Raw genomic sequence first — 72,089 nt, forward strand, 5'->3', positions numbered from 1 at the left:
TCCGAATTCAAAATATTAGACCTCTCACCTAAAATAGGAAGACCTAAAATATACAAAAATATTGATTTGCCTCCATTGTACACAACTATTAGACCAATAACAAAGGAAAAACATAAAGATATGATGGATTTACTACCCTATATCCCACCAATTTTTCACAAACACGTTACTTCCCTAAATATGTATTAACAAATAATTTACTTTGTTACAATGAAATGAGTTTGAATAAAATGTTAATTACTAATAAAAATGTTTCCTTGAAATAAGTCATTTATAAAGTCATTCTGTTAATTTTGAAAGTCGACTAAGTCATTTGCAACCTTTCAAAAGCACATATCCAGTTAAAAATGGTTATACATTTCACAACCATAATAAATTCTTGTTTGTTGGCACTACTTTACTGTCGAAAAATCATTTTCCATAGTGCAAAAATATTTTTTAATCCTTTAAAACGCAAAACTCTAATTATCTCGAAACAAGGAAAATATGACTTAGTCGACTTTCAAAATCAAGGGCTCATATAAAACTTATCTACGCTCCCTATCACACCGCTGTCTGCCGTAGCATCAGAGCGTTTCCTAAATCTCCAACTAAATTTATACTTGCGGAAGCTGGCTTACCTACTATTGAGGAGAGAATTGAGCTAAACACCAAGAAGCTGATACCAAAGTTGTTCCTGTCTAATAATAGGACACTTCACGAAACGGTGATTGACACCATTAATCTAAAACGACCACTGCGACGAAAATCTGTAATCGCGTCTTGCATCGAATATGCTAAAGAACTAGGAATTAATGGCCCGTCACTCAGGCATAAGGATAATCACCCACCGTGGTTTTTACGACAGTCATCCTTTATTCTAGATCTCAGTAAATATCCGAAGGAAAACACCTGCCCTAGAATTTACCAACAACTATTCCGCGAATGCTTGGCACCTTTACCTCCAGAATGGAGCCTTATTTTCACTGACGGATCAAAATCAGAAGATTACATATCATTCGCGGTTGTAAAATCTAGTGGTGAAACCATGTCAACGGGACACTTACTGCCATTTTCGTCTGTCTATACAGCAGAAGCCGTCGCGATATTGAAAGCAATTGACTGTGCACTTAGCTCTTCATCAAAAACCATAATTTGCACTGACAGTATATCGACTATAGCATCCATTCTAAACATAAACAATAAAAACCACATCATATCGTGTATCCGTGACAAGTTAATTGCAACCCATAACAAAATTAAAATAATGTGGGTACCAGGGCATAAAGGTATCGCAGGAAATGAACTAGCAGATCTGCGTGCCAAGCTCGCCGGAAAAGAACCTTTAATCTCTTTTCAGTTCCTCGACAAGAGGGACTTGCATAATTTAATTTCTTCACAACAGCGTACAAAACAAATGATTGAATGGAAATCCATCCGACACCACTACACGCAAATTAATGGTGATAGAAATGCACCCAAGTACCCATCATCATGCCGATGCAACGATATCAAAGCTTTCGTTCGACTACGCTTAGGGCATACCATAGCCACACATTCGTATAGGCTATCTGGTATCAGCCCCCCATCATGTCAGTATTGTCCTGCGTCAACACTCTCCATCACACACCTGCTCAACGAATGTCCACAGTTCACGTCAATCAGAAGCAACATATTCAACTGCGACAACGCCATCGATCTCTTAAAAACCACTACACCCGAAAACATTGAGAAAATTGCCAAATATTTAACCCTAACGGATCTTCGTAAAGTAATTTAATTCCCTGTAGCTATAGCTCTAAGTAACGTATTGTTAGCAATTTAACTGCTATCTCAACTCAGTAATTTCCTATACTTTTTTATATAATATAATATAATGTTTCATATTCACACATACTTTTTTACATACCGGTGAGCCGAAGGCCCTGGCAGCCAGTGCTCCTTTTTTGCTGTGCAATAACAATTGTATTGTTGTTTCTCATTTTTATAAATAAATAAATAAAAAAAATATATATACATATATATATGTATATATATACATGTCGCAGAATAGGCTTATTTGCCCATTGTACCAATTCCAGCTAAATAAGAGCTAGGTATGACCATTGTACGTCTGTGTATATTTTTCGGTGGCGCCATATTTCTGCAAGTATAAATTTGTGCACGACGGCAGAGGGCTAATGAAGAATTTGTGAAAGCTTTGGCAAAAAAACCGGAAAACACAGCCTTTAAATACATGAAAACCAAGTTCCCAAGATTGTTAACAGAGAAAATCAAAGCAGGTATATTCGTCGGTCCACAGATAAAAAAAATTGTTTACGGACGCAGAATTTCAACAATGCCTTGAAAGTTCCGAAGCTAAAGCTTAGAAAGCTTTCCAAAAAGTTTGTCATGGATTCTTGGGAAACAACAGAAGCAACAACAGCCGTCAATTGATTCATACAATGATGAAATACTTTAAAACTATTGGTTAATATTGTAAAACGTACATACTCCAAAATGTATTTATCATACCTATATGTAAATTGATTGGAAAATTTACAATTAACTTTGTTTTTGTTAACAGGTGCTCGCATGTCGTTAAAAATGCACCTACTTTACAGTCATTTGGATTTTTTTCTCCGAATTTGAGGGCTGAAAGTAATGAACAAGGCGAGCGATTTCATCAAGATATTGCTACGATTGAAAAGCGTTATGAGGGCTTTTGAGATCAAGGAATGATGAGCGCCTTGCCTGTATGTCTGGGTGACTTCCCGTAGATTAGACTTTTTGGTCCCGCCCAGATAGGTGCTGCATACAGAATTATAGAGTCAGCAACCAATGACAGTAGCCGTCTGCGATTTCCCTGTGGCCCTCCTATATTAGGGAGAAGTCGCGTTAGGGCACCATTGATAAAAGCCGCCTTGGAACTTACATTTATTAAATGCTGCCTAAAACAAAGTCTTGTGTCGATCCAGACCCCAAGATATTTGATCGGCTTTTTCGAGACTATACGGTGTGTACCTATGTTCAGCTCAAAGGACTTTCGGCCTCCAGGACTTAGAACTGCCTCAGTTTTGTTACCGGCTAAATCTAACTTAGCCTCGTTAAGCCATCGTTGCACTCTCGCTGCAGCATCGTTGCACTTTTCCTTTAAGTGTTCAAGTTTCCTATCAACTACCAGCAGGGCAATATCATCGGCGTATCCCACAATTTCGGCGTTTGGCGGGAGCTTCACCTTCAGGACTGCATCGTACATGATGTTCTACAAAGCTGGTCCCAGCACTGAACCTTGTGGTACACCACCTGAGACCTTGTACGTTTTTTGTCCATTTTCAGTTTCATATCGCAGAATGCGGTGGCTTAGATAACTGCTGATAATGCGGACAAGGTAGGCTGGTACATTGAAACCTCTGAGGGCCGTGATGATTCTAGGCCAGTTTGCCGAGTTAAAAGCATTTCTAACATCTAGGTTGAGAACTTTCTTGCAGAACTTTCTTGCCGATCTTCCCGAACTTATAGCCTTAGTGCTATTTCCACCACCGTTCTTATTGCATCCACCGTAGATCTAGCTTTCCGGAAGCCGAATTGGTTGTCTATGAGACCTGTCGAGCCTTCCAGATGCTCCTGAAGTCGTTCGCAGATAATGCGTTCCAGTACCTTTCCCACTGTGTCCAGCAGACATAAGGGTCTGTATGACAGAGGTAGATCGGGTTGTTTACCCGGTTTATGCAGGAGAACCAGACCATCTCGCTGGGAACTTTCCTTCGGTAAGGCATGCCGTGTATAGGTCTGAAAAAATTTCCGGAGTTGACCGTATTGCTTTTTTTAACGCTATATTGGGAATCCCGTCAGGCCCGGGAGCTTTGCTATCCTTTACCCTCGCTAAGGTCCTAAGAACTTCTTCTTCCGTAACTTATGGAGCCATTGCAATTTCTGTTATTACGCTATTTTGTGAGCCCCTTGCTTCCTGTAGGGGAAAGAGTACTGAAACTATTTTTTCCATTAGTACCGGACATGTCGGCTGTGGCGCTCTTGGTCCTTTAATTTTGCTCATAACTGTCTTGTAAGCTAATCCGCAAGAATCGTTGTCGGCTTGCGCTCGCAGCTCTTTAAAGCAACGATTTTTGCTTTTTTGTATTGCGTTTTTAAGCCACAATTTTCGGAATTTATAATCACTCTGAAGTTCATCGTAGTTTGTACGACCTCGCGCTCTTTGAGCTTTTCTTCTAGCAGAGTTACTATCCTTACGTAGTTTAGCTATTTCATCTGTCCACCAACATGCTGGCTTTCGGTTTCCCCGGTATCTGGATCTTGGCATCGTTGCGTCGCAAGCTCTTTCTAATCGCACGGCTATTTCTTCTGTCATCTCCTCTGCTGGTTTGCTGAAGATGTATGTGTCTGCCCATACTTGTCCAAAAGTCACTGCGTTAAAATCTTTTTGTTTCCATCTTTTCTTGACTGTTTTAGATGCAGTTCTCGGCATTACAGTGCATACGTCCATTACAATGGCCAAGTGGTCGCTATGAGTATAAATTGACTCGTCCAATTTCCATTTTGTGCGATTCGCTGTGATACGATCAGCAAATGCTAGGTCAATTATAGAGCGCCCTCTAGTGCAATCAAAAATATATACCCCCGGAGTATTGAGCAATACAAGGTCCATTGCTGCAAACGTTTCTTCTACAATTTTCCCTCTTGCGTTTGTATACGTGCTGCCCCAACCTCTGGACCATGCGTTGAAGTCACCTGCAATTAGAATAGGCGACCCCTAAATTCTAGCTCTGGTGCCGCCATCATAGAAGTAAAGTTTTCAATTGGCCATCGTGGAGGTGCATAACAGCTCACAAAGAGAATGGCGTCCAACTTCATCCACGTGAACCCCTTACAAGGTGTGGACATCCTGCTCTGAGGAACTTTGTCGTTTACCGCCCACATTACTGCTTGTTCTTCGGTGTCTCCTATCCAGCTGTGAGAGTTCATCATTTGGAAGGGCTCCGTAAGCATTGCGATGTCTACTTTCTTTTCGACGACTGTTTGCCCAAGTAAGTCCTGCACAGCTCTGCAGCGGTGGGTGTTGAGTTGCAGGATTCTCATCGCTTGATTTTACGTACCGCTTCTTGGTAGCGCGGGCATTTTGTGCTGCCAGCCTTGAGTGCTTCATCGCATAGTGCGCATTTTTCTGCATTTCTACAGCTCGCTGTCATGTGGCCGTCCTCCCCACAACGATGACAGAGTTTCGTGCGATCAGCTGATTTATAAACGGTCGCTACATGATCGTATGACCAGCATCTATAACATCTCTTTGGAGATATGACCTCTGATAGCCGGTAGCGTACCCATCCCACCTTAAGGGAGCCGAGCGCCAGAACCTTTTTGGCTTCCACAGCGTGCAACGAAATGTAGGATGATTGGGTACCGCCGTACGTGGCATGCATACTTTTGATGGCGGATTTATCTGGCCTCTTTATCTGGGCTTGCTCTGCTATCGCGTCTAGCAACTCTTCCTCCGAATTCAGTTCTGTTATAAGGCCCTTGCATTGCAGTGTGATGCAATGGGTTTTTAGGTTGACTGTTGCAACACCATCCAGGGCTTTTTTGACAGCAGATTGACAACTAGATGATTCGCTGTCCTTGTTTCTTTTGAGCTCTATCAATAGCCCTCCTTTTTGCGTAGGTCTCATTGTCCTAACTTTATCACCGAATCCGCTTAGCATAGCGTTCTATTTGATAGCGCGAAACATGTCCGCGTATGTTGTACCTTCCTCCTTTCTTTCGATAATGATCACATTGGAACGCGGGCGAAGTGAGCCGCTGGTCTTCCTATTGTTTGCCGGCTTCTTTTTGCTTTGCACTTTCCGCCGTTTTTCTCTATGATCCTTGGGGGGTAAGTTCTGTGGAGATTTCGACCTTCTCCTCTTGGTGTCTGGCGATATTTCTGTTCCGTGGACTGCATTAGGACTAGTTTTAGTTCTATCTCTTTTGGCGGATAGAGTTGCAGTGTTTTCAGCCGCCGTTGTTTTCCTTGTATGCGCTGGTGCAGTCAAAGCGCCGGTGGTGCGTTCATCGATTTTCTGCTGTATTGCTACCTCTGTGTGTGCACGTTTTATAATGCTACACATTTTCCTGATGTCACCATGAACATTTCGATGGGATTCAACGTACTATAAAAGGCCGTCGATATTCTTTCCCATGCGCTCTATCAACTCCGCTCACACCCCTGTTTTGGGCGCAGGGTTACCAATTGTCAGAGTTCGCTGTCCATTGCTCACCTTTAGGGTGAACACTAGCTGCTGCTGGTGGCTTGTCGGAATACCTGCCGATCCACCGAGGGCAATTGTATGTGCAGCCATTTTGTTTGCCCGTCGTTGGCTGGCCGCCAAGTTTGCTGGACTACTTTCCGCTGTTACTGCCACCGGTGTATTACTGCTTTTTCTGGAGGTGTCCTGCTTATGAGAGAGCTCCTCCTGAAGGGCGGTGCAACTTCGACCTTGTCCTTGTAATTTATATTACTGCTGTTTTTTTTTCAATTAATGCTATAGGGCTCAAACCTACAGCCGCAATCGGCGCGCGTGTGTGTAGTACCCGTAAGTCCTATGATTATCTATGAAAACAGGGAGGCCATACTAGGGTTGACACAGGTCCTTATGGGTACCTGTGTTCAGAGTCAGACTTCGATCTGGGACTAATGGGGAGTTATCTCAACCCAACCTACATAGTCAATAAAGATTACGTGCCTTGAGCGCTCTGTAAGACCTGCCAGGTTTTAATAGGGCGGAGAAGTAGAGAACCCTTCTGTAAGTCGTTTCAGTAAGATTTCACTCCGCTTACTTGGATTACAGAGGTTCACTGCTCCAGCCCGTTTGCAATGTGCTTCCACTCCAATATGCCATAATCAGGATCTTACTGGAATCGGTCCTGATGGCCCTCAGGCCACGCCATTGTTTTGTAATCAGCCGCTCCTAACTTGGAGAATAGACGCCGACCAGGATAACCGCTCATTCTGAGTCCAACGCTCCTGGATTTTGTTTGTTTGTTTGTTTTTGCTTGTTTTGGTCCACGAGTGGTATTTTATTTCCCACTTACCCTGCATATCTGCCGAGCATTCCCCAATCCGCCACCTGGGGACGCACCCGATGGGAGACAAGCAACTCCGCACGGGCTTGTTTTGGTCCGCGAGTGGTATTTTATTTCCCACCTACCCTGCATATCTGCCGAGCATTCCCCGATCCGCCACCCGGGGACGCGTCCGATGGGAGACAAGCAGCTCCACACGGACTTCCATTGACATGAATTATATATTGCCATGTAGGTTATATGTGTGCCTTTCGAAATTTATGCACTTCAAAGAAATGGCGTGCACTGTTTTCGAGATTGCAGGCAATAACTGCACTATTGCCCAAAACACAGGTTTTTTGGGAATATCTCGGAAACCGTTCTTTGAAAAAAAAAATAAAATTCATTTTTAGTTTCAGCGACCTCAAATTAGTTTAAAAAACGCCTTTTGGTCGAGGACCATTTTTGGTGTAAGCTAGTATTATTTTCACTCCCTTTCCCAGAAGGAGTCGCAATACATAATCGTGGAGCACGTGAAAGCATTTTTAACGGTTAATGTGACGACCGCATGATATGAACTTGGATCATCTGCCGGTTTATTTGGTTTCTGGAGTAGGCCCAGTCGCTTTATCTTCCATGCCTTGGGAAAGTTGCCTTCATTAATAGGTACACTTCGTGTAGAGGTCAGTAAAAAGCTTCGCATTGTGATTGATAGCAAACTTTTGCGGTTTATTCGATATGTCGTCAAGTTCAGGAGTCTTGGTGTTGCCCAAGCACTCCGCTATCTTTATCACCTCTGCCCCTCCGATTGCTGCGCTACCGATTGCTGCAGGGAGCTGGACTGGATTTGACTGAATGTCATGCTTTGAACACGTATCCCTTTGCCTAGGAAGATCGGACAAGTTGGTATGTGTCCTTTTCCTCCTTTGAGAAAGGCGCCTCGCTCTATGACAATCGCTTCTTAGGGTGCTGATCTCTTCGTTCTACTAGTACATGGCGGAATGATGATGAAAGATGTACAGACGATAAGTATGTACCGTCTGCGATGTTATGCGCTGGAAGTGAAAGCGTACCGGTGACTTTATTCCCAGCAGGAAATTGAGCTGGTTTAATATTCTGTTTATATGCACTATATATAATATTTAGATGCGCTTTTGGGAACGAGGGGCTTTGTATATTAACAGATATAATATAAAGTTTAGTTTATTGAATGTTTGAGATTTTTGAGTACATGTGTGAGCAGTGAATTTATACCTCTATGTACCTACATATATTTTTGCAGTATATGAAAGATAGAGGTTTTGATATTCATTGGGGTTTGTCCAATTTGCCTTTCTAGGATTCTATAGTGAACCGAAAGGGAACAGTTCGGTGAAACATGCTGCAAATCCTTAATGAGCCTGCATTTGATACTTGGATTATATAATATCAATAACCTCTTACACATATTTAGATTAGTAGAAAGTAAGTATTCAAAAAGTACGGGTCTTCTTTTTCAAAGGGCAGGTATGATGATGTGAGGAAGACGTTAGGGTTTCCGCTTTTCTCACATTCTGCCGTCGTCAGATCTGCGTTGCAAAACTGAGTGAATAGAAAAATGTACTATAATAATAAATTTGCCATTAAAGTTTTTCCTAACGAAAATGCAACTTCTTATCTTACTTTGAGTGGTGGGAACCAGTAGCATGTATATAGTTAGGCTTGTCAAGGCCAGCGACTTTGCCCTGCAGGATCCCTGGTTCCTGTATTAGGGCCAGCCCCACTCTCTTCTCCTCCGTTGCAGCTCTACAGTAATTCAAATTAGTTTGCCCCACTTTCAGCGGATATGGCTTCATTGCTGCTTTTGTTCTTCTTTCGGGTAAAACAACATTCAGGTTCCCGATCCCTTCTCTCGATTGCGTTCCATGTATGTGAGGATTTGCTCAGATCGGGGACAGATGCTCAGCCAGAGATCTTTGCCGCTTCCCTTATCCCTCGCATGGCCTCGTACTATAGGTCAAGGGGTACATCCCCTTCAATTTGACCTTTTATCAGTGAGAAGGTGGTTTTGTCCGCCATTAGTGGAAGTAGAATCCACACTCTTGCAGTCGTTCGAAAGGGTATATCCGCTGATGGTACCACATCAAATATGCCTCCTGGCCATAGTTCTCCAAGGCTTCGAATGCAAGCTGTAAGAAGCGCCAAGGACTCCTTTTTTCCGACGCTTGCTTGTTGGCCGATCACTGTCTTTTTGACGATGTGGCTGCCGTTTTCCGTGCAAAATCAGCAACTTCTGAAGTCCAAGGTCTCAAGTTGAGGGCACGCTCTGCTTCAGAAAGCTTTGTTGGAAGGTTTGCTTCAGAAAGTTTTGGTGGAGGCATTCACCCTCGAAGGCTGTTCTGGCTCTCGCAGGGAAGGTGCAGACTGGTTTGGCTTGTTTGGAAACTTCGCGTTCAACTACCGTTTTACTCAAAGCATGCTGCTTCAGATATTTTCGACCGCTGTATGCGGGCTTCTTTCTCAGCGCCTTATCCTATGTGTAAAGATAATTTGGGTCATGTTTGCTTAGCTTCTCAAGTAACTTTGCTCAGCTTTTGTAACCCGATTTCCTCTTTTGTTTCCTCATCCGAATTTGTTTTCGGATCAGCGGGCGGCTTTGCAGCCTGGCCCTTTGACACTGGCTACCTTTTTCATTTGTGATTTAATATGGTATTATGGTATATGGTATTTATTATCCAATCTTCGAACCATTGACTTAAAATAGCAAGTCCTTTTTAGAGTTTAAGTGAAGTCTTCTGGGGGTAAAGGTCAACAGCGAGAACAGCGGTGTGATGTGCAGAAGCTCCGACGATAGTTTCCTCAGTGGCTGATAAATCGTGGGTGTAGAGGAAGTATAGTATTAGGCCCATTATACTGTCCTGGGATACACCAGCTAAACTTTCACAGAGCTCAGAGAGTTCTCCGTTTTACTTAACAAAGGAATATCGGTCTTTGAAGTAGGACTTAATAAAAGTGTAATAATTTATTTGTGGAGTGTCTTTTATTTTGCATAGCAATCCGTTATGCCAAACGCGATATACTCCTTCTGCTCAAAAGCTTTGTGAATACTAATTACGAGTCTGTGTACCTGTTCGATGGTACCATGTATCTTTCTGCAGCCAAATAGGTGATTTGGGATTAATTTTCGGTCACCCAAGCCAGTTAATATGATAGCATTGTATGTGTACGTCAAAAAAGAGATTCCTTCACTGCCAGCTGTTTAAATATTTCTCATGTGATGGGATCACATGTGGGGGCTTTTTTTGTTTTAAGCTTTTTCATTGGCGCTTTTACCTCGAATTTCTGAGCAGAGCTTAGGAAGGGTTTGATTTCATCCAAACTCGGGATAAGTGCCGAGCAAATGTATGAGCTTTTTCAAGATCTGATTTAGCCCATTTGTCATTTTTCATTTTAATGGCTATTTGTGTTAAAGTGAGTGTGAGTAGTCAGTGGCAGGGGTTACATCGAGGTTACTGAAATAGTTCTGAAGTTGTGTGTTATGTTCTTTTTTGAAAATATCTTTGAGCTCTTGGGTAAGTAAGTTTATTGTTCTTTTGTCATCAGGATGTCTACTTCTTTGCCACGTTTTTCTTGCCTGTCGTTTTTCCTTTAATTTATCTTTAACCACCAGAGATACTTATGTGTATTCTCGTTTGGTGAGGGAGGGTGTTGAGTTCCATGCCGATTGTTGAACGCAATTATTGAAGTACTCGACAGCACTTATAATATATTCATTGCACTTGATTGGATGCTTAAGATTAATTGCTTAAGTTAATAGTGTTCGAAAGTAAAACCAATCGGTTTTATTATTGTGGAGACAGCAGCGGGAAAATCAATTGATTCCTTGTTTAGATAGATCATTACGGGAGAGTGATCGGAGGATAGTTCATAACATGAGTTGCAGGCTATTTCACTAGTTGAAATATCTTTCACTACGCAAAAGTCGATGAGATCGGGTATTTTATTTAGGTCAGTTGACCAATATGTTAAGGGGCCTGAGGAGACTGTGGTGAGGTTCAATTCGGTTATTGCTGATAGAAGTTGGCGACCTTTTGGTGTAAAGAGTCGGGATTCCCATTGAAGAAGTAGATTAAAAAACTTTTATTTCCAGATAAATTTAATGTTGAATAGTATTTCTTTCAGAAAATTTTAATGCTATGCCATTAGCCATACACTGCTACAGTAAAATTATAGCATTTCAATTTACCAGTTTTTAAAAATCTATTTCACCATTTCCAGTTGATATAATATAATATATCGTTCTTTTGAAATTGTGTATTATTTAATCTTCTTTTTTATCCTTAACGCTAATGTCGGTGGGTTTAGAGAATATGTGTTAGAAAATACCTTATGATTTTTTTGACGTGATAACGTCTTATAATTCGATTTAGCCGGTCGGTATCTTACTCAATCGTCGTTATCTTGCTCATTCGTCGTTATCTTGCTCATGCGTCGTCACCTTGCTTGAACTGCAAGCGAAAGCGCGGAACGAACGACATCTGGCTCTCTCCTACTTGAGTGAGCATATATATTAGGCCGGGTCGATTTGTGGGGAGGCAAAAAAATCGCCCATTGCTGTGTGAAAATCATATTCCAGGGATCAAAATAAGAAACTTTGCCGAAGGAACCATACCTCTAAAACGAATTCTGATGTCCCCCAATTTGTGTCGAACTTTTAGTGTCTTTTGTGGGGAGGCAAAAAAATCGCCCATTGCTCTGTGAAAATCATATTCTTGGGATCAAAATAAGAAACTTAGCCGAAGGAACCATACCTCTAAAACGAGTTCTGATGTCCCCCAATTTGGGTCGAACTTTTTAGTTTCTTTTCTCATGTAAAGGCCAAAAATGGTGATATTTTGAAATGATTGTCTGGGGAACCCCCCAGGGGAGTTCCAAGGGGTGTGCCACTGGCATGGGTGGAACGGCCGTCCAAAGTTAGTGGGGGTCGGTCATACATTTGGACTCGATTGGAGCACTCTAAATGGGTAAAAGTGGGATTTTTCGTTCGACCCAAATTGGGGGACATCAGAATTCGTTTTAGAGGTATGGTTCCTTCGGCAAAGTTTCTTATTTTGATCCCTAGAATACGATTTTCACAGAGCAATGAGCGATTTTCAAATCGACCCGCTCTAAATATATGTATGTACATATGTTATTTTCCACTATTAACGGCATACTTTCCTCTTTATAATGAAATAAACATCCGATCATTTATATTAAAAAATATCATTTTTCTTTGTGTATCAAAATAACACCTCTTATTGGAAACCCCTTTATATTGTTTTCCTGTCTAAAAAAAGTGGTCAGCTGAATACGAGCACATCCTAGAAAATAACGGGTCTTTCACAAGACGCGTAAAATTTAAAATATTGTCAGGTTTCACTATTTTTATTCAAGTTGCAGCTCTTAAGATATCGATGTTGAAGGTTGTTCTGCAACACTTTGCGGCACAGAAGCAATATTCTCAACAGAACGTCCAGTCAGCCAGTCTATCCTCTGGAGAACCAGTTTCTTGAAATATTTTCACTAGCCTTTGAACTGCCAACTCATTCAGACGATTATTTACACTAAATTAATCATGAATTTTGTCTAAGCGTCACTTTTGAAAACACCATAAAAACAAATATGTCAGTAGTCGCACAAGCAAAATTCAGGCAAATCGATCTGTTGATTCTCAGTCATACATATCAACGACGAGCAATCCTGCAGACGCCACATCTTGGATTTTATGTCATCACAACTAATGAAGTCTCTCTCGGTGGGACGGTCCGCCATAGCTTCATTGCCAATCTCAAATCAACCTCCATCGGTTCTTGCCACACTCCTCTCTAAGCATTCAAACCTTAACAAAATCTTAGCAATTAAAAAAAAATATCCAAACCACTCTGTTATATCCTGCTGGCAAACAAGCGCAATCATTAAAGCTGTGGCACAGGTAACTTTTACCTTTCTAAGGCGGCTTTATTGGATTATCAAAATACGACCAGCTGCCAAATAATATATTCCCAGATGTGTAAAATGCTTTAGGCGAAATCCCATAACACTCACTAAGCCGTTTGGCTATTGCGTTATCCATTATAGTGAACCTTAATATAATATATTCGTGCTACAAAGGTAGGTTATCGTTACTATAAGGGTTACATCAAACTATTTATACGTTTTGTTACCCGGCCTATTAAATTAGAACAAGTCAGCACAGATGCATTCCCTGCTGCGCTGACCCGCTTTTCCTCACAGATTCTGTTCTCACAGATTCAATGATTATGCTGCTACATATGTGGGTACGAATTCAGAACTAAAAGCTTTCCTTTCAGTCTGCAAACAGCAATAGAAAACGACAGCTGTAGTAGCCAGGAGTATTTCTGGGCACTTCATATGACCAGGCTTGCCGAATTTCGACGGAATATGGGAAGCCGGAATAAAAGGCGCAAACGCTCCATAAAGAATTGTTCACTGTACTTAAGCAAGTGGAGAAAACCCTAAACTCCAGGCCATTGAATATCTTGATGCTTTACCCAAGAATTTAACGGCACTTCCTCTCGGCCATTTTCTTGAGGGTGTTTTTCTTTCCGTGATCCTGTAGCCCAATATACTCGAAATCAGCACCTCGAGCGTTATAAACTGTTGTAGCAAATACAGAAGATTGCTTGGACACGTTGGAATACCGAGTAACTGGCACATTTACAAATAAGATAAAAATGAAAGCTCTAATTCATAATGAACGTGCTCCCCATTTGCAATTGCCTCTCGGTCAAGTTGTGGACATTAATCAATCAATAATTGACGCGTATACTTCTGTTAAGTGTTTGGCTATAGTGGTGGATATACTCGTACATTCAGGAAATAGTATCGTGAGATTGAAGCGAGCCATATCTATGTTATTCGACTTGCTGTTCGATGCTGACATCGGTTCATACAGTTGGTGGCTCTCACGGGAACATTTCGCCGCACAAGCTGAACGTCAACTGCGTTCCAATTTTGATGGTGGCAACTCACAAAGGAAGTGTGACCATAGATGTAGGAAATATCATATTTTACTCTTATTTTTATTAATTAATCTTTATTAGTATTTTTCAGCAGGATGGTTCCATATGTAGAAGTCGACGCAAGTGGGGAAAGCTACTGGTCGCCATTCAATTGGGAGTGGCCAAAACGATTCTTCAATCAGCTTATAACTTCCGGGATTAACCCAAGTATCCTCCGGGTACTTTCGGAGCATCCAATCGAGAGCAAGCCAAAGTGAGAAAGCGAAACATCCCAAGAAAGTTGGTTGCCCATTCGGCTTGGGTCCCGCCCCATATGAGCGCTGCCCGCGCTACGACATACAAATCATACATGGCGACTTCAACGCCAGGGTGCTTACCGCGAGGAGGGAATTTTTGGTTTCTCAGTCGGGAAATTCAGTCTGCACAACGAAACATCCGGTAACGGACAGAGGCCCATCAACTCCGCTGGGGCTCAAAACATGGTAGTGTGCAGCACCAGATTCCAGAGTAAGAAAGTACATCAACCTCGTGGCTGCCTCTTCATCGAAAAACGCGAAACCAGATCGATCATGCTGTGATAGATGGAAGACACGCTTCTAGTGTATTAGATGTACGTACGATCCAAGAACCCAACATCGACTCGGATCATTACCTCGTTTCAGCCAAACTGCGCACACGCCTCTGTGCAGAAAAAACGTACATCTATCTACGCAAAGAATTTTCGACATCGAAAAGCTGCAATCACAACAGACAGCCAGAAGATTCGCCACTCGACTCTCACTCCTACTGTGCCTGAGAGTACTGCCCAACAATCCGGCATGCACGAGCAATAGTGCTACATTTCTCGTTCTTTACGTACCGCCCCCGAAACAGCAATCGAATTCCGGCGATCTGGTGACTGACATCTAGAGCATACTTAAATTATGGAGGGAACACTTCTCGAACCTGTTAAACAGTGACAGCTGCGCATGTCACAGATAATGTGAAGATCCCAATACCCCTATCGTTGACGACGGAATTGTCGTTCCTCTACTCGACCATGACGAGGTGAGAATAGCGATAACGCGGTTAAAGAACAACAAAGCCGCCGGCTCCGACGGACTACCGGCTGAGCTTTTCAAACATGGCGGCGAGGAGCTGGTAAGGCATGCATCAACATCTATGCAAAATATGGTCGGATGAAAGTACGCCTTCCGATTGGAATTTAAGTGTGCTCTGCCCAATCCATAAGAAGGGTGATCCTGCAATCTGTGCCAATTACCGCGGGATTAGTCTTCTAAATATCGCCTATAAGATTCTAGCGAGCGTATTGTGTGAAAGGCTGAAGCCCAACGTCAACCAACTGATTGGACCTTATCAGTGTGGCCTTAGACCTGGAAAGTCTACCATCGACCAAATATTCGCAATACCCGAAATCTTGGAAAATACCCATGGGTGGAGAATCGCCACACACCATCATTTCATCGTCTTCAAAGCTGCATTCGACAGAAAGGAGTTACTTCTATGCCGCTATGTCCGAATTTGGTATCCCCACAAAACTAATACGGCTATGCAAGCTACGGCTATGCAACACCATCAGCGCCATCAGAATTGGGAAGGACCTCTCCGAGCCGTTTGATACCAAACGAGGTTTCAGACAGGGTGACTAGCTCTCATAAAACTTTTTTAACCTGATGTTGGAGTGTTGTGCAAGCCACAGAACTTAATCCCTCAGGCACAATATTTTATAAGAGCGTACAATTGTTGGCGTATGCCGATGATATTGACATTATCGGCCTTAACAACCGCGCTGTTAGTTCTGCCTTTTCCAAATTGGATAAAGGCCGAAGCGAATGGGTCTGGTTGTGAACGAGAACAAAACGGAGTTCCTCCTGTCTGCAAAGAAACAGTCGGCGCACTCGTATATCGGCACCTTTTCCACTGTTGACAATTATAATCTGGAGGTTGTAAAAGACTTCGTATATTTAGGAGCCAGCATTAACACCGATAACAATCTCAGCCTAGAAATCCAACGTAGATTCTCTCTTGCGAACAAGTGCTACTTTGGATTAAGTAGACAATTGCGTAGTAAAGTCTTCTCTCGACGAACAAAACTAATACTCTACAAGGCTCTCATCACGCCGGTCTTAACGTATGGCGCAGAAGCGTGGACGATGACAACATCCGATGAAACGACGCTTGGAGTGTTCGAGAGAAAGATTCTGCTTTTTGGAGCTTTGCACGTTGGCAACGGCGAATATCGCAGACGGTGGAACGATGAGCTGTATAAGCTTCACGACGACATAGACATAGCGCAGCGAATAATGATCCAGCGGCTAGGCTGGCTGAGTCATGTCGTCCGAATGGATGCAAACGCTCGCGCTCTGAAAGTATTAGATGCAGTACCAGCTGGTGGTAGCAAAGGAAGAGGAGGACCTCCTCTGCGTTGGAAAGATCAGGTGGTGAAAGGCCTTGCTTCAATTGGTGTGTCCAACTGGCGCCGGTTAGCACGAGAAAGAAACGGCTGGCGCGCTTTATTAAACTCAGCCAAAATCGCGTAAGCGGTTATCGCGCTAATTAAGAAGAAGAAGAAGGAGTGTGATATTTGGCCCTGAAAAATATTTTTTTTTACTTTAATGTCGCAATGAATGTTTGAAACTTACGCAATGTGTTTCATTGCAAAAGCAGCAATCGAAAAGCCCAAGGTACTTTCAATAACGCGTTATTGTTAAGTGCAGTAATCATTTATACACTGTTTTTCACCCATATCAAAATGCATCTCATTTTCGACGTCTTCAAAGGAAAATGCTGAATGTAGATCCGACTCATTTTCGGGTTGAAAGCATCTTCTTTCCGGCAGAACTGAATCCACTTTCCCAAAAAAGTCGCGTCCGATGGGACATCCAAAAAACTTTATGGTCGGTTGCCTTCGGTTCTTACACTATCACAATTTGAAACAGCGCACTTCATTTAGAAAAGATATCAATTTGAATTAATCAAAACAATGTTCTGCTTGGCACATTTGTATTCACCGCATTCGTAAGCAAACCAATGGTATGAGCCAAATTTTGAGAAACACAGGCCAAGTGGCGTCGGCAGATCCGTCAAATTCGCTCAGAACCGAATAACGATCTGCTAGGTAGTGCACCTTTCAAAATCTTTTCACCATGGCTGTTTAGCTATGGAGGAACAAATTGTGACGGGAACTTTGGCTGCCACGTCACTTGGGAGATGTGAAAGAAATGAAAACAAACTGAAGTGAACTTTGATATTTAGAGAAGTCTTAATGGCTAAACGCATGGAATTTTGAGGGATACCCGTCCCACGAAGACTAAGACTCCAGACGCATTTTTCACCAAAAGTCGAGTAAAATTTATTGCATTATATTGAGTTTGGGAATACGTTTACGTCCTTTCTTAGCCAAAGTTACGAATTGTTTAAACAATTAAATAATACATAATATTATGTGAAGTATGTGCCATTGGAAGCTACAACTTCACTCCATCTTTCAAACAGCATACGGACTTCTCTGACGAAAAATTCAAGTTCTTTTGGCTTGACCCATTCATTGAGCCAGTTTGCGATGCTCTCGTAAGAAGTGAACCGCTGACTGCATTGATCGGAGCAGATGGTAATCCGAAGGTGCAATGTTTGGGGAACACGGCGGGTGGGTCAAATTCCCCAATTTAGTCCCTCTAAATATCTCTGGACCGAGTTAGCAACGTGTGGCCTGGCGTTGTCATTCAACAAAATCAGTTTGTGATGTCTACCGTCCCATTCCGTCCGCTTTTCTTTGATAGGTCAAGTCAAACTCATTAGCTGCAGTCGGTAACGGTCCCCAGTGATAGTTTCAGATGGTTTAAGAATTTCATAATAGATGACACCCTTCTCAACTCACCAGATGCAGAACATAACCTTTGAAACTGAATATTTTTATTCGCTGTCGATGGACCTGGCTCACATGGCAGGCTCCAACATTTTCGACGCTTAGGGTTATCATAATAGCTATATTTTTCATCGCCAGTGACGATGCGATGCAGAAAACATTTTGTTTTCTGCCGTTCAAGAAGCATCTCACACGTCGTCAAACGTCTCTCTATATTCCTCTCCTTCAATTGATGTGGCTCCCAGGTAGCTGCTTTCTGGACCATTCCTATCGCGTGCAAACGTTTACCGATGCTTGATATGTCAACATCCAACTCTTTAGACATATCATCAACGGTTCAACGTTCATCTTCATTGAATAGTTGAATATCTTCGAAATTTTTCGGTTCTCCTTCGCAGTGTTTACACTCAAGTCGAAATCGCCACTTTGGAAACGTAGGAACCACTCTTTACAAGTTCTAGTTTCAGGTGCACTTTTCTTTAAAAGGTAATAATTAAGCATGACTTCCTGCAAATGCTGTTTTTTCGGGACGCACGTCGACATTTTTGACGTAAAAAAAGGATCTTTAGCTTCAAACGAATGTCTATTATTGTGATCAAGACCTCACATATGCACCTTCAAATTACCAGTATATTACCAGAGCGAACACAAAAATAGTATCAGCGGCGGCAACACGTTTACGAGGGCGGAAACTTATTCCCATATCCAATAATAATAATCAAAGAACGGTAACGCTGTAGGCTAGCTATGACGATTAATAATATACATACAGTGCCTCAATAAAGAACTCGGACACCCAAGTGATATGGTTTTAAATAAAAAAATATAATATATATTCAAATGCAAATCCAATGCGTTTATGTGTCGCACTTTTTTTTCGTTCGTTAAAACTACCAAAAACATAAACGAATTTCAACTCATTTGTACATACCATAGAAAATAAAAGCATAAAATCTTAACCAAATACAATACATAAAGAAAGAACTCGGACATTTATATAAAGTAGAGTTAGGTAAATAATATATAAGGTTGTCAAAAAAGTCTTGCGGTATTTCCGCAAGCTGGTCTTTGCACGCGCGTAGTTCTAGTTGTATTCGTCGCATCGTCACGCTAGAGCTTTTTGGAAAGCTCTTTTCACGTGCTAACACGTGTTTGATTAATTGTTGTTTGCTTTTAGTCGTTCGTGAGTTATAGCGTCGCAAACATGGAGCAAAATAAAGAGAAAATACGGCATATTTTACAGTACTACTACGATAAAGGCAAAAATTCATCTCATGCTGCCAATAAAATTTGTGCAGTTTATGGACCCGATACAGTTTCCATTTCCACCGCACAACGATGGTTTCAACGTTTTCGTTCTGGTGCAGAGGTGATCGAAGATGCGCCACGGTCCGGAAGGCCTGTCGTCAAAAATTGCGATAAAATCGCTGAATTGATCGAAAGAGACCGGCATAGTAGCAGCCGTAGCATCGGCCAAGAGCTGGGCATGAGTCATCAAACCGTTATAAACCATTTGAAGAAGCTTGGATTAAAAAAAAAGCTCGATGTATGGGTGCCACACGACTTGACGCAAAAAAACATTTTTGCCCATATGGATGCATGCGAATCGCTTCTGAATCGCAACGAAATCGACCCGTTTTTGAAGCGGATGGTGACTGGCGATGAAAAGTGGGTCACTTACGACAACGTGAAGCGGAAACGGTCGTGGTCGAAAAGCGGTGAAGCTGCCCAGACGGTGACCAAGCCTGGATTGACGGCCAAGAAGGTTCTTCTGTGTGTTTGGTGGGATTGGCAGGGAATCATCCACTATGAGCTGCTCCCCTATGGCCAAACGCTCAATTCGGACCTGTACTGCCAACAACTGGACCGCTTGAATGCAGCACGCATGCAGAAGAGGCCATCTCTGATCAACAGAGGCCGAATTGTCTTCCATCAGGACAACGCCAGGCCACACACATCTTTGGTGACGCGCCAGAAGCTCCGGGAGCTCGGATGGGAGGTTCTTTTGCATCCACCGTATAGTCCGGATCTCGCACCAAGTGATTACTACCTATTTCTGTCCATGGCGAACGAGCTTGGTAGTCGGAAGTTGTCCTCAAGAGAGTCCTGTGAAAATTGGCTCTCCGACTTTTTTGACAATAGGGAAGCGAGCTTCTATAAGAGGGGCATTATGAAGTTGGCATCTCGTTGGGAACTCGTCATCGAACAAAACGGTGCATATTTGACTTAAATCGCATTATTATAACCGATTTTATGAACAATTGAAAATTCAAAAAAAATACCGCAAGACTTTTTTACAACCTTATATATAAGTAGGCAAGCCTTTAGTTATGCTCACAGCATTCAGTCTTCTTGACATGGATTCTATTTTTTCCCACTCTGCTTTAATACCATCTTCTAGGTCTTTCTTGTTTCTAATGACAAGCTTTTTCAGTTTGTTTTCCAAATGAACCCACAGATCTTCTATTATTATTATTCTAGTATAAGGTGAGCAACTAAGTTCCCGCTGTTGGTCAATAGAAGCCGCCAGCAGTGTGTGCTAGTCGATTCTAACATAACCTAAACGTCATAAACCAAGCTTAGACATATGCTAAACAAACTTCTTCGACACATTACCAATTTTGTTTTGGTATCATATACTTTTGGTTTTGTGAAAGTGTGTGATTTTGTGCCGAATAATCGTAGTTTGCGGGAGGTGTTGATTTTCCTCTTTCATTCGAAAAAAACGGCGGTTGAAGCGTATTGATAGCTACAAAGAGTTTATGGAGATGCTGCTTTAAGTGAAACAACGTGCCGAGATTGGTTCCGTCGGTGATTTTAATATTGACGACCGTCCGCGTGAAGGAAGACAAAAAATGTTCGAAGACGCCGAATTGGAGGCATTGCTCACCGAGGATCCGTGTCAAACGCAAGAAGAGCTTGCTTCAGTATTAGGAGTTACCCGCCAATTCATTTTCAAGCGATTGTATGCTTTGGGAATGATTCAGAAACAGGGGACTTGGGTTCCTTATGAGTTAAAACCAAGGGATGTTGAACGTCGTTTTTTCGCCTGTGAACAACTGCTCCAGCGGCAAAAAAGGAAGAGTTTTCTTCATCGCATCGTTGCGGGTGATAAAAAATGGATTCATTACAGAAATCCAAAGAAAAGAAAGGCATGGGGACTTCCCGGTCATGCTTCTACGTCGTCGCCTCGGTCGAATATTTACGCTGCGAAGGTGATGCTATGTATTTAGTGGGACCAAGTTAGTGTTATTTATTATGAACTGTTAAAACCAAGCGAAACCATCACTTCAATTGATGCGATTGAGCCAAGCACTGCGTGAGAAGCGGCCGAAATATGCGGAGAGGCATCTGAAGGGGACTCTATAGCATGACAACGTTCGGTCAAACGTTGCCAAACCCGTTAAAACCTACCTGGAAACACTGAAATCGGAAATCCTACCCCACCCGCCATATTCTCCAGATATTGCGCCGTCCGATTATCACCTGTTCCGATCGATGGCACATGGTCTAGCTGACCAGTAGTTCCATTCAAATGAAGACATCAAAAGAATAAAGTTGTATTTTCATCAAAAAAACAACAAGAACTTTGTTGCGCACATAATACGTACTTTAAGGGAGTTGTACATAAGCCTTATGCTTGGGGTCGTTGTAATGATAGTACTGGAATTTCTCCTTAATTCCCAACTTGTCAGCCCTTTGGACCAAATTTTCTTTCAGAATTGTTAGGTATTGTTTGTGGTCCATATTGCCGTTAATGAAGCACAAATTTCCAGTACCGACAGCGGACATACAACCCCATTTTTCCCAGCAACTCTTCATTAGGTATTCTCCACACATATGATTGTCCATCTGACCTAAATTTGTTAAACTTGCTTTCATCTGCAAATAAAATGTACTTCCAGAACTCGAAATCCTTAACCCCATGGCGCTTTGCTAATTTTATTCTCTTGTGTCGGTTAATCTTGCTGATGTAAGGTTTTTTCCCTGCAACTCTTCCATTATAATAATTCTTTCAAATATATGAATATATGTATGTCTACTTTCAGAGTTGCAGTTAATATTTAGGTATTGGGCGACTTTTGTTGCGAGCTTAGAGCCGCTCAAAAATTTTTCTTAATTTGTTGCACTATCCAGTGTTAATCTGTAACCGAAAGCAGTTTTGGTCGTCCCGATTTCTTCTTATTTTCCACGGATTTACTGTCTTTGAACCGTTTTATCACGTTGTATACAGTCAAACGAGGTCTATCCACTATTTCTCCGATTTCCCGAACGGTTTTACCTTTTTCATGATGACTAATAATTAAGTTTCTGACTTCAATTGAGCTTTGTCCACGCCGTCTACCCATGTTTATAATGTGAACCTTAGTTGTAAACGTTCTTTCTTTGCGCTATTCTACCGAGAGCAAATTAATTGGGGGATTCCCCTTTTTAAAGTGCCAAACAATCACAATAATGCCAGATGTCCGACTTCTTTTTTTACACCAATTTTCCGAATGCTGCAAGATAAATTTTTTTTAACAAGGAGGTAATGGATTTGTAAATTATTATTACTATTTTCAAAATCCAATTTGAATACCCAATAGAAAATATAAAAATAAAAATATTTAACTTGCATTTCTAACAAAAATTTTGAATTTGAAGCTGTATGCCCGAGTTCTTTATTGAGGAACTGTAAATACATTACGGGTGATTTTTTAGCTATTATCTTTTTAAACAGTTTGCTTAAAAAGCTGACGAACGTTTCGTGTTTTGTTTCACTGTCAAACATTTTCAGTTTGGTCTATAATTTAACCATGAGTCGTCTTACAAACGAACAACGCTTGCAAATCATTGAATTTTATTATAAAAATGCGTGTTCTGATAAGAAAGTTTATCGCACGCTTCTTCTATTTTATGGTCAGTTTAATCGACTCAGTGAAGCGGCTATTCGAGCTATTGTGACTAAATTTAGAACCAAATTTACATTATTGGACATCAAATCACCAACACGCTTACGTAGAGTGCGAACTGAAGAAAATATCGCAGCTGTATTGGCCAGTGTTAATGATGACCATCAATTATCGAGTCGTCGCCGTTCGCAGCAATTGGGCCTCTGTTACTCAACAACGTGGAACATTTTGCGAAAGGATTTAGGTGTGAAGCCTTTCAAAATACAGCTGGTGCAAGAATTGAAGCCGAACGACCCACTGCAACGCATAATTTTTGGTGAATGGGCTCTTGGAGATTTGGCCGAAGACCCACTTTTTTATCGAAAAATTGTGTTCAGCGACGAAGCTCATTTTTGGATCAATGATCAGCCAGAAAAATTTCAAGAGCTATCAATGTATCCAGAAAAGATCACAATTTGATGCGTTTTATGGGCTGGAGGTATCATTGGACCGTACTTCTTTAATGATGCTGCGAATCGTAACGTAACTGTGAGTGTGAGCGCTACCGTGAAATTATATCCAACTTTTTTTGCCCAAAATGTAAGAGCTTGACTTGCATGACATGTGGTTTCAGCAAGACGTTGCCACATGCCACACAGCACGCGTAACAATGGACCTGTTGAAAGGCGGGTTCGGTGAACATTTTATTTCACGTTCGGGACCTGTCAGAAAAGCCGCGGTCTACACTGGCATGAAATAATATTCAAACATTAAATTATATGGACTGCACTATCGATTTAAATACAAGTTTCATGAAATTTTCTGAATTTTACGTGTGTTTCTTTGAAAAACTTTCCTATAGCTCTTAAAAAATCACCCTTTACATTCTCGCGGTCTCACATTCCTTTCGCAATGAAGTGTTTGTCCCCGCGACATAGCACCTAGACGACAGATACGCTTGTGACATACCCAGGGTTCTTGTATTAGTATTATGTGTGGGTTTGTTTGCAGTTTTGCATGCCTATGGCACAGGAGAGCCGTAGACGCTTTGCTATGCTTGTCCTCCATCTTATCCTGGACACGGAAATGGATTTGCCCCAGACGTATGTGAGGACGGCACGTCCACCACGCTTTTAACATTGAAAGTCGGCGCACCTTTCGACTCACCGATAGCTTTCCAAAGATAACTATCAAAATAGTCTTGTTGCCCTTTGGACAGTAGACAGTCTTGTTTGTCGGTATGTATCTCTACGTTCATTGCCTTTGCTGCCATTCTCGAGATTGATTTGCCAGACGTTAACGGAAGAGTGTCATTCGACATTTGAGGTCCTTAGCCTTTGCCTTGTCAGGCAAAGTTTTGTTTGCCTTGGACTGGGTCGAGGAGGCAGGAATTTCGAATTCCGTCTCTCGACTTTCCTCTTCTTTACCTTTCTCCTCTTCCCGGTCGTTGGCACAGACCCCGTTTCGTTCCCGGATGAGTTACAGAGGAATCCTCTGTTCTGCCATGCTTTCCCGTTTCCATTACAGGTGTCGAAGTTGACGGAGCTTGAGTAATTACCTTAGCTAATGCTTCGACTTTATTCGCCTTCTGATTTCTTCGTTTGATCTGCCTTGCGGATAGACCAACACCTGCGTTCGAATCTCTAATAACTTCAGTCTTTTTCCGATGATTACCTGATTCGCACCTAGTTTGACCGTTATCAAAGACTTACTCGGTACCAGAGATCCATCAGAGTCTACTGAGAGATTGTTCCCCATCTCCACATCCTCCACAACTTGTTCAGTTGCTTCGGGTCGTTTCGATGAGAGTGTATCGCTCACACTCACTCGGCTCTCCATTGGCATAGCCAATGTGGGATGTTTCACCACTTGTAGTGCGCTTCCTCTGGAAACCTGGGTGTCAGTTCCGGTCATAAAGGTGTGTGGAGTTCGGCCCTGCATATTCAATGCCCGAGCCGTCGATTGCTCGGCGGGAGGATTTTCCAAAAGTGAGTTACCTCGTGCAGAGAGATCCTTAGTTAAGCTCCACATTGTAAGAAATGCATTTTATACCTTCTGCCAGGTTGTCGGTACGGTACTCTCCACATAGTACTAGGGTGGCCACCAATTCCACCATTCCGCGTTGGGTGGATACCCAATTCCTATATGGAACTGCCCTCTTAGTTCATGGTAAGTTAATCTCCATAACATGGGGTTAAATCACCACTTAAGCCTCATCCTCCGGCAAGGAGACCGACATGACAAGGACTAATAATCATAGTTTTGCTGGGATTCCAGACTACAAAAATGTACGTACATAGGCTAGGGCATCAAGTCTGCATACACACATACATATGTATACTCTTACGTATATGCATATACAAAGAGAATTGGGGTCTGTGCACACGGATCCCATCGTCATCGTAGCTCATGCGACAAAATGTACGCGAGCCATATGTTTCGTTGTCGCAGACTTGTATTCAAATGGTGAACGGCACACGGGTCGTCAGCTACTCGTAATCGTCACGGCAACCTTGCAGCATGACGCTTATCCTACAGTAGAGTCCTCGAATGTCCTGTACGCTTGTATTTGTTTTTGATTTTCAGTGTTAGTACTTTGACTTCAAAATTTCTACAAGCTCCTCAAAAGCAATTTTAGACATTCTGTAAAATGTCTGAAATTTATAATCATTGTAATCATTTGTGTACGGCCCAAATGCCGTCGGCAATTTGATTTCATACAGAAGCCAAAAACCAAGGCGAATGCTTTCAAGGTAATAGCAGTTGTACAAAAAAACAAAGTTAAATGTATTTTGTTTTTGTACATGTAAATGCAAGTAAGCAAGGGAATACTTACCTCTGCTTTCAGTTAGATAATATTTCCTCCTACCATATATGGTATATAGCGTTTTTCAATAGGTGCGCTTTTTTCCGATAGGGGGGGCGAACGACGCAATATTTTTTATTTTTCGCTTGACATTTGTAAACTTCATTAGTATACATTTCATCATGGAACGCTACACACTTGAGCAACGATTGCAAATCGTGCAAATTTTTTATGAAAATAATCGTTCTGTTGCTGTTACTTTAAGAGCATTACGGCCATTTTACGGTCCATTTAACAAGCCATCCCGTTCGACAATCGACCGTCTAGTGAAAAAATTTGTATCTACGTTTTCGCTACATAATGTTCCGGTGCCAGTGAGAGCAAGAAGTGCACGAAGTGTTGAAAATATTGCTGCCTCCAGGGCTTCAGTTCAAGAAGACGCAAATGTGTCGCTCACACGACGTTCTCAACAATTGGGCCTTTCTGTGTCGTCATTGTGGCGAATTTTGCGAAAAGATCTTGACCCACATCCATACAAGATCAAGCTGACACAAGAACTGAAGCCGTTTGACCATTTGAAGCGACGTCGATTCGTAAATTGGGCTGAAGATCAACTCGAAAATGATCCAGATTTTTTCCAAAAAATCTTCTTCAGTGATGAAACTCACTTTTGGCTCAATGGCTTTGTCAACAAGCAAAATATGCGTTACTGGGCAGAAAGCAATCCACACGTGATTCATGAGGCACCGTTGCATCCCGAAAAAATCACTGTTTGGTGCGGTTTACATGCCGGCGGCGTAATTGGCCCATATTTTTTCGTTGACGAGAACGATCGCCACGTTACTGTGTGTGGAAATCGATACCGCGACATGATAAACGATTATTTTTGGCCGCAATTGAATGGTATGGTACAGCACACGCTACAATTGATTTGTTGAAGAGTAAGTTCGATGAGCGCATTATTTCCAGAAATGGACCGGTCGAATGGCGAATGGCTCGTGTGATTTGACGCCTCTAGACTATTTTCTTTGGGGTTATGTGAAGTCATTGGTATATAGTAACAAGCCGGCGACGATTTGTGAGCTCAGAGCCAATATTGAACGCGAAATTGCTGGAATTTCGACAGATTTATGCAAAAGAGTGCTCGAAAATTGGGTTCAACGATTGGACTTCGTAAAACGTGCACGCGGTGGTCATGCATAAGAAATCGAATTTCATTCTTAAATGTATATGTTCAAACTCGATAATAAAAAAAAAATTAGTTAAAAAAGTCAAACCGTAAATTCACTAGCTCTAGATTTAACGAAGATCTGAAACATAAATTGAAACACGTAAAGCAAAAATATTACATACTCGTGTCAGTACACCTCTTTTAAATTGTTTTTACTTACAATGCGTTTATGTATAATATTTACACAAATTATGAAATTGTTTATTACATTTATTTAGACAACTTTATGTTAAAATTATAAAACTAATATGTATAAATATATCGTGTGTTTGATATGGAATCGTCCCCGATTCCGTTATCTTCATCGGTACTACTTGAGTAGTCATCGTCGAGTTTGGGACAGATGCCACACCAGGGTTTAAGTTTGCTAAATTCGTAAACAGAAGAAAAATTACGCGATTTTATAGGCATTCCCGTCACTTCTTCTATTAGATACCTATCATTGTTTAAAACCTTTGCGATACGATACGGACCACGATACTTCGGCTCTAATTTACGCGACTAACCAGTAGCGATTGCTTCGTTCTCGATAACGACTAAATCATCTTCACGATGTAATGGGGAAAGTGAATGTTTTTCTTTTTTTCAAAATGAGTCTTTCATTTTTGTCGTGTACGGCGGTTACTAACTGATTGCGTACAATATCGTGCAAATTAAAGTTAAATATTAGCTCATTTGGACTATAACCGGTTGTTTTATTCTTTTGTTTGTTAATGCTAAATTGCAAATTTAACCGGTCGTGTCATTTAATGTATTCAAAACATGAATTGTTCACGTATCGCGAACCGGCTTAACTACAAGATATTTGGAGAATGCGTCGGAAATTGCTAATACGTAACAATTTCCCTTCTTACTACGAACAAACGGGCCGAGGTGATCAATGTGAATCACGCGGAAAGGCATCGGTTCTACCGGATCGAAGTGCATTGCACCTTCTACTTTACCGGATTTTGCTTTCCGATAACAGCATTGAAAACATGCCGCGATATAACTTTTAATATATTTACGCATTTGCGGAAACCAAAACACTTTGCGAATACGAGTCTTCTCTAATGCGTGGTGACCCATTTGGTCATAGTATATGGGCAATGCGCCATCATAGGGACGACAAATTTGAGTCCATCGTCCTCCTGATGATAAGAGCGACGATTATGGATCCGGAAATACTTCTTAATTTCTGGCTCTCGTTGTGATTTTAATTTGCCTTGCAGTATGCTAACGGCTTCATGTAATTTTATATCTTGTTATTTCATATATAGAACCGGTTGGTTCCACATTCTCAGAGGCTGGTCAGGTACTCTACTCATTGCATATACATGAGAAAGTCTGCTGCCGGAACGATGTACGGCTTGGAAATCGAATTCTGATATTTCAGTTTATTTCAGTTTATTTATTTGTTTATATAAATAGTACATAGTAAGACTAAGGTCTTTTCATAGTACTTCAACAATATTATAAACAACTGGAATATTTTTAACATACAAGTTTCTTAATCTAAATTTTACACCAGTTCATTTACGAATCAATCCAATTTATTTAACTCAACTATAATAACAAGAAGAAAAGAAGCAATAGGAAAAGAAAAGAAGGATTTAGAAAAGAAAGAACAAAAGTAGTAATTAGAGAATATAGAGAGTAATTTAATGCCCTAATTTAATGCACTCAAACACTTTTAAAGTAATTATAGACTTGTGCCCTGAAGTTAAATCTGTTAAGTCTAGCCTTCACAGTGTCGGGTAATGAGTTCCACACTTTAACAGCGTTAATGAAAAATAATCTAGATGATGGTAGGTAATTAAATTTTGAAACGATGAATTTGTTGTGCCTGCGAGACCTTACTGGTATCAACTTTCTGTCAGATAGGGGGGAGACTTGAATAATGTAAATGCACAAAAATATGCAATTTCTAGCAGACAAATAACTATTAAGGCAACAGCCCAGTAACCTTGATCGCCATGCAGAGATATGGTCATATCTGCCATTCCCTATACATACCGCGTGGCGTTATTAAATGCCACATTAAGTTTATGGCAAGATGTGGAGTCGAGTTTGCTGTATACCAACTCAGAGTACGTAGTGAGAGGCATAATTAGTTGGAGAACTAATTTGCGTCTCGTTTTCTCTGGCGTGAATGTTGCAGAGACTCTCAGCTGACGCAATGTAGCATAAATGTTTCCCACAACCCTATTTATATGGTCAGCACAGGTAAGTTTTGTGTTGAGAATAAACCCCAAATTTTTTACCTTATCCATTAAGGTAAGGGTACTTGTACCTATCCACAATTTAGGGATATTGTCAACATGCACAATACTATTACATATAGGTAAGACATATGACTTTGACGCGTTCAGACATAAAGAGTTTTCATTAGCCCATACAGAAATAGCAGACAAATCACTGTTTATTTTGAAACTTCAACGAGACCAATAGGACTGGACAAGTACAATTGTATATCATCGGCATACGCATGGACATTCACATACTGACAAACGTTAAAAACATCATTGAAAAAAAGACTGAATAAAAGCGGACCAAGGATAGACCCTTGCGTTAATTCATGGAAAAAAAGGCACATTTTTATGATTTTTTTTGATGACACATGTAAAATTTATTCATCAAATCTTTTACTACATAAAACTATAGCATTTGAAGTATATTTTGTGAAATTTTCATCCAAAACTATTTAAAAATACGGCAATGGCAGAAATTATTCGGACGCATCTCAAAAAAAGTAGTTTTGCGGTGCCCCTCATAACTCGGTGTTAAATCATCTGAAATCAAAAAACCAAAGTTATTTCGTTAGATAATCGTTTTCTCCGGGTAACGCCGAGAGGGTTTTTTGAAATTAAAAATTTGTCGATTTTTGGGAACACGTTAAAGTCAAAAACACGATTTTCGCGTAAAAAATCGGTGAATTATAATAGTTACCGTAAAAACAAAAGTATCAACAAATTCGAAAAAAACTCTTCGGCGTTACCTTGTAAAACATCTACAGAAAAAGTGTTCAAAATTTCAAAAGGATCGGTGCAGTAGTTTCAAAGTTATGAGGGGCACCGACTTTGAAAACCTAAGTTGTGGGAAAAACGCTTTAAAGTTTTAAATACAAAAAAAAAATCAGAGTAAACCGTTTATAAGCGGATTTTATTGGCTTATCTCACACTGAATCGTCGATACCAGGTCCATAAAGGATATCGCTGTCATCCAAGCTGTCTGATGCAGCTTTTTGATCCTGTCTTCGCCGAATCCTGCCTTTCTTAGTTTGTTTCTCAGCTTCCTGCTCCGCTCGATCTATACGCATCGCGTCAGTTGATCTCGCCCATTCATGAGCGCTTGGCCCACTACTGATTCCCATATCTTGCATGATTGTTAACAAAGCAAAACAGCCTTCATTGAAGACACAGGCTGCCACATAAGATGCAATCTCAACGATGACAGAACCTCCACTCAAATGCTTTGATGAAATTTTCCAAATAAGTTGGTTCAAACTTTCGTTGTTGTTTTGCGTAAAACCTCCGACACATCGCTCCAGGAGGGCATCTTTGCTCAGATCTTCATAGATAGGCTTGATGGCATCCAAAACATCCTCGGGAAGTGCACTGTATGTGTGTTTAAACGATTTCAATGTATTAGCAGCTGCAGCTTTTTGCCATTCGCACCACGAGTCCGCACCACCCGGGCATTTTTCGTGCTGAGGATTCTCATCCGTTGAACTGTAGTAAAAAAACGTTGCCCAAATAGAATTTTGCATATTTTCCACGGAATCAGAGTAACGTCTAATAGCCAAACCGTAGTATACCGTCAGTTTATCAATCATTTTAGTCGTAAACTTCCCTTTACCAGATAAACTCTTTCTTTTGATATTTTTTCCAGCCTTAGTCTCGGTATCTACAACAGTCTTTTTGACTATGTCACGCAGACGAGTGCCCATTCTTTTTTGGACATGTCCTACACATTCTTTTTTCATTATTGAAAAATCATCACCATACGGCTTGGAATTCACTAACCCAGAGTAATCTTTAGAGTCGCCGTCGCCGATGTAGTTGCGATATCGCACGCCATTATTTATCGAGCGTTGAAACATGGCCTTTATCGCTTCGACCTCCATATTTCCAGCTGCACCAGTATGATTTGCCTGACACTTTCCAGCATCTACATGGGCTTCATGCCACTCTTCGTATTCGGCGGAGTCTAATTTACTTTCCCAAGTTTTACATTCGTGACAGTATGAACTTTTCACGAAAATGTCAAGAACTTTACCTGTGAAGTAACCGATTAACGAGGTGACGCCGAATAAATATGAGAAGCCTCTTTTCTTCCATGTTCCGTCGCCTGAGACAGTGAGTTCGTCGGCAAAGTCAGTGTTTTTTCTGTGGCTGTCGCTGCTTTTTCTTCTTTTGTAGCAGATGAAAAAAAGCGATTCGCGACTTCTCTTACAGTCGAGCACATTTTTTTCATGTATTCATTGTACCTTGATCTTGATATAAAGCTAGTAGACAAATCCATCAAGCCGCAAAATTGTTCGCAGCCAGCTAATCCAAGGCCTAATATCCTCATCACGTAAGCAAACCGATAACACAGGCCTGCGATATTTAACTTTTTTCAGTTTCTAGAATGGCTGTACTTGTTTCTTGTAGTTTTTTATGCGCTGAAAACGAATCTGACCTTCAAAATGCTCCATCACGTCAGGATTTTTGGTAAATGAAGCCTAAAAGGTCAAAAAATGGCCATTTTAACCATTTTTGATAATTTTTTTGGGGATAGAAAATTTTTTTTTTTCAATTTTCGACGAAAAGGTCGCATAGTACAACTCTTTAGCTTTAAAACCCATTTAAAAATATTGTACGATTTTTTAAAAAAAAGTTATGACATTTTGAAATTAACAGTTTCAGTTACGCCAATAGACGTTATACCCAACGTATACGTAACTGAAACTGTTAATTTCAAAATGTCATAACTTTTTTTTTTTAAATCGTACAATAATTTAAAAAAATGGGTTTTAAAGCTAAAGAGTTGTACTATGCGACCTTTTCGTCGAAAATTGAAAAAAAAAAATTTCTATCCCAAAAAAATTTATCGAATATGGCTAAAATGGCCATTTTTTGACCTTTTAGGCTTCATTTACCAAAAATCCTGACGTGATGGAGCATTTTGAAGGTCAGATTCGTTTTCAGCGCATAAAAAACTACAAGAAACAAGTACAGCCATTCTAGAAACTCACCCTCGCAGGACTGTGTAATTAACTTCGTAAACACCAGAGTTTATTCTTGCACTAGACGGAACGTTTGAAATCTGTTTACAGCTATCGCACGATACTTTGATCGTAAATCCAAGGCCTTCTTTCTTAGTCGATGAAAATTTTACACTTCCATCACATTTTACACATTTTACTAGCGTAGCAATTGTCGAAAAGACTAATAAAAAATTCATTATCCGATAGTTTTTTTCAAGATCTTCCGTAACTTGCTCTTCAACGGTCACTTTTATTTTTTTAGCTGACGCGCTACTTGCTGACACGTCTTCACTTGGAACGTTTACCGGAGGAACAATTTTTCTAGGCCGATATAATCTCGAACCAGATGATTTTCTATCCGATCTTGTCACTTTTTTAGGCATTTTAGCAATAATTTAACACAAACTTTAACGAAAACGGAACTGAAATGATGCAGGAAACACACGTGTATTTTTGTTCGATCGAATGTTTACTTTCATTGTTATTATAATTGTTATTATTATTATTATTATTGTTATTATGGCATTATACCGCCTGAGGGCACTATGTACTTATAGTCGTAGATGTTAATGATCTTCTGTGAAAGAGAATATATAGTGAGCGAAACACTTGCTAGGTACAAATGGCGCGCGGTTGAGCCAGGTAGGCTGTATCTTTCTTTGTAAGTTTTGCTCCGATTTATCTAAAATTTTCACAGAATATTCTTGAAAGGTTCTTCATTTAAAAAATCAAATAAAAAAAAATGCAAAAAAAAAATTTAAAAACTCCCCCCCCCCCTTTTCTGTTAAGATTACGACCATTTAAAGAGATGTTGAAATCAGGGAGGTCATTATGAAACCAGGTCTCAGAAACGCAAATTACATCGAGTGCAGAATCTTCGAAAGTGCACGTAGTAAAATCAATTTTTTCCTGACTTAGGCTACGTGTATTAAAATGTACTACATGAACACCAGCACATAATTTCAATGAGAATTTTCTTATTTTCATTAACGCTGGAGATCAGTTTACCGAACAGACCTAAGAATTTAAGTAATACTGAACAAAAACAGAAACAACAAAGCACAAGCACGCAAGAGTATATGTATGTTTGCAAAAATACTTGGCATAAACAAAGATAGAAGAGCAATAAACAGAACAAAAGCAGTAGTTAGAAGAACAGAGAAAATTAAGAGGTAACACAAGATGAGAGAGGGTAAGAGGAAAACAATAAAATAAAGGAAGAGAATAAAATAACAGAGAGTAAGTAGAGCTTAAACATAAAAACATAATAAACATTCTCAGCAGCTAATTAGAGCATTAGGTGGCTGCAGCAAGTGCATTTTGAATGCACTCAATATTAGTCACCCTGACTGCTTTGCATTTAGGGCGAGCGCGTAAATACACATATCCACGAATAGTGAAAGCAGCTGTTATTTTTTGTTCTCGCCTGAGCTGCATTGCAAAACGTATTAGTTCGCGATTGCCTTTTGTGAGACATTCGTGTATGTGTAATTTGCCTTCAGTTTTTAGTCCAGCATCACAGAGTAATAGTGGCCGCTTTTTGGCTTTGCAATAATTAGCCACTGTTTTGAGCAAACTTGAGCGATCAGCAGAAAATGTTAATTTAACTATAACAGCAGACGCTGTTGAGTTGCTCTGCTTACGCAGTCGAAAGGCGAAGGAAATTTGTGGCGCTGGCGTTTTGAGAGTATGGCACAGGCTACCAAAAATATTATTTATATTCTCAACATCCATGTGCGGCAAACCGTTAATGATGAGATCTGTGGAGACGGCATGATTTTGGCACTCATCCAGCTGAGTCTTCAGTAGCGCGATTTCACCCTGAAGTTTGCCATTCAGTTGAACTTGTGCTTCGGCTTTCCCCACACGTTCTTCCATTGTTTTCATAGCTTTCCGCAGGCTCGCCATTTCAGCCGCTATTTTGCCAAACCGCTGCATTACTCGCTCTTCGGATGTTTTCACTCGTTCCGAAATCTCTTCAATGATACTCCTTCTCTGCAACTCGAGTTGTTCCTCTATCCGCTCAAGCCAGAAAGGAGGTAGCGAGCTCCCTTTTTTCTCCGCTTTGGTTAGAGTACTCTCGCTGTTTTGCGGAGTGGACACCGTTTGGCGTGTAATTTCTCCTCCGGTGGTCATTTTTTAAATTGTTTTTAAATTCGCAAAAATTTCTGTTTTGGTTTATTTTAGCGTACATTAAATTATATAAAAAAGCTGGTCACAAACACAAGTAAATAGAAAATAATTGCAGCGCACAAAAAAACACGTCTATTCAGTTTGCATATTTCATATATGTATTTTCACCCACCATCGAGAAATTGTAGTCTAGCACGTACTTTGGCAACTGCGAAATTTCCTGCCCAGTAGGTATATGCGAAATCGTTCAAGCACTTCGACACCGGCGAGAGCTTTGAACTCATAAGAGTGATAACGACTCTCGGTGTCTGTACAGTGAAGACCGCCGTACGATTGCTTCAGTACACCTGCGAGGCCGATATTGCTAGCGTCGGAGTGTACCTCTTCCTGCGCGTATCGGTCGTAGAATGTCAACACAGGAGTCCTTGTCAAAGGATTGATAATGAGCAGTAGCTCAGTCCACAAAAAAGTATTGTGTGGGGATTTGCGTAAAACTGTTGTTAATGGCTTTGCTATCAAGGAGTATTTAGGAACAAGTTTTCTGAAGAGGCCCGTGAGACCCAAGAATTCGTGGGCACTTGAAAATTCTAGATTGCTGATGCCTTGTGGTTTCCAGGCGTTATACCGTTATCGGCAATGACGAGGCCGAGATATTAAATTTTCTTCTTCTTCTTAATTGGCACGATAACCGCTTTCGTTTCTTTCTCGTGCTAACCGGCGCCAATTGGACACACCAAGTGAAACCAAGTCCTTCTCCACCTGATCTTTCCAACGCAGAGGAGGCCTTCCCCTTCCTCTACTACCACCAGCTGGTACCGCATCGAATACTTTCAAAGCCGGAGCGTTTGTATCCATTCGGACGACATGACCCAGCCAACGTAGCCGCTGGAGCTTTATTCGCTGCGCTCTGTCTATTTCGTCGTAAAGCTCATACAGCTCATCGTTCCATCGTCTGCATTCGCCATTGTCAACGTGTAAGGGTCCAAAAATCTTGCGCAGTATCTTTCTGTCAAACACTCCAAGCGTTCTTTCATCGGATGTTGTCATCGTCCACGCTTTTGCGCCATAGGACGTGCATGATGAGAGCCTTGTTCGTCGAGAGAGGACTTTACTGCTCAGTTGCCTACTTAGTCCAAAGTAGGACTTGTTGGCAAGAGATATTCTACGTTGGATTTCAAGGCTGACATTGTTATCGGTGTTAATGCTGGTTCCTAAATAAACGAGGTCTTTTACAACCTCGAAATTATAACTGTACACAGTGACGTGGGTGCCGATACGCGAGGGCGCCGACTGTTTCTTTGAAGCCAGGAGGTGCTTCGTTTTGACCTCGTTTACCACCAAACCCATTCGCTTTGCCTCTTTATGCAGTTTGAGGAAGGCAGAACTAACAGCGTGGTTGTCAAGACCGATGACATCGATATCATCGGCATACGCCAACAATTGTACGCTCTTATAAAATATTGTGTCTGAGCGATTAAGTTCTGCGGCTTGTACGATACACTCCAGCATCAGGTTAAAGAAGTCACACGACAGCAAGTCACCCTGTCTGAAACCTCGTTTGGTATCACACGGCTCGGAGAGGTCCTTCCCAATTCTGACAGTGCTGATGGTGTTGAGCAATGTCACCTTGGATAGCCGTATTACTTTTGTGGGGATACCAAATTCAAACATCGCGGCATACAAGTAACTCCTTTCCGTACTGTCGAATGCAGCTTTGAAATCGACGAAAAGATGGTGTGTGTTGATTCTCCTTTCGTGGGTCTTTTCCAAGATTTGGCGTATTGTACATATTTGGACAATGGTAGACTTTCCAGGTCTAAAGCCACACTGATAAGGTCTAATCAGTTGGTTGACGGTGAGCTTCAGCTTTTCACACAACACGCTCGCCAGAACCTTATAGGCGATATTTAGAGGACTAATCCCGCGGTAATTGGCACAGATTGCAGGATCGCCCTTCTTATGAATTGGGCGGAGCACACTTAAATTCCAATCGGCAGGCATGCTTTCATCCGACCGTATTTTGCATAGAAGCGTATGCATGCACCTTACCAGCTCCTCGCCGCCATGTTTGAAAAGCTCAGCCGGCAGTCCGTCGGCGCCCGCGGCTTTGTAGTTCTTTAGCCACGTTATCGCTATTCTCACCTCGTCATGATCGGGTAGCGGAACGACAATTCCGTCGTCAACAATTGGGGTATCGGGATCTTCACATTCTCGGTGACATGCGCAGCTGTCACTGTTTAATAGGTTCGAGAAGTGTTCCCCCCATAATTTAAGATTGCTCTGTACGTCAGTCACCAGTTCGCCGTCTTTGTTCTTACAGGAAAACGCCCCGGTCTTAAAACCTTCTGTAACCCGCCGAACTTTCTGGTAGAATTTTCGGGCGTTGTTCCTATTGGCCAGCATCTCAAGCTCTTCGCACTCACGTATTTCGGCCTCTCGTTTCTTCTTTCGGATAATACGTCTCTCTTCCTTTTTCAGCCCTCTGTAGCGATCCCACATGGCTCGCGTTGCGCCCGATCGCAGCGCATCCTTTCTTTCTGCGGCAGCATGACATTGCTCATCGTACCAATTGTTTTTTCGGGCTCGCCGGAATCCGATTTCTTCTTCGGCGGCGGTACGTAGAGAACGAGAAATGTTGCTCCATTGTTCGTGGATGCCGGTTTTTTGGGCAGTACTCTCTGAGAGCAGGAGTGAGAGTCGAGTAGCGAATCTTCTGGCTGTATGTTGTGATTGCAGATTTTCGATGTCGAACATTCTTTGCGTAGGTAGATGCACGTTTTTTGCTGCACAGAGGCGTGCGCGCAGTTTGGCTGCAACAAGGTAGTGATCCGAGTCTATGTTGGGTCCTCGGATCGTACGTACATCTAATACACTAGAAGCGTGTCTTCCATCTATCACAACATGATCGATCTGGTTTCGTGTTTTTCGATCAGGAGACAGCCAGGTGTCTTGGTAAATCTTCTTATGCTGGAATCTGGTGCTGCAGACTACCATGTTTTGGGCCCCGGCGAAGTCGATCAGCCTCTGTCCGTTACCGGATGTTTTGTTGTGTAGGCTGAATTTTCCGACTGTGGGACCAAAAATTCCCTCCTTTCCCACCCTGGCGTTGAAGTCGCCAAGCACGATTTTTATGTCGTGGCGGGGGCAGCGCTCATAGGAACGTTCCAGGCGCTCATAGAAAGAATCTTTGGTCGCATCGTCCTTCCCTTTCGTCGGGGCGTGGGCGCAAATTAGCGATATGTTAAAAAAAACGGGCTTTGATGCGGATTGTTGCGAGACGCTCGTCCACCATATATTAATATATTTTTATATTTTATATTTACATATTTATGTATTATATAAGGTTGGCCAAAAAGTCTTGCGGTATTTTTATTGAATTCTCAGTTGTTCATAAAATTGGTTATAATAATGCGATTTAAGTCAAATATGCGCCGTTTTGTTCGATGACGAGTTTTCAACGAGATGCCAACTTCATAATGCCCCTCTTATAGAAGCTCGCTTCCCTATTGTCAAAAAACTCGGAGAGCCAATTTTTACAGGACTCTCTTGTGGACAACTTCCGACTACCAAGCTCGTTCGCCACGGACAGAAATAGGTGGCAATCACTTGGTGCGAGATCCGGACTATACGGTGGATGCAAAATAACCTCCCATCCGAGCTCCCGGAGCTTCTGGCGCGTCACCAAAGATGTGTGTGGCCTGGCGTTGTCCTGATGGAAGACAATTCGGCCTCTGTTGATCAAAGATGGCCTCTTCTGCATGAGTGCTGCATTCAAGCGGTCCAGTTGTTGGCAGTACAGGTCCGAATTGAGCGTTTGGCCATAGGGGAGCAGCTCATAGTGGATGATTCCCTGCCAATCCCACCAAACACACAGAAGAACCTTCCTGGCCGTCAATCCAGGCTTGGCCACCGTCTGGGCAGCTTTACCGCTTTTCGACCACGACCGTTTGCGCTTCACGTTGTCGTAAGTGACCCACTTTTCATCGCCAGTCACCATCCGCTTCAAAAACGGGTCGATTTTGTTGCGATTCAGAAGCGATTTGCATGCATCCATACGGGCAAAAATGTGTTTTTGCGTCAAGTCGTGTGGCACCCATACATCGAGCTTCTTTTTGAATCCAAGCTTCTTCAAATGGTTTATAACGGTTTGATGACTCATGCCCAGCTCTTGGCCGATGCTACGGCTGCTACTATGCCTGTCTCTTTCGATCAATTCAGCGATTTTATCGCAATTTTTGACGACAGGCCTTCCGGACCGTGGCGCATCTTCGATCACCTCTGCACCAGAACGAAAACGTTGAAACCATCGTTGTGCGGTGGAAATGGAAACTGTATTGGGTCCATAAACTGCACAAATTTTATTGGCAGCATGAGATGCATTTTTGCCTTTATCGTAGTAGTACTGTAAAATATGCCGTATTTTCTCTTTATTTTGCTCCATGCTTGCGACGCTATAACTCACGAACGACTAAAAGCAAACAACAATTAAACAAACACGTGTTAGCACGTGAAAAGAGCTTTCCAAAAAGCTCTAGCGTGAACCGATGCGATGAATACAACTAGAACCACGCGCTTGCAAAGACAAGCTTGCGGAAACACCGCAAGACTTTTTTGACAACCTTATATATCTAACTAACTATAATTGTATTTTCTTTTTTTTAGGAATTGTAAAATTTGTTCTCAGACATTAATGTTATTATAGCATGTAGATACAAAATTTGTTTTCTATTATATAATAATATTTTATTTTATATATGATATAAAAGAACTATTCAGGGGCAGTTGAATGTGCGTAAAATTAAAAAATTGTATTTTGAAAATAGGCCGCTGTCCGGGAAATTTGCCGACCCCTGTATACAGTATGCAAGACTTTGTCAAGATTCATAAGTACTTCCACTTTGCGCTCATAAAGATCCGGCCTGTTTGAATCTTTTTATTTTTTGTATAACTTATTGCAACGATTTTTTAAATGCTCGAAATCTCTTTATATGAGTAGAAGGGAAGTTTGTATTTATTGGCAAGAAGAACACAAATACATATATTCCAAACAACGACTATTAAAAAATCTCCAAGCAACTAGTTAAGTCCAAATTAACAAATAATCGATTTCAGTCATAATCAAGTAGCACGCATATTAAGGATTGAAATTTACACTTACTAAAACTAAATTTTAGGACTTCAGTATATCTAGAATTATTAGAATATGTTGATTACAAACTGAAGAAATCTGAGAGCTATATTATAAAAGCTAAACATTTAAATTATTTGACAAGAAAATTAAATAAAGTTCGATTTCACCTATTAATGAAACTATTTACTTGGAACGATTCTATGCTTAAAAACGTATCACTCAAATATGATTCGGAAAAACTGTTGAGATTATGTTGGTAATATGAACTGTCCTTGTAAGACCAAGTTAACGTCATGACCGAATTTAACGCAGACCGAATTTAGCGCATTCTTATTTCATAATGTTTTGAAAATTACTGTTATATGGGAGTGGTTTTTGACCGATTTCGTTCATTTGCAACACCAGCCTTAGAAAACTTACGAATACAACCATCCGCTACGACTAGGAAAAGTTTGCTATCTCTAAATCTGAAAAAAAATTGAAATGATAAAACAAACTGAAATGGTACACTTTTATGTTCCGAAAAAAGCTGGCACAAAGTAAGTGTCGGGGTATATCGACGATATGTGGCCGATTCCGTAGAAATGAAAAATAGGGTTAATTTCAATTCGTTATAATTTATTCTTTTTATAATTGGGTATATAATATATGCATGTGTATGAGTGTGTATTAATTATATTTATAATAATAGGTAGATATAATAACCTGTGGTGGGATGTTCCTATTTAATTGGCGGTATAGCTGGATTTAGGTTCCCTTCGTGGTCTTCCTTGCGCTCTGTGTGCTGTTAGTTATAAAACTAAACTTTTATGCCGATGTTGGTGCTGTTATTCATTCCTGCATTGTCCCTATTTCGCCTTTCGGAATTTAAGAGGACAATGCAGGGATGTGTTTGTTTGGAATAAACAGTAAGGAAAGAAGTTTTAGCTTATTTCTGTAGCGTTATTTTGCAATTATTTTAATATTATTTGATTTATTTATTTATTTGATATTATTTTAATATTTTTTATTTTAATTTCTTGAAAATAAAATTAATTCTATTGGAAGTGTGATAATAATCTTTTTGCTTAAAGAGAGGCAGTAAAATTTAAGAATGCATCTAATGCAGCGGAAAATATTTATGTATGCTTTTATTTCTTTATAATTAAAATTGGCGGTCTTAGGTTGTTTTCTTCTACAACATATATCCAACATCTGATTACTTCCTCTTTTTTGGATTTCTATAGTCCAAAACCTATATTTTCTTTTAATAATTCCAACAAACCGCCTATGATATGAGCTATTCAGAGCAATAAGAGATATTCACGGCATTGACATTCCACTTCTATTCCATTAGATTCAGAATTTGAAGAATGGTGTTCAACAAATAAACTTCTTCTGGATATAAATACTTATACAAAAATGCGATGTCATACAATAATCTTGCTTGTTATTAAAGTGTTTGTGTAAAAGTGTAAAAGATTGTCAACTCGATCAAGCATCAGAATATGATGATACATAATAGATTATATTTCCCTGAGCACATTCGCCACATTTTTCCAAAATCATATCGTGCCCTTGAATTCATTCACTTATGCGGGAAAGGATTCAATCGTACAACCAGCACTTGAATATTGTCCATTGCTTAGTCACAATTCACGCAGTTACAAATAAACAACGAAGATAAGGTCCAACGTAAGTTTTGCAAACTCTTGCTTTATTACTCCCGTGATGATAACTATATGAACATTACCGACATATTATCCATGTACAACATCTGTACTCAATACAGCAGGAGGCAAACGGTAGACTGGAAGCAGTTCAGGTTCATCGGCTCAAGAGCTGATCCTCGATTTAGACGACTGTTAGATGTTACGCAATCTGGTCGGAACTCGATTTTACATCGGTTTAGTAAACCAACACGCACCAAATTTAAATTGTTGGAAGTTCTCACGCAGGTCTCTTACGTGTTCTTAAATCTATTCTCTTATTTATACATCTGTATTGACTTGGGATCTAACGAATCTGCAACAGATAATTATTGTTAATCATTTACGTTATTAGATATATATAATAGATACTTTCTATTAGGTCACTCCATAAGTTCGTGCATATTTTACCCATAATTTCACTTTTGTACGATTTTTGCATACAAAAAATGTTTCGCGGAATATAACGGAACCATTCAACAAGTGATCGCGGATAGAAGCACGTGTTGTTAAAAATAAAATGGAATCTTCGAACGCGTATAAGAGGTATATTTTGTATTTTTTTTTTTTTACAAAAGTGGTAAAAATGCAACAACTGCAGAAATAAACACTGTTCACGGAGAGGATACCGTGAGTATAAGGACTGCGCAAAAGTGGTTTTCAAAATTCCGAAGTGGTAACTGCGACGTGGAGGATGCCCCGCGCGCTGGTCGTCCTGAAGTCTTTAACTCCGACGCCTTGCTCGAACTCGTGGAAGCCGAGACAAATTTGACAGTTAATATGATAGCTCAGAGGTTAAATATCGCATGGAACAGTTCACAACCACTTGGTTCAGTTGAGAAAGGTTTCAAAGCTGGGAAAATGGGTTCCGCATAGACTTTCCGTCGCTAATCTTCAGCAGAGAGTGAATGTGTGTTCTCAGCTGCTGCAACGGCCTTTTCCGTGGACTTCAATCCCATATGAGTAACAAGAACTACTCCTGAAAATAAGCTACTGTAATACCCTCCCAGTTTCCAAATAAAACACTCCTTTAATAGTAATAGTGGTGCACGTTTATTATACGTCTGACTCAGCTCACTGTTCGTACAAGACTGACTACGACTACTACAAATACATTCTATCATATTACTCAGCTCTCCACATCCCTTCCTTTTTCTGAAGTTTTAAACGAAGTTTTGGTTGACCAGGTGTTTCATTACTGCTGATGTTTGGTCCCGATTCAGGAGTTCGCGTCAGGACCGGATCCGTTTGACGATTTGATAAAGATGACGGCGTGGCGTTGGTATGGGCGTATGTCGGGGTATTAGTGGAGTTGGGTGTTTCTCTGTCAAGGAGCGGAGGTGGAACTTTCTTCACGTGACTTATGTTTCGGCGGAAGGTCTTTCCTCCGCCAGCTACGATGACCTCATTCCCTTTTTTTTTCAATAATTTCATATTCGAGCGTGTTAAAAGTCGGTGTAAGCTTGTGGGGAAAAACGACATTACGTAGAACAACCTTATCTCCTGGAGCTATATCGCATATTTTTGCTCTTCTTTTCTTATACGCTGCCTCTTTGCCTTTTGCTTTATTAATGATATCTAGATCTCTAGCCGCGGAATCTAGCTTGTCTTCTGTAATGTCTTGGATTCCAGGTTTTAATCGCGAATGACGCGGTTGAACATTAGCTCAGTCGGTGGTGTACCGGTGGTACCATGAGGGGTCACATTGTACATTAGAAGGAAGTTTTGAATCTCTTTTACGTAGTCTCGCCGGTTGTTATGGGCGATTTTTAAGCGCTTTACCAATGACCGGTTCATGTTTTCCACCTCCCCATTGGCTTGTGGCCAATATGGTGGAGTTGTTATCAATGTGATATTATGGTCGTCACAGAAATTCCTAAACTCGCCACTGACAAATTGCCTGCCAATGTCCGCTCTAATGGATTTGGGTATGCCCAATCGACAAAATATTTCATTCAAAACCGTTATAATTATTTCCGATGTAATTCTCCTCAAGTATTTGACTTCCTGATAACGAGAATAGTAGTAGAGAATAAGTACGAATACATAGTCACTATTTGGCAGCGGGCCTAGTAGATCTGCGGCCACACACTGCCAAGGGCCATCTGGGGAGGCATGTCTTTTCATGGGCTCAGGGTTGTTCGATTGTGAGACGTACGCTTCTACTTCTCTATCGACCAGTGACCACCAAACTTTGGCCCTTATTCTACTTTTCATTGCTGATTCGCCGGGTGCTGAATTTATGCCAAACATTAGCCTCTTGTAACGGAAAAGCCCCTTATGTGTAATAAATGTGGTAATCTCTCTACTTTCTTCGTCCAGTTCAAGCTGGTGGTAAGCCCACTTCAAATCGAGCCTCGAAAATATTTTGGCTTCTCTCAATTTTGTCATGACGCTCTCAAAAGTGGGGAGCGGATAATTTTCCCTAAGCACTGCATGGTTCGCTCTGCGCATATCAACACACAATCTCATTTTGCCATTCCCCTTAAAGACATAGGGTACAATAGGGGAGATCCATGAACTTGGTCCAACTACCGTTTGGATAATATCTTGTACAAGCGCCTCGTTTATCTTACGCTCAAATTTTTCCTCAAGTGCAATAGGTATTCGTCGCAAAGGCTGCTGAATCGGTTTTATAGAAAAATCTAACGATAATGTAATCATTATGTTTTTAATTTTTGGAAATGGCTTTTCAATTTCAACGCTATTTATATCTATGCCTAGTTTCAAAACTTGAAGCTGGGTTGCCGTCTCACGGCCCAAGAGAGATTGGTCTGCGTTTTCAATTACGTAAAATGTGGCTATTATTTCTTTTTTATTACCCACGGCTATTGGAGCATCAAAAACTGAAATAACTTTTAAACATTGCGTTGCTGCGTAAGCGTTGAACTGCTTTTCTGACTGTGCGCGGATATTAAATAAGACTGCCTTATTGTTTTGTAATTCAACATATTTGCTTTGGCCAAGAAGGTTAAAACGAAACCCCGAATCGATAACCATCGAAATGTTATACCCACCTAACCGACAATCTATTATCTCATCTCCCAACCCGTTACAATTTACTTTGAAACAATTATGATTGCAATACTTATCTTCGATTTGATTTTCTTCTTCGATGTGCCTAATGTTGGAAGATTGAAAACGTCGCTTTTTAGGACTGCCCCGGTCGCGTTCAACCGCTTTTCGTTTTTGAGCCTTTGTTTTCCACTTTCTGGCGAAATGACCAATAAGGCCACACTTATTGCATTTAGACTTTCGCCGGACAATTTACATCAGATTGCACTTGCCCATATTTACCACATCTTCCACATTCATTAACATTTCCCTTGACTGGCTAATGTTTCGCGGTGATTTTTTTCACAATTTCGCTGTTAGTCTTCGCAGTCATACTTTGCGATTGTTTATTAATTTGTTCGTGTACCTGACAAGCTGATATAACTTCATCAAGACTTTGCTCTTTTCAAGAAGCTTTTTCTTAAGATCGATGGACGGCCAAGAATCAATTAGCTTATTTTTCAAACAGTTGCTTTCGATTTCTGCCTTTCTTGACTCATACTCGCATTTGGAAGCCTGATGCCGAAGATGAAGCAAAAATGTATTAAAATCTTCTCCTTCCAAAGGGGGGGAGATTCCTAAATAAATGTCTCTCAAACGTAGAGTTACGTTTAGGTGAGTAGAATTCGTTTAATTTTCCTACTAAAATATTGTAGACATCGTTTTTATTTATTTCATCAACATCCATAACAGCGCCGGGAATGTTAAATATGACCTCCTGTAATTGGGTCCCACCTAAATGCAATAATTTGTTTCTTCGTTTAACAGCGTCGTTTATATCTTCGCACTGAAGGTATAAGGACAAAGAACGGAACCATTTTTCCCACTCGCTGCGCAATAGAGACTTGTCTATATTGTTGTACAGGAATGGTTTGAACTCACTCATTTTATTTTGGATTTATTAATTACAAACTAAATCGTTACGCAACCTTGTCACCTCGATGTACGCTCTGTCGTCCACATTTTTCCCTAATTTAATGGTCGGTAACAAATGTAATTTGTCAGGACGAAATTCAGAAATCCTAACATTTATTTACATTTACCAATTTAATGGTTTAACAAAGCCAATTTATTGCGCCGCCTCAGGAACGTCGATGTACACGCTGTGGTAAGTACACCTTTTGCTCCAATTAAATGGCCAATTTAATGGTTTGACAAGCCCAATTCACTGGCTAAACAAGTCCAATTCAATGGCTTAACAAGCCCAATTTAATGTGCTGCCTCAAGAATCTATTCAAATTACTTCTACACCAATTAAATGGCCGTAATCCTTTCGTTAAGCCGCAATTTAATGTGCTGCTTAGTTTAATTCGATTTCTTTTTATTTACTTTTTTTCTTCTTTGCAATTTATTCACTCTAGAATGTTCGATAGCTGTCAATTGAATGATTTTCCAATCTTGAAATGCATACTTGTCAAAGCATGTCGACACCATGTGTTATTTATCATGAACGATCAAATAATCGTTCGTTCGTTCGAAGCAAATAATATGGTCGATATTTGTTGTTCTTTTTAAAGTCAGAACTCCATGTCTAGCCTTCTGGGCAATTCGCACAGCTGAAAATCGCATATGTCCAAAAGTCTAAAAGAACGCGCACGGCGTCCTGCTTCAAGAACGATTGACCAATAATTCACCAGTTGTACCTATTTGACATTTCTTTTGGCAACGAATCGAACGAACAATTATTAGTTCCATAAATATTAATCGATTATTCCCTCGTTTTTAGTATTTTTATTCTTTGACATTTCTTCAGCTGTCTCTCTAGTGTGCTTGCCTTCCCGATGTACAGGTGTATGTGTGTGTTTTATACGACCTCAGCTTCTACACATACTATGTATGTAGGTACGTGTGTGCATATGTTCTCTCGCTAGCGTATACAGAAAATTCACGAAATTGCTGATGCAATATTGTGAGTTTACGATCCCATCCTCGTCGCCAATGTAATACCCTCCCAGTTTCCAAATAAAACACTCCTTTAATAGTAATGGTGGTGCACGTTTATTATACGTCTGACTCAGCTCACTGTTCGTACAAGACTGACTCGACTACTAACTACAAATACATTCTATCATATTAATATTTTGTGCTCCTATGTACTCTCAGGCTCAGCTCTCCACAGCTACAAAAAGGGATATCGATCGAAGCGTATTTTGGCTCCAAGGACAAACAATTTTTTGAGCAGGGAATTAAAAATTTGCCTAAACTTTGGGAAGAAATTGTAAATAATGAAGGAATATATATTATTGATTAATAAATACTTTAAACATCTTTTTTATTAATATTAAAACAACCTTTAAAAAACGCACGAACTTATGGCTGACCTGATACTTTTTTAAGTGTAAAGTCGACTGGCGTATAACCAAGTAAACAAGCAAACAAAGAAATATATTAACGAACAGTGAACCATTGTAACCCTATTTGAGCGCCGGAATCAACCCAAGTTGTGTACACACCAAATTTTCGCGGTTTTCATAAGTGAATACAAAACTTCAGATGCCAGTTTTAATTAAATAATAGGCATATTCACATAAACGTCCAAATTAACGAAACTCTTATACACACTATTTATGAACACACCTCGAGAAATATTTCCGATATTTCATTAGGCAGCTTTCTGCCTTCATTAATATTTGCGAACTGCGATCGTCGCTTAGAAATTCGGCTTATATAAATTTTGACACGAGTTCGTAAGTTTAACTACGTGGTTTACGGGGCATTTAAGTATTTACATGAATATCCCTAATGATGTTTTCTTAAAGTACCAACTACATAGTATTAAGAGCAAATGATGGCAGTCTCATGGTTAGTCGGTTTTATCAGTAGTTGAACAGAAGGCTATCCGTTTAGTCTTTTCAGTCTCGCTTTTCCTAATCTTTTAGAAAAGTGAACATTTAAACATACAAGGAAAATCAGCTGAAAAAGATCGTTTATTATTAATATTATTGTGAAGAGATTTGCGACCTGAAAGAAAGAAATTGTTTTTTTTAAATGCTCCTAACTTAGTCAAAAATGAACCCATTTTAATGATTCTGGGTTCAAAATGATCGTCATTACTTGCATGAGCGATTTCATGTAAAAACAATTGCAAAAAATTAGTTGAGATTTTTTATTTTGCAAAAAACAAAAAGTGCGAAACAGGTTTTTACTCAAAAATTCATTACTCAAAAACAACTCATTTTAGCTACTGGGCATTCAGCTCAATTGAAGTTTGGGATGTTCTCTTGATTGGGAAAAAGTTAAAAAAAAAAACAAAATACACTTTTTGAAATATTGAATTTCGAAGAAATTTCGAATCTTTTTTGTTTTTGCAACATCTGATAGATCCTCCATCGGAGGACAACAAATGTTAAACTAATTTTTGGAAATGGGTGGAGTGTTTTAGGCGCTTGCCTCCACCTCTGCCACGGGTTGGCCCGGTATTGCAGTAACGCCGGGATTTCGGCCTTGAATAAATACAAGAAGAAATATACTAATACATTTAGCTTTGGTGGGAAGAGCCATAAATTTTTATATGAATACATGTAAACGAAAATGAAATTTTTTTTTTTTTTTTTGAAATTTGCATTGTAGGACATTTCTGATTATTTATTGAAAACAGTGTTTTGGTTTAGATACTGAAAGTCAGTTTAAGTGAATCGGTATAAACATTTCGTACATTAATTTTTGTGAGAGTGTAATTCTCAAAAGGTTTATTAGAAAATGTATTGACTAGGTAGTGTGGTATCTGTTATTATTAGCTTAACATCTGATAGATCCTCCATCGGAGGACAACAAATGTTAAACTGATTTTTGGAAATGGGTGGAGTGTTTTAGGCGCTTGCCTCCACCTCTACCACCGGTTGGCCCGGTATTGCAGTAACGCCGGGATTTCGGCCTTGAATAAATACAAGAAGAAATATACAAATACATTTAGCTTTGGTGGGAAGAGACATAAATTTTTATATGAATACAAGTAGACGAAAATGGAAGAAATTTGTAAGTCTGTTTCTTCGGTCCGTTTGGGTATTTTTTTTTTGACAACATCGAAACCAAAGCATTTGTATCATATTTTATCTATCATAAGCCACTCGTATCATTTGTTGAAATTGAAAACATTGAGGATGAATAATGATAAAATGAAGAAAATAAAATATGAACTTTATAGCAATATTATAATGAACCTATAATTATCCCGCTCCTAATGCTGCTTTCGTCTTATCCTCTCTCAGTTTGTTTTACGGAAGGTTTCACTTCTATCGAGTCTAACCGTTAGACTGGTATTTTTTTATTTGTACCCGTATCAAATTTAAATTTTCAATGCCAATCTAACTTAAACCAAAGGCAAGATGTGCATATAATCTCGTGTAGGAACCCCAGTTATCATTCACATTATTTTTTAAATACCCATAACTTAGTCAAAAATGAACCGATTTCATTGATTCTGGTTCAAAATGATCGCCATTACTTACACAAGCAACTTCATGAAGAAACAATTGTAAACAAGTAGTTGATAATTTTTTATTTTGCAAAAAACAAAAAGTGCGAAACAGGTTTTTTACTCAAAAATTCATTCCTCATTTTAGCTACTGGGCATTCAGCTCAATTGAAGTTCGAGGTGTCCTCTTGATTTGGAAAAAGTTATAAAAAACAAACAAAATACACTTTTTGAAATATTAAATTTCGAAAAAATTTAAATTTTTTTTCTTTTTTGCTAAATAAAAAATTTTCAACTAATTTTTTGCAATTCTTTCTACATGGAATCGCTCGTGTAAGTAATGGCGATCATTTTGAACCCAAAATTATTAAAATCGGTTCATTTTTGACTAAGTTATGAGCATTTAAAAAAAAATTTCTTATATAATTAAAAAAAATCGATTTTGAGCCGAAAAACAAAATTGCCGATAAATCTTGAAAAAAAATTTTTTCGGGCGAACAAAAACATACGTGTCTGATTATTTTGACCAGAGAGCAACATATTTGAGTTACATCGAAATCGAAGAACATGACCCGAATAACCGGTTGAATTGAAATGGAAAGCATCACACGAGATGTTTACTTCCCTTTGAGTTTACATTTCCTTGTGAATGTTAAGATTTCACGTCTTTTTACGTCTCTGTGTTGACTACGTGTTGTAGATTTTTTACAATTTAAAAAATAGATTTGAATTTGCAATAACAAGTTGCCTACAGCGCCGAAAAAAGTTCCGCTGAGTCATGACTCCCAATAACAAAGTAAGCGCACAGTTAGTCACTGAGGTGGGCAGATATCAGCCTATAGTCTGTTCCTCCAACTGCAAACAAGTCCGATGGATACGTACTATTCCGGATTGAAGGGGGCGGTATATGTAGTGATCATTCCATCCAGTTGTGTACGCACATCTCCAGGTTGCCCTATCCAACATGGATGGCTCTAATGGTTTGTCTAAGCAAACAGCCCAGCCCTTCATGGATGTACACAAGTCCAAACACCAATCGTCAAGGTTTAGGTACCACGAAATGCGATAAATGTCGTTAATTGAAGTTAAGTTTTGCACATTTATTCCACTATTAATATTCATACGAAAAACTTGTAGTTATGGTCCTTTCCATGATTGTCGGTGTTTCATAAATGGGTTGCAGAGGCGAGCAATCTTGGTAACACAAGTCCTTTCGAAAAATGCTGGGCATCACCCATCATTATTTGTCCGGAATGGATGTCCAGCGTAAGTCTTATTGGAGACACGGATAGGAGTCTTTTTCCGCTAATCCCATGCCCACTCCGCGACCTAAAACTTTCGTGATAGGATGAGCGAGCAGCGGTCTTCCATTCAACATAAGAATGTGAGGATGCCCTTGATTGTAAAGTAATGGGATAAAGTGCCACACTATTTTCTGATAGAAATATGTTGACTGAATTGGTCGCAAATTCGATGCTTAAGGTTCTAGAAGCTCAAACGAAATTAGTCCCGATTTCGGAATATTTTGGAATGCCTGCATGAAATAAGCGTTGAAAAAATTTGCTGGAAATATTTGTAGTCTCCAAATGAACTAAATTCCTTACTGAATAAATTAAGTTAGCAGCGACGCATAATGACAAGTTGTGTGGGAGTACAATTGAACGATGTTATTTATAATTAAGGTCTTTAGATGCATTAAGACGGCCCATCTCTGTCATTATACCATTTGAATCTTTAAAGGGCTTGAAGGGAAGTTATCCACTTTGAGAGCTTAGTTTTTGCCCGGTTTTCAAAGTAGAAATTCAGGGGGATAATATTGCTGTTGGCAAAGTCCAATCATTTGCTGGGTCCTTCCCTCAGTTTTCTCAGAAATAATGTTTCAGTGAAGACTTCACAACTTTTATTGTGTCGGTCGGTTCGAAAAATCTAGTCTTGAGTTGGCCACTCAGATTTATCTTCTGAAGCACCACGGAATTTATAGGCAAGAACTGAACCAATCGTGGAATATTGATACTGTTCACAGACGGCTATTTTTTTTTTCCAAAATTGTCTATCGCTGGAGTCGTTGGAGAACTTGTTCATTCTTATTGGTTCAATGCGATCAAATATTTTGTAGCAACATAGTCTCACGATGGCCGACTAAATGTATATATTTGTTTATATCTTCCATTTACTCCTATAATCCCATATAAGCATTCGTTCCAGCTGCTTCAATTGTTCTGCTTGGAGCACGGCAGGATACATCTGCTATAAGCTATATTCGCGGGTTCCCAACGTCCGGAAGGAAGTTACATGTGAAGAGGAGAAATTTCAGTAGATGGATCGCCTTACCAAAAGTGGTTTATCAAAATCCACTCCAGCAATATCCACTCTAGCACTCGACGAATTGCAATTGCAACTACTGCGTATAAAAGAAATAATTAATTAAATAAAGTGAAATGTGTATTTTATAAGTTTTATTATTTTTTAAGTCTTATTTTAAATGATTTTTTTATTTGTATCGAATATGCAAAAGCCTTGCGGCCGCCGTTGCCGAATGGGTTGGTGTATGACTACCATTCGAAGTACAGAGAGAACGTAGGTACGAATCTCGGTGAAAGACCAAAATGAATAAAAAGATTTTTCTAATAGCGGTCGCCCCTCGGCAGGCAATGGCAAGCCTCCAAGTGTGTATCTGCCATGAAAAAACTGCTCATAGAAACTATCTGCCCCTCGGAGTCGGCTTGAAACTGTAGGTCCCTCCATTTGTGGAACAACAACAAGACGCACACCACAAATAGTATTAGGAGCTCGGCCAAACACCCAAAAAGAGTGTACGCGACAATTATTTACATAGGTATATACATGGTATACATTGAATATGCAAATTTCTTGTATGTACGATAATTTTTACAGAGGCTGCACATAATTTTTATCTTGAAGAGGCCATACATAATTTAAAAATTTGACACTTGTTCGTATGTAGACGACATTTTTAATGCGCTCCGCGTTTTTAGGGTTTTTCGCGATGTAGAGGTCATAGATAGATAGCCACTTTGATTTGAAAAATTATTACATCACCTTATAATAACTTATATGTATAAAATACCTAGTGTATGCGGACTAAAGATTGATCGTAACTGAGCTAAACAGTGCGGTAAGTGTTACGAGTTCTTTCATTTGGATTTGTTGGTGTTTTGTCAGCTGATTTAGAATTCTTACTCAGCTCGGAAAATTAGTTTTTTTGAAAAATATGAGTGGCTATCCACTCTCCTACTCCTTTCGTTAGTGGAGAAATATGTAAAAACCTTATATAAACTAACTCGCCAATTATCGCTCAAATTAATGTAAATCTAATACTCCGCAGGTACAACAACTTCCTAAGGCGCCTCTTACTAAACGGTGAAGTTAAAAGGAAACTGAAAGCATTTCACCAATTTCCAAACAAACTGTTCTTGATGAAATGGTTTTTTCGTAAAGCAGATTATGCTCGTGCAACGTTTGTGATTAGTGCTCTCCGATCTGACGAACAGCTTTTGATTAAAAAAACAAATGAACTGCACTCAGAATTAAGAGCTATGCATAAAAATAATATTGAAGGTGTTACTACTCCGTCGCTGTATACTTGAATTGAATTTGAAGAGGTCGAGCCAAGGAGCACCAGGAGATTTGGTGGCTCCTAAAACACTCAGGCTAAAAAGCCTATTGTATTTAAAGCTCTGGAAAGGGGGCAGATAGTCAAGGAGGGAGGGAGAGAAGTATCAGAGAAAGAGATAGGAAAGAATAGAGACAGAGATAAAGATAGTTAGTCCTGTGAGAATTTTCCAGATTCTTTGGCAAATCTGTAAATATCCTCCAGTTTTAGAGAACGAATATTACCCATTCCCATGACATCGGAACCCAATACCCGTAGTCGCGCTCTAGCAAAGGCAGGACACTCACAGAGAAAGTGCTCAGTGCTATCCGCCTCCTCCAAGCATGACAGGCATACCGGGTCCTCGATGATTCCAATGGTGGTCATATGCTGACCCCATGGGTTGTGTCCTGTAATGATGCCGACCATCAACCGAATGTCTTTCCTTCTAAGTTTTAGTAGAAAGTTTGACAGTTTTCTGTTCGGACTTGTCACAAAACACTTTGCAGTTCTGCAGCGTTCTAGACCGGACCATCACTCTTTATGTAGATTGCCTACATAATCGTTGATCCAATTCTTGATTCCTGCGGGACTGATTCCGATTATTGGTATTCCACGGTTGGCCAATTCGTCGGCAATTTCGTTTCCTTGAACACCGGAGTGTCCCGGAACCCATATAACTACAAGCCTGTTTTGCCTTGCGACAGAATTAAGCTTCTTCTTACATTCTTGAACAATCTTCGAGGTTTGCTTCGCGTTCTCCAGGGCCTTCAATGCAGCCTGACTGTCACTGAAGACTCCAATCTGTTTCCCGCTCCATATCCTCTCGATTATCCATTCGGCTACTTTTAGGATGGCAAAAACTTCTGTTTGGAAAACAGTTGCCATTCCCCCCATAGCATAGTGATACTTATTACTATCGTTTAAGTACCATCCGGCTCCAGACCCTATTTCAGTCTTGGACCCATCGGTAAAGAAAATATCCGTCAAACCTCCCTGCATGCATTCTGGATTGCTCCACTGCTCACGCAATGGAAATCTGACATCAAATTTCCTTCCGAATGAAACTGTGGGTACCAGGTCATCTTTAGGTGCCAAAAACAGTGGATACTGCTCCGACAGCAACTTAAAGATTTCTCTGTGTCCCGAAGTTCCATCTTCGTGCCAGAAACCATATTTATGGAGTCTACACATTGCTTTTATTGCTTCCTGTTGTATCAAGCATAGCATTTAGGGCATCACCAGAGGTTGTACTCATGGCACCCGTGATGCATAAACATACACTTCTTTGCAGCCTGTATAGTTCCCGGATTGTGGACTTAACCATGCTCCGTCGCCACCAGACCACAGAAGCGTAAGTGATGATTGGTCTGATAAGTGCCGTGTATATCCATAGGACCACAGCAGGTTTCAGACCCCAAGTTTTGCCAAAGGCTCTACGGCATTGCTGAAAAATCTTCAATGCACGATTCACCTTCAGTGAAACGTGTGTCTCCCAGGTCAGCTTCTTATCCAAGATTACTCCTAGATATTTAACTTCGCTGGAAAGACCAAGTGTCACACCTTTCAGTGTTGGTAGACTGAGTCCATCCAATTTCCGTTTTCTCGTAAACAAGACTATGGTTGTTTTGTTCGGATTAACGGAAAGACCTTGTCTCATGCACGAATCATCGATTTTGTCAAGAATCCTCTGCACTTTCGTGCAAAGCCTCCTTAAGGATTTATCCGATGTTAGCGCACAGACGTCGTCCGCATATGCTTGGACGTGAAAGCCGAGTTCCTGCATCTCCGCTAATAGGGAGTCTACGACGAAGCACCACAGCAGCGGAGAAAGAACACCCCCTTGGGGACATCCTTGCTTGGCCCTGACTGTGATTTGCTCGTCGCCGCTCCCACCAGCGGTTAACAGCCTCTCAGAGAGCATGGAGTATATCCATTTTATAATGGCTTGATTAACTCCGTGTCGTTCGGCAGAAGAACATATCGAGCCGAAAGTGGCATTATCAAAAGCCCCCACAATGTCCACACACCCATTGTGTATTCGTCAGCTTCCAGCCCAGCTTCAGTCTTGCTAACAAGATCGTGTAAGGCTGATTCACATGATTTTCCACTCTGGTAAGCGTGTTGATTTCTACTAAGTGGACTTCTCGGCAATACCCCCACTCGAATATGTTTCTCCACCACTCGTTCCAGACTTTTCAACATGAACGATGTCAAACTGATTGGTCTAAAACTTTTTGCTAGGGAATAGTCATCTTTTCCTGGTTTTGGAATAAATACTACTCTTACGCGTCGCCATTGGGATGGTATATAACCAAATGCAAGACAGGCTGTGAAGATCCTTTTCAGGGCCTCGATCAGCCTGTCTCCTCCTTTTTTAAGCATTACTGGATATATTCCGTCAGGTCCAGGAGACTTAAAGTTCTCAAAGGAAGATAAGGAAAACCTTATCGACTCCCTTGTCACAATCCGACTAGCAATATACCAGCTGTACCTAGAGGTTCCACTCTCAGCTTCAGAGAGAGTTCTACTACCCGGAAAATGGGTTTCGAGTAGAGCATTAAACGTTTCCGATTTGAAAATGGTGTATGAACCATCAGGTTTTCGAATGGAATCCAGCCATACTGAGCGGTCTAAATGAAGAACCTTACAAAGTCTCGCTGTTTCCCTCATTTCTTCGACGTTACTGCAGAAATTTCTATAGGATTCAAGTTTGGCTTGCCGTACTTTTTTCTTATATTCTCTCTGTGTAAGTCGATGATTGGCCCAGTCCTCTTCTGTTTTGGTCTTCAAGGCCTTATTAAGAAGTTTCCTGGACCGTACACGAAGCTTCGACAGTTCAGGGTTCCACCAAGGAACCGCTTTCCCTTTCTGCTTTGCCGGAGTGGACACAGTTCCTCAAAGCAATTGATTAAAGTACCTTCTAATTTCTTAGTAGCATCTTCAATCGTTTCTGCTGATTTGAGTTTTTTCAGGTTTGGTAATCGCTCTGTTACAAGCTCACCATACCTGTCCCAGTCCACATTTCGAGGATTCCTACCGGAAGGTATTGATATTGTGTCAATTCCCAGTCGGAATTCGATAAGACGATGATCAGAAAGAGAGTCCTCTTCCAAAACTCGCCATCGGTTGATTTGATTTCTCACTGACCTATTGGTAAGTGTTAAATCAATCACCTCTTGTCTCCTTCTGGTCACAAAAGTTGGTTTGTTACCAGTGTTTTGGATGACCAAATCGGATGACAGGATAAAATCCAGTAACTTGAGACCTCTGGGGTTGCATTTGCTGCTTCCCCACACAATGTTCTGTGAATTTGCGTCACAGCCCACTATTAGCCCCAGATTATTGGATTCTGCGTACTTGACCACTTCTCTTAGCTCCCTCGAAGGAGGTGGCTGTAAAGAGTCGTAGGGTAGGTAGGCCGAAACTATGATAGCTTCGACACTGTTCCCACTTTTCAAGTACTTTATTTTTGCAGAAACGATATCTCCGGAGCATAGCTCTTTTAACATCGTGTGTTCGATCAACCTCGGCATGATAATACATGCTCGCGGTCTCACATTCCCTTCACAATGAAGTATTTGTCCCCACGACATAGCACTTAGACCACAGATGCGCTTGTGACATACCCATGGTTCTTGTATAAGTATTATGTGTGGGTTTGTTTGCAGTTTTGCATGCCTACGGCACAAGAGAGCCGTAGACGCTTTGCTATGCTGCAGATTAATCTGTGTAAATATTACTTCAGTCATGAGACTGAGTATATTTACGCTTTGTCCTCCACCTTATCCTGGACACGGAACTGGATCCGCCCCAGATGTAGGTGAGGACGGCATCCGTACTTCGACTTAAGCACCTTGAGGGACCCAAGATCGATACCCAGTACCAGGTGAGAACCCGCCTCCGAAGTGGTAGCGGATTTCTGCCTGGTGCACGAGTATACTCTCCAGAGAGTCGTGTCAAGATCCTTATTCTGAACACGGATGCGTTTGAGGAGTTCTGCTGAATTACAGGAAGGACCGGGAATCCAGACACTCGCTCGTACCAGCCTTTCTTTGCTACTCTCAACAAGAATGAACTTGCTGTTTTCGCAGGCCGGAATCTTTGCTATCGCTTTTTCTAGCCATTCTCGGGAAAAAGCATTGGAACAGTGCACCTTTACGATGCCGTCCACCACGCTTTTCTCCTCGAACGTCGGCGCGTCTTTCGACTCACCGATAGCTTTCCAAAGGTAGCTGTCAAGATAGTCTTGTTGCCCTTTGGACAGTAGACCATCTTGTTTGTCGGTATGTATCTCCACCGTCATTGCCTTTGCTGCCATTCTCGCGAATGATTCGCCAGACGTTGACGGAAGAGTGTCATTCGACATTTGAGGTCCCTTAGCCTCTGCCTTGTCAGGCAAAGGTTTGTCTGCCTTGGATTGGGTCGAGGATGCAGGCATTTCCGAATTCCGTCTCTCGACTTTCCCCTTCTTTACCTTTCTCCTCTTCCCGGTCGTTGGCACAGACCCCGTTTCGTTTCCGGAAGAGCGCAGCGCTACAGAGGAATCCTCTGTTCTGCCACGCTTTCCCGTTTCCGTTACAGGTGTCGAAGTTGACGGAGCTTGAGTCCTTGCCTTAGCTAGTGCTTCGGCTTGCCTCGCCTTCTGTCTCCTTCGTTTGATCTGCCTTGCGGTTAGACCAACACCTGCGTTTGAATCTCCAATAACTTCGGTCTTTTTACCGGTACTTACCTGGTTCGCACCAGGTTTAACCGTTGTCAAAGACTTACTCGGTACCAGAGATCCGTCTGAGTCTACTGAGAGATTGTCCCCCATCTCCACATCCTCCACAACTTGTTCAGTTGCTTCAGATCGTTTCGACGGCGGTGTATCGCTCACACTCACTCGGCTCTCCATTGGCATAGCCAATGTGCCATGTTTCACCACTAGTAGTGCGCCTCCTCCGGAACCCTGGGTGTCAGTTCCGGTCATAGGGGAATGTGGGGTTCGGGCCTGCACATCCGATGCCCGAGCCGTCGATTGCTCGACGGGAGGATTTCCCAGAAGTGGGTTACCTCGTGCAGAGAGATCCTTGTTGAGCCTCCACATTGTAGAAAAGTGCATTTTATACCTCCTGCCAGGTTGTCGGTACGGTACTCTCCACATAGTACTTGGGTGGCCACCAATTCCGCCGTTCCGCGGTTGAGTGGATACCCAATTCCTATATGGAGCTGCCCTCTTAGTTCGTGGTAAGTTAATCTCCATAGAATGGGGTTAACTGGCCACTTAAGCCTTATCCCCGCGGCAAGGAGACCGACATGACAACCGACCGCTGTATACTTACTCTTGCCATAAAGTCTGTGACAAATTTGACAATGCATTCGGTGTGAATAAATTCACAGAAGAAGGTTCTGCTATTTTTGCTTTTGTTCATATGCATTGTCTACTCATAAATTATATTCAATTTCGTGGCAAATTTTGCTTGTTAACAATGGAGTGGGGGGCCAAGAAAAACTTGCATTGCATTACAGAAGTGTGGTAAAAGTGAGAGTGAGATTCACGAATTACTGAAAATCTTAATATTTCCAGAATGTTTGCTTACCGCGCGATCATTCGTTTTTCCCGAACGTCTGAAGTGACCGACAGAAAAAGAAGTAGTCGTTCTCGCGTGGTTTGAACCAGTGCTGCCATTAAAACCGTTCGGAAAGAATTCGCAGCAGTCCCCCAAGAAAGCAAAAAATCATGTCTAGGGAAATTAATGTATCGACCAGATCCATGTCAAAATTAATTAGAGACGATCTCCACATAAAAGCCTTCTGTCGCTCAACTAGTCATCTTTTGACAACGCGCTTGAAGAAAATTAGACTCGACAGATGTAAGCAGCTGGAGGCCGCCGTAGCCGAATGGGTTGGCGCGAGATTACCATTCGGAATTCACAGAGAGAACGCTGGTTCGATTCTCGGTGAAACACCAAAATTAATAAAAACATTTTTCTAATAGCGGTCGCCCCTCGGCAGGCAATGGCAAACCTCCGAGTGTATTTCTGCCATGAAAAAGCTCCTCATAAAAATATCTGCCGTTCGGAGTCGGCTTGAAACTGTAGGTCCCTCCATTTGTGGAACAACATCAAGACGCACACCACAAATAGGAGGAGGAGCTCGGCCAAACACCCAAAAAGGGTGTACGCGCCAATTATATCTTCTATATATATATACAAATTCAGCCGTTTTTCGCGTTGTGATGAGCTTTACGAAGAATGGCTCAACCGATTTTAACCAAACTTTGCCAAATTGAAGAGACACATGTGGAGAAGGTTTGGGTTTTAAAATTTTTAGAATCGGATACCAGAGTCTCGAGAAATAGGCCAAAACGTTGACCCGGGTAACCCTAGGATGTGTTTGTACAATATGGGTAGCAAATGGAAGCTGTTGATGATTTCTATAATATAGAGTATTTTTCATACCGTTCCGTGACTAGGGTCTAGAGATATAGGCCAAAACGTGGATCCGGGTAACCATAGGATGTGTTGGTATAATATGGGTAACCCTAGGATGTGTTTGTACAATATGGATATCAAATGGAAGCTGTTGGTGAATGCTTTAGTACAAAACGTGAACCCGGGTAACCTTTGGTTGTGTATGTACAATATGGGTATCAAATGAAAGCTGTTGATAAGTGCTTTAATACGGGGTAATTTTCATACCTATTGATGACTAGGGTCTCGAAGTATATGCCAAAACGTGGACCCGCCGTGTCTTTGCACCGAATTAAACCAAACTTACACACATTGTTAAGTAAGTATTGAAAATGGGTTTCGTAAAGTTTGGTTGTAATTCGGAACACCGGCAACGCGTACAGCGTTCTTTTGAACCAGCTATAATGTTGTAAAGAAAGTATATTTATTGATGTTAAATATATTTATTTATTTGTCGTTCCAAGCTAGTCATCCAGCTTGTGAAACGATTACTTTCTTTCTTGTGTCTTACATACTAAGTACAAGCGTTTTTATAGTAATTTTTGTCAATGCAAGCCAATAACAATTTTTCGGTGTTTACTTGTGTAATATGATTCTAGCATTCACGCGCCGCACATAAAATAATTACGTTAGCTATGTTTGCGTTTACTTTCAAGTGTAATGAACCTTTTAAGAAATATGATACTCTATTTAAACGGCACAGCACAGTGAATGCATAAGTGGACAGTACAACAAAAAACCAAAACAAAATGTTTATGAATATTAATGTTAAGGCATATCCGACTTATAATCATACTACACCTCCCTTCTTCGGAAGAATGCTCATACAACTTTTTTTTTTGTATGAACATTCTTTTACATTGAATTGTTGAAATATGTACATAAGAGTAATCTTAATTTTATATATATGTATATATTGTATTAATTTTCTAAGTTTAGACGCGTCTTTAAAACTACTTATTGTTGATAAATCTTAAGCCTATTTTTGTGAACTATTTGTTCTTTTAAAGATAACTTATCGACTATAGTAACATTATTTTTATCATCTATTGCTTTAATGGTATAAGGCCCACAATATTGGGGTTCCAGTTTATGGGCCACTTCATTCCTAAGTAAAACTAAATTGCCTATGCTAAAATTGTGATCTAAACTATTTTTATCATAAAATGTTTTTTGCTTAATTTTAGCTATGTCTATCATATTGCGAGCTCTTTTATGTGCTACTTCTAGCCTAAATCTTACTTCTCTAGCGTAGTTATCTATGTTATATAATGGAGTAATTTGGTCTACATTTTTGAACTGCTGAAACATGTTTGGTGTTTTTCCAAAAACTAATTCATACGGACAATAGTCATGTACTGTAGAAGGAGTGGTGTTAAAACAGTATGTGAAGTATTGTAGCCACTCATCCCAGTCGTTTTTGTCAATCGATATGTAAGATCTTACGTATTGATTGAAAGTTTTATGTGATCTTTCTATTACTCCTAGTGTTTGGTGGTGGTAAGCAGTTGAATTAATTTTCTCTATTTTTAGCAATTCACATAGCTCTGTTAGTATTGAATTTTTGTATTCTGTACCCATGTCCGAAATGAACGTCTTCATTGGACCGTAGGTAAGAATGAACTTTTCAAATATTGCTTTCGCCACTGTCTTGGCGTTTTTATCTTGGATGGGTATCGTGACTAAATATTTTGTCATGTCGCATATTATTGTGACTGCATAAGTATTGCCATTAATTGTTGTAGGCAGTGGGCCTATTGTGTCTACAATAACTGTATCAAATGTACCTGTAGGTGTTGGTGTTATAGTCATGGGGCTTTTTAAATGCTTTGTTATTTTGGATTTTTGGCATTTTTCGCAAGTTTTTACATACTTAGCAACATCTTTTGACATTTTGTTCCAGAAGTAATGTCTTTTAATTTTCATAAGTGTTCTGAAAATTCCGCAATGACCGCCTCCTATAGGGTCATCGTGGTATCTTTTTAGAATGTCCATTACAGTTTTAGCATCATTAATTTGGGTCACCTCATTCAGTAGCGCTACTTTTACTTTATTTAATATCATATTGCCCTTATTTTTAAAGTCATTTATCGAGACAAATTCGAAAATTTTCTCGCTAGGTGCCACTTGTAAATTATTAATGCCATATTTGTCGGCCACTTCGTCGAGCCTAGAGAAGAATTGTCCTAAGTCAATTTTCCCATTAACAAATAAGTCATCAATTTTTATATATGCCATTATAGATTTTCCTCGTTTGATGTAACATCGCGTGGGTGTAATCTTTAATTTATTGTATTTCCTGACGTCAGTGTTATTAATTGGGACATATATTTTGGGCTTATCATATGTTTTAATGTGCTGCTGTGTAGTTGGACTGCTGTTATTTTTCGACATTGATCTAGTCACTATTTTGTATAAATTTTGATTCTTTTAATTTATTTCCTTTAAGTCATTGATTGTAATGCGAGACAAAGCGTCCGCGACGTGATTATCTTTTCCTTCAATTTTTTTTTTTTTTTTTTTTTTTTTTAACGCTTGGGGCGGAACCGAACTGTCAAATTGACAGTGTGAGTTATAATGTGTCAATATTTCTTTCTGATTTGGACGCCAGAGAAGACGTAAGTGCAAAGTGTAAACATTTTTTGTGAATTTTGTTGAGTGGATTTTGGAACAGTGAATAATTTCTTACGAAATTTGAGAATTTAACGTGAAATCCGAATGTTCAAATGAAATTATGTTTTGTGGATTTATTTTTTCGTTTCATATGCGATAATCTACGATACACCATGAGTGAAAAAAATGGTAAAAAAATGAAAAAAACAAAAGAAATTGTTAAAAGATGCAAAAGAAGAGCACGAAAAATGCGTAACTTTGATGAAAAAATTAATAGTCTTATCATGCAAATTGTCAACAATTTTCAGAAGAAAAGAGATGATTTAAGAAAATCACAACAAAATAAAATAATCCTGACCATGTGGACTTGGGCTTTTAAACACATATGCATCGAAAATATAATCCACAAAATTGAAAAAAAAACATGTTCTAAAATCTCAGAATACCATAATTACAATCATGTTTATTACAGTACAAATGCCAAGACAATCACGTAATCATATTGGTCGTTCGACAAATAATAATAGGCGCATGAGAAATGCCCGGAATAACGCGACATCAGAAGAACGTCAAGAACAATATGAAGTAGTCAAACGATTGATGAATAATGTTATCCAAGCAACTAATTGGCAAATTCAAGAATGAAGACGTTCTAATACCAAGAATTCCAATGATTCCACCTGAATTGCCATTTGAATTCAAGCATTTGCAACTGCCCATTCGTTTAGCATTTGCAATAACTATCAATAAATCACAAGGGCAAACTTTAGAAATATGCGGGATGAATTTAGAAGAACCAGTATTCACCCATGGTCAACTATACGTTGGCTGTTCACGTGTTGGGAAGCCAACAACGTTATACATTGACTCAAAAACAAATAGAAAAACAAAAAATATTGTTTATGCCAAAGCGCTTGAATAAAGAATAAAGAAATAAATAATATGAAAGCCATATCTTTTCTGTTCTAAACCATATCTATTCTATTTTAGTGTGCCCAGCGAAGCGGGCCGGGTTTGCTAGTATATTTATATAGATGTAAGCAGCATGAGGTGGCACGCGTTCAACGGCCATGAAAAGATTGTTTTCACAGATGAGAAAATTTTCACTGTTGAAGAAGTTTTTAATAAGTAAAATGACAAAATCTATACTAAAACCCCCAAAGACGTAAAAAATGTTGTTCCATCCAGCCCACGTAATGGTTTGGTGGGAAGTGTTTTGTAAAGACGTTACATCTCTGATTAGAGCATTGTGAGTGTATTCGATAGTAGACAATCCCAATAACTCAACTTCATCTAACCTATTCCCGTTGTCTCGTTATTACATTTGGTACAAATAGTAGCAGACATGATCCGTTTTAGAGTAGATTCCTAACTACCAGAGAAAGACTTAAGAAATAAGACTTTATTTGAAGGAGCTTTCTGAACTGACCTCGAACAAAACATTGAATAATGTCTTGAGTTGCATGTGAAATGGTTGAACTTGCGGCACTATGTTTAGAGGAAAACCAGTTAAGGCACAGATTATTTCTTCTAACAAGCTGACATTTATTTATTTTTTCCGGCTCCAATTATTTTTTTCCAATTGGCTATATCATTGCAAATGCATTATTAACCTCTATACTTTCACTACTAACCCGGTTAGTATAGGGAGCTTCTGTGGAGCCGCTTCTGCTATGCAACGTCTCTCTACCAGAATCTAGGAGCATGCGGCCCCTAATATAAATGTGAATATGAAATTTAAATCCCACAGAGAAGTGTTAAATACTTGGTTTGGACCCATCGTGTAAAAATCGTTTCTAATGGAAACAGCTACAGTGATGACTATGTTAAAGGTTTTTAAGACTATGATTTTAAAGCATGTGCTTCAGAGTGCAGAAAAAAACTTTACCTCGCTGGTTAATGTTCATACCGCTACTCACATACCGGCTGCCATCACCTGCATACATGCATACATAATTGGCGTTTACACCCTTTTTGGGTATTTGGCCGAGTTCCTCCTTCTATTTGTGGTGTGCGTCTTGATGTTGCTCCACAAATGGAGGGACCTACAGTTTCAAGCCGACTCCGTACGGCAGATGTTTTTATGAGGAGCCTTTTCATGACAGAAAAGCACTTAGAGGTTTGCCATTGCCTGCTGAGGGGCGACCGCTATTATAAAAAAAATTTCTTTCTTCAATTTCATCTTGTATTTACCCAAGCACTGGCGGTGGGAAGGGTAATACTACCATATATGGATGATTGGAAGGCACTTACGAGTTGTGTGTCCGCTAAAATATATGATTTCAATGGCAGAGTACGTAATGAAGGTCGCATAGTTGGAAAGCGCAACCAACTTATTCACCCCAACTTAAAAATATTTTTAAAGCCACGTGGTTGCCTTTTGAGCGGCAAATCGGTAATGCTGTGATAGACAAACGAAACTAGGGGACTCAACATCGACTTCGATCATTTTCTTGTTACAGCCAAGAAAGGAAAGACACTGCCTATAGATCCAAGTTGCGATCGGCATAATATGCACTGTGTGATCCCATACTATTGGCTGTTGAGAAAGTAAGAGAGGCGTACTAGCCAAATATCTGAACGCGACGCCGAAATATAATACTTAAGTGCAAAGAGATGAGATGCTGGCCGATAGAAAATGATAGATATGAATCACTTGCGGGCTACTATGTAAAATATGGTTGTATGAATACATGCGTGCCAATTGTCCTGCAATCTGCGCCAACTACTTGGGATTACTTTGCTAAATATCATATCGGACGTATTATACAAAGATGAAGCTGGCCATTGACCAATTGATTCGAACTTAGAATATCAATAATCGCGATGGTTTGCAGATATTCATATACACTAAGCCCTGCATAGGGCCATGATGATATTGACATAATCCCTCTTAACACCCACGGCGTTAGTTCTGCATTTTCTAAACTGGAGTCTGGTAGTAAACGAGGACAAGACCTCTCGCAATTCTAGCTCGTCTAATAGCTCCAACAAGCACAGCAAACTACTAAGAGCTCATGTGCTTTACGTTACTGAGGCTGAAAAAGGTGCAGCTGACGTCACCAACGGCGAAGACATTCCGGGTGGAACTAATGCTGATACCCTTAGTCATTGCAACCAACCGAATGCGCACGGTTCTGTTCCGAGGCTTTAGTCGCTGTTGTTTTTCCTGCTAAAGCTACACTGCTCATTTTTCGCAATCGACCAGCGTGGCCACTAAAAACATGTCAGCTATGCAAATATTATTGGGTATACGATTACACAGGCTAAAAAGTCAGCTGTTGTATTTGTATCAAACACTAACACTTACCTCGAAGTTACTTTATGTAAATTACGGTTTTCTTTGTATTGTTTTTTTGCCGACGTGGTACTTAATGTTTCAGTGTATCCGAAGAATCTATGAATCAAGCCTTTTCAATAATGGTCATACAAATATTCAATCTGATTTAAAAAAAAGTAAGGAAGTGCTGAGTTCGATGCTGATCAAACTGATTGTTGATGTTTTAAATCAAATGAACTCATATGTATATCATGAGAGATATAGCTTGTAACAGCAGATGAACGAAAGGAAACTTAGTCTAAAATTTTATCCAAATGTGCATTCGCAATCGAAGTGTACTTCAAGACCAATAAATCGTGTGCAACTGCTCGTCGTAGATTTTGTTCACGTTACAATATTCGATATTTACTCGTGCGAAGGTTCCTTGTGACAAATTCGGTGGCAAACAGCGATTTCGTACAGGAAATACTAAAGAGCAGAAACCACTATTACAACATCAACCTCTTCACAGTCCCAAAGTGTTCGTTTGGTGTGCATTGTCAAGCAATGGAAAAATTTGACATTTGTTTTTTGAAAATCGGCGATTCTCGAAAATTTCTGCTGATCTTATCTGTCTCTTATCGGTGGCTGCTGAAAGGAAGTTTTTATGCTGTTCAAAAAGCGATGAACTTTGTTGTGGAAAACAGATGGGGAGGCAGATCTATATGTGTCTGCACTGACAGCCAAGCTGCTCTCATAGCCTTACACAGCCCCCAACCACTTCAAGAGTAGTCGAATCCTGTAAATCTAGGCTGAATTATGTCGATAGACATAATATCCTGATGCTAATGTGAGTCCCAGGACGAGACGACCACCTTGGCTCCTTTGCACCACAAGATCTGCTCAGACTTCGGAGATCGGGTAGATTTAAAGAAAATTAAAAGGGAGTCCAAGTGTAGTTCAATGGACTTAATTAATGTCTGAGTGCTGCACTTGCTAGTTGTCCCGACAAAAAAAATACCTTTGCTCACAGTGCACACTGGTATGAAAACAGCGTGGTTCCTCCGATATGTGTTTTGTTCTAAATATTGAGGTTTAGTTAAACAGTTAAAGAATTAGAACTGGGTTAATTTTCCTTACTACCATAGTCAATTTAGTATATTCTCATTAGATCCATCTTTGAGACAAATCTATTATACGAGTATTCTAATGTCATCTTAATGTATTCTACTATATATTCAAATATTGTATTTAATTTAATTTAATTTACATTGAAATATTCTGGATTTCCTGTTGACTTTTCAAATTAAAACCGAACCGTAATTCGAAATTCCACATTTATATCAGAAACCATATTAATGGAGTCTAAGCATTGCTTTCTGTTGTTTCTTAAGATCTAAAGGAAGCAAAACAAGCATAGCATTTAGTGCAGTGGTCGCAAACCTTTTCAATGTGTTGAGCTACTTTCAAGATTTTGAAATAAACAGCGAGCTACTTGCACAAGCCAACATAAATTAAATAATACACAGTTATATTCGACATACAATACATGTATTTATTTTACTAATATACGTTCTATATATAATAAACTTATGACTTATAGTGCTTATACTTATGCATAACTAAATCCATGTTCACACCTATCAATCGTAACACAATTTTTCGCAGTCATAATGGCAAATCACAAGCGACTTAAAAAAACAACAAAACAGTAATAGTACATTATTATATAAATAAAATATGGGCAGATAAAAAGAGCATATTTAATGAGAAGGTTGACATTCTGACTCATCGATAATTTTTTTAATATTTGCAGTATAATTTGATACAGTCATTCGAATACAGTCATCCAAATGTATATCTGTAAGCCGATTGCGGTATTTATTTTTAATAAATTTCATATTGGAAAAAGAAAATTCACACAAATAAGTCGAACTGAATAACGCTTTCACTTTCAACGCAACACGACATAAAACTGAATACTTATCTTTACTTACTAAAGTCCATATACATTTTGTATTTGAACCTACAGATTTTAAAGTCAAGTCACTTTGAAAAGCAATCAGTTCCATTTCTGTCACAGCAATGTCTTCGCCAAAGTTGTTCATAACACAAGTTGCAAACTTTTGTATATCAATGTCCATGAAGGGTGAAACAACAAATTGCGTCACTAAAGCAATTTTGCTGAAATCCTTGAAACGATTTTTGAAGTTTTCCTTCAAGTTAGAAACTATTTCCATATGATATTTACTGTCATAGGGCTCTAATAGATTTTTGGATATCTTTTCGGAAAGAATAGGAAAATGCTTAGTATCGCGGTTTTTTGGTTTTGTTCCCAAAATTCAAGTTTTGTAATAAATGCATTTATATCAGAAATCATTTCCACTAATTCTTTATCCCTGCCTTGAAGCTGCAAGTTAAGCTCATTTAATTTCTCTGTAATGTCTACAAGAAAACCAAAATCTCTGAGTCAAGTCGAATTTTCCAGTTCAGGAATCGGTTCATCGCGTCCTTTGAAAAATTGGAGTATAGCAGGCAGGACATCATTGAAACGTTTGAGCACTCGTCCTCTGCTTAACCATCGCACTTCAGAGTGAAGAAGTAGCTCTCCGTATTGACAGTCAATTTCATCAGCCAAGGTTTTAAATAATCTTCTTTGTAACGCTTGAGCTCTAATCTTGTTCACAATTTTCACCACCAGTTTCATAACGTTGTTCAAGTTTAGAAAATTTTCACATAATGCTTGCTGATGTATAATGTGGAAAACTTTCATCCTTATGACATAGCGCCACGAGCCCCAAATCACAACCCACCATAGCTGGAGCACCGTCAGGCCTACCATTTTTGATATTGGAATTTTCTCAGAAGAGATAATATTTTTTAAATGAGAAAACAGCTCTAGCCCAGTAGTATGTCCTTTGAGTGGAATAAACTTCAAAAGATCTTCTTTAATTGTAAAATCACTAAAAGCCATCCTGACAAATATGGCCATCTGTGAGGTGTCAACTACATCTGTTGATTCATCCAGTTGCAGTGAAAAATAAATACAGTTATCTAAGTCACTTCTTAACTGTAAAAAAATATCATTGCTCATTACTTCTACTCGCCTCATCACTGTATTAGCAGAAAGTTGCATAGATTTTATAGCAGACACTATTTCGTCTTTATTTCTAAAGTTGGCGAATAAAGAATCTGCAGCTTCCAAAAATGCTTGTTTTATGATATCCCCGTCTTCATAAGGTTTTTTCTTTTGTGCAATTATCTGGGAAACACGCTAAGATGCTTCAGTTGCAGCCTTATTTTTGTCGATTGTTTTCAAAAATATTGACTGTTGTCCAATTAACTGGATTTTTAAATGTTTCAGTTTTTCTTTTCTGGTGGCAGAATTTAACGGGAATGCCTTCTCAAAATTCGAATGTACAGTTTTATGATGCCTCTCAATATTTCCTTTTTTAGGAACTGACACAGATGTATTACATAACAAACAACCACTTTTGCCTTTAACTTCTGTGAAAAAGTATTGTTCTTCCCATTCCGAATGGAAATGGTATGTCTTCGCCTTCTTATTACTGCTTGCCATAATGTTTCGAACTCTAACCCAACCACTGCACGCAGAACGTTGATAATGCCATTCAGTATTAAACTGAGCGCAATGTCGACGTGCATTGCGTATATATAAAGCCAAAAAATTCTCGAACACGCTAATCGGTTCCAGCCGATCCTAGAACGGAGACGCGACTGCGCGTCGTGTTTGTCGGCACGAAATCGCTTACCGCAGTGTTGCCGCTGTTTATCTATTTATTATGAAAATTTCTCAAATTTGCTAATACTGGTATAATTTTCAGACTTTTGGATTTTTTGCAACGTGAGCAGCGCGAGCTACCAGAATTGCCGTTGGGAGCTACCGGTAGCTCGCGATCGACGGGTTGGCGACCACTGATTTAAGGCATCGACCTCTAAACATCGCCACCAAACCATGTATCCATGAGTGATGATTGGTGTGATAAGTGTTGTGTATATCTACCAGACTACAGCATATTTGAGAATCCAGGTTTTACCAAAAGCTCTACGGCATTGTAAAGACCCTTAATGTGCGATCCAACTTGAAACACGTGTTTCTCAAGTCAATTTCTTATCCAAGATTAATCCTAGATATTTAACTTTATCGGAAAGACCAAGTGTCACACCTTTCAGTGTTGGTTGACTGAGTTCATCTAATTTCATTTTTCTCGTTAACAAGATACAAGACTATGCTTGTTTTGTTCTGATTGACGGAAAGACCTTGTCTCATGCAATAGTCATAGATTTTGTCCAGAATCCTTTGCACTTTCATGCAAAGTCTTCTTAGGGAATTATCCGATGCTATAGCACAGACATCGTCCAGCTATGCTTGGGCATGAAAACCGAGTTCCTGCATCCCCGTTAGTAGAGAGTCTACGTCCAAGCAGCACAACAGCGGAGAAAGAACACCCTTGTTTGGCCCTGACGGTGATTAGCTCGTCACCAGCAGCTAACAGCCTCTCAGAGGGCACGGAATGTATCAATTTTACAATGGTTTGAATATTTCGTGTCGTTCGGCAGAGGAACATATTGAGTCGAAAGTGGTACTATTAAAAACATTCTCAATGTCCACGAGCACGCCCATTGTGTACTCGTCAGCTTCCAGCACGGCCTCAATCTTGCTAACACGATCGTGTAAGGCTGATTCACATAATTTAGCACTCTGGTAATCAAGTTGATTACTGCTAAGTGAACTTCTCGGCAGGACCCTCACTCGAATATGTTTCTCTACTACTCGTTCTAGGCTTTTCAACAAGAACAATGTCACAGTGATTGGTTTACAACTTTTAGTTTGGGAATATTCATTTCCTGATGCCGGAATAAATACTACTCTTACGCATCGCCATTGGGCACGACAGGCTGTAATGATCCTTTTCAGGGCCTCAATCAGCCTGTCTCCTTCTTTCTTTAGCAATACTGGATATATTCCACCAGGTCCAGGGGGCTTAAGATTTTCCAAGGAAGATAAGAGAAAGCGTGTCGATTCCTCTGTCACTATCTGACTAGCAATACACCAGCTAAACCTAGAGGTTCCACCATTATTACTGTTAATATCAATGCTGCTTCCTACTTCAGAAAAGTAGTAAAGCATTAAACGTTTCCGATTTGGAAATGGTATATGAACTGTCATGTTTTCGAACGGAATGCAGGCTTACTGAGCGTTCTATTTGGAGGACCTTAATAAGTCTAGCTGTTTCCTTTGTTTCTTCGACTGTACTATACGAATTTCTATAAGATTCAAGTTTGGCTTGCCTTACTTTTTTCTTGTATTCCTTCTGTGTAAGTCGATGATTGGTCCAGTCCACTTCTGTTTGGGTTTTTAAAGCGTTGTTAAAAAATGTTCTGGATCGTGTACGAAGCTTCGAGGGTTCGGCATTCCACCAAGGGACTGCTTTTCCCTGCCTGCTTTGCCTGAGTGAGCACAGCTCCTTAAAGCAACTGATTAAAGTACCTTCTAATTTCCCAGTAGCATCTTCTATCCTCTCTTTTGATTTGAATATTTTCAGGTTTGGTATCCGCTCTTTTACAAGCTCACCATACCTGTCCCAGTCCACATTTTGAGGATTCCTATCAGAAGGTATCGATGCAGTATCAATTCGGATTCGGAATTCAATAAGATGACGATCTGAGAGAGAATTTTCTACTATTGGTAAGTGTTAAATCAATCACCTCTTGTCTTCCTTTGGTTACAAAGATGGTTTTTTACCAATGGTTTGAATAACCAAATCATTCAACAGAATAAAATCTAGTAGCTTGAGACCTCTTGCTGCTTTCCCATACTATGTTTTGATAGCTTGCATCACAGCCCACTATTAGCCGTAGATTATTGAATTCTTCATACTGGACTACTTCTCTTAGCTCCCTGGAAGGGGGCGGCTGTAAAGAGTCGTAGGGTAGGTAGGCCGAAACTACGATAGCTTCGCTAATAATCCCACTATTCCTGTACTTGAGCTTATCAACAACAATATCTGTAGAGCATAGCTTTTTTAACATCTCGTGTTTGATCAACCTTGGAATGACCCAAGAATGAAACCCAGTACCAAGTGGAAGCCAAGTATACTCTCAAAAGAATTGAGTCAAGTTTTTTTTTCTGAGCACGAATGCGTGGGAGGAGTTCTTCTGGACTACAAGAAAGTCCTGGAATCGAGACATTCGCTCATACCGTTCTTTCTTTTTTATTCTGAACAAGAATGAACTTGCTGTTTTTGCAAGTTAGAATTTCGGCTATTACTTTTTCTAGCCATTCTCGGGAATAAGCATAGGAACAGTGCGCTTCTACAATGCCATCTTTCGATTCATCGACGGATTTCCAAAGATAGCCGTTAACGTATATTAGTTTTGTTACCCTTTGAACAAATGACCGCCTTGTCTGTTTCTATGTATCTCTACCGTCATTGCTTTGGTTGCCACTCTCGCGAATGATGCGCCAGATATTGACGGAAGTGTCATTTGAGATTTGAGGTTTCTTAGCATTTACTTTTTCAAGTAAAGGTTAATCTGCCTCAGATTGGGTCGAAGATTCAGTCATTTCCGATTTATGTCTCGCGACTCTCCTCTTCTTTGCCTTTCTCCTCTTCCTGGGACAGACCACATTTCGGCTCCGGAAAATTGCACCATTGCAGAGTAATCATCTATTCTATCGCGCTTTCCTGTTGCCGTTACAGGTGTTGAAGTTGACGGAGGTTTAGTACTAGTCTTAGGCTTTTTAAGCCTCCTGTCTTCTTCGATTGATCTGGTTTTCGGATAGACAAGTACCTGCATTCGAATCTCCAGTAACTTCAGTCTTTTTATCGGTATTCTCCTTGTCCGTCTGAGTCTATTGAGAGATGGTTAGCCATCCCCACATCTTCGACATCGGTATATTGCTCTCACCCAATCGGCTCTCCATAGACGTAGTCAATGTGACAATGTAGCACCAATTCCATCGTTCCGCTGATGGACGATTACCCAGTCCCCTTATGGAGTTTATCTCTTAGTTCGTAGTGAGTTAAACGCCATGAGATGGAGAGACCAACCTGATGAGGAAAGAGAGACTTCGTCGCCAAGTACTGTCGTTCAGCCGGGTGGATGAATTTCTCGTAATAATTCGCATCAAAGCGAGATTTTTCAACCTCTCGCGCATTTGCGCCCCCACCCCAACGGAAGAGACGGACGAAGAGACCAAATTTTTCTTCTATCAGCGCCTGGAACGTTCCTATGAACTTGGCGACTTGAATGCGTGAGCAGGGGGACATCTTTGGTCCCACGGTTGGGAAATTTAGCCTGACAACGAAAAATGCGGTAATGGAGAAAGGCTGATCAGCTTCACCGGGGCTCGCAATCTGGTTTCTTTTTGATGTGTCTTGATCGAAAACCGCGAAACCCGACCGATCATATTGCGATAGATGGCAGACACGCTTCTAGTGTTTTAGACGTAAGTACGATCCGAAGATCCATACGTACATGTCTCTGTTCAGAAAACCACGTACATTTAACAATGCAAAGAATGTTCGACATCGGAAAGCTGCAATCGCAACATACAGTCGGAAGATTCGCCCCTCGACTCTCACTTCGAAACAACAATTAGTACGACGACAAATACCACGCGGAAAAAACGACGATGCCTAAAAAACCACGCTGCGATCGCTTAGCGTTTTATGTTTATTAT

At 40.2% G+C, this 72,089-nt stretch overlaps 1 protein-coding gene and 2 non-coding genes across 3 annotated transcripts; 2 read left to right on the plus strand and 1 right to left on the minus strand.

The window, feature by feature from the left end:
- Nucleotides 1-42,608: 42,608 nt before the first annotated feature.
- Nucleotides 42,609-43,637, minus strand: LOC129250328 (uncharacterized protein K02A2.6-like). Its single transcript, XM_054889961.1, has one exon. The coding sequence runs from the start codon at nucleotides 43,635-43,637 to the stop codon at nucleotides 42,609-42,611; it is 1,029 nt and encodes a 342-aa protein (XP_054745936.1).
- Nucleotides 43,638-47,282: 3,645 nt separating this feature from the next.
- On the plus strand, nucleotides 47,283-47,479 carry LOC129251030 (U2 spliceosomal RNA). Its single transcript, XR_008582878.1, has one exon. It is a non-coding gene; the product is annotated as a U2 spliceosomal RNA (small nuclear RNA).
- Nucleotides 47,480-47,714: 235 nt separating this feature from the next.
- Nucleotides 47,715-47,910, plus strand: LOC129250945 (U2 spliceosomal RNA). Its single transcript, XR_008582871.1, has one exon. It is a non-coding gene; the product is annotated as a U2 spliceosomal RNA (small nuclear RNA).
- Nucleotides 47,911-72,089: the final 24,179 nt, after the last annotated feature.

This window comes from Anastrepha obliqua, chromosome 6, assembly GCF_027943255.1.
Source record: "Anastrepha obliqua isolate idAnaObli1 chromosome 6, idAnaObli1_1.0, whole genome shotgun sequence".
NCBI classification, from domain to species: domain Eukaryota; kingdom Metazoa; phylum Arthropoda; class Insecta; order Diptera; family Tephritidae; genus Anastrepha; species Anastrepha obliqua.

Excerpts from the sequence above, each read along its gene's own strand:
- LOC129250328 (XM_054889961.1), bottom strand. The coding sequence starts at position 43,637 with ATGATTACATTATCGTTAGATTTTTCTATAAAACCGATTCAGCAGCCT.